The 72089-nt window shown below is 42.1% G+C and overlaps 1 protein-coding gene across 1 annotated transcript; it reads right to left on the reverse strand.

Annotated features, from left to right (window-relative positions):
- Positions 1–1293: 1293 nt before the first annotated feature.
- LOC139294479 (zinc finger matrin-type protein 4) lies at positions 1294–34690 on the reverse strand. The gene is made up of 8 exons (XM_070916387.1): positions 34580–34690; positions 31483–31575; positions 25526–25703; positions 22085–22372; positions 18679–18681; positions 14554–14650; positions 6193–6294; positions 1294–1315 (listed from the first exon to the last, which is right to left on the reverse strand). The coding sequence occupies exons 1-8, from the start codon at positions 34688–34690 to the stop codon at positions 1294–1296; spliced, it is 894 nt and encodes a 297-aa protein (XP_070772488.1).
- Between the last annotated feature and the right edge of the window lie 37399 nt (positions 34691–72089).

Below are 72089 nucleotides of genomic sequence, written 5' to 3' on the forward strand. Positions count from 1 at the left end.
CAGTAATGCATTACGAAGCTATCACTACAGAGCAGCGCTATTGCCAAAACGCGCAAGCAATAGGTTTCAAAAAGGCAAGTGAATGCAACGTTTTACATTTTACATGCATTGAAGTACATCCCAGTTGTTTTGTACATTGGCTGCTACATGGACTAGGAGTCAGTTTTTTTTTCTGGCCATAGCAACAGAAAAATAAAAAAATATTATCTACATGTCGCCCATCTCAACAGAGAAGAGAATATTTGTCACCTTGGGACTGCATCTGACATCAGTATTCAGTGCTGTGGGAATGTTTTCAACAGTAGATGGTTCACAAAGTTGCACAGACCCTCACTTCAGAGGAGGAGTCTTTGTGCTGCTTTTCTCTACTGCCCTCCTGTAATGTAACCATGCCACATATCCACATTTTGATTATATGAAATATATGAAAAGATGCCTTTCAAAATGACACGTCCACCATTTGAAAAGAAGTGACATCAATCCACTACATTTATAGACAGCACAAGATTCAAACGTAAAAATACCCTTTTTAAAGTTATGGAAATTCATGCGATCTGTAATGGCTGAGGTCCTTGGGCATTTTCTTTTCCTTGGATTTGAAAGTCTGGGCCTGAGTAGGTCTCAAGTGGTCCGACAGTGAGCCATGCATGTGCCACCATCTGTATATGAAATGCATGTAGAAACAAGAAGACTGTGTTCGGACTTGGATCGCTGTCAGAGCACTTGGAGGACGGCTAGTTACAGAGTTATTCTTACTGCTGCTCTATGACTATCATTGTAATGGTTATTACCACTCTGGGCAACGCACTGACATCAATTCAATTTTAGGATTGTGGTTCACACAGGAGTTATATGGCAATAAGCAGCCGCGAGTCTTCTGACGGCTGTTGGTGTCGAGAGATCGTATCAAACACTTAAGTGCTGAATAAATCTCAGATATATTTTCAGATCAAAGATAGAAATAAACACACTGACAATGACCCACACGTGCATACTGCAGATGCGTGCATTGGTGCCCATGACACCCATACACGCGCACGCACGCACGCACGCACGCACGCACGCACGCACGCACGCACGCACGTACACACACACACACACACACACACACACACACACACACACACACACACACACACACACACACACACACACACACACACACTAAAGTTACTCCGCACTACTTTCTCATTCTCTTCGGTTTCTGACACAAGTCTTTGTTTCTGAAGTTGTTTATTCCAATAATCTCTGTCTCCATCTTGTCTTCTTTCCAGAGTGGCCTGTCTCCGTGGCTTACTGCTGGTGTTGCTTCAGGCTGAAAACAAAACACAGGAAAGAATTGTTAGTCTTGTTTTGTCTCTGACACAGGCAGATCTGACAAGACAGGGCTCTTTAACCACAGGGAACATCAAGCCCTCTGGGGGGAAAGAGATTCTGTTTCTGCCATGCTTGTTCCCTGGGAAGTAATCTCATTTACCTGTAAATCTGTGTCTCATGCCATTCTTAATATAGCGAAGGTAGCAAAATAAACAAGTCGTCATTGGTAATGTATCACGACAAATGTGCAGAGATGTAACGCTGTAACCCTGCATTGCTTTTATGTCTCTGCTGCACTGAAAAGAATTTCCTTTTACCGGCCGGGAATGACAGCTCAGCTGCATGTGAGGCATTAACCAATAATCCTGTTTCACAATCTTCTCATAATTACAGCCGTCTATTATGCCTTCTATCTGGCTGTTCCCCAAATTAAAACAAAGGAGAAAGATAGGAGCATAAACCCTCATGTTTAAGGTGCAATAATTACTGTGGATTTGGTCTTTATCTTGAGCTGCTGATTGTTTTTCATGATGACAGGCGCTGTGGCTGCATTCTGTAGCTTTATCGCCATGAAACAAAGCAACTGCAGAGACAAACACGCCACATTTAATTAAAACAAAGAGATAAGTTGGGTTGAAGCTTATGCGAAGCAACGCCCACCCAATTGAGTAAGCATTTTTTTGTTTTCTTTTTTAGGACAGGGAGAATTTAAAGTCAGGCAGTGAAGTGTTCACTAATCCTGCAGCTGATCTTTGCCAAGTATAACTGAAATGACAATATCAAATTAGCATTCAAAGTTGGTGTCAGTTATTCAATTGCCTGAATGTCACAACAGAAAGTAATACACTACCTCTTTCATCTCTGCAGCTTTTAGTATAATTGTTCCTCTTGTCAGTCTGAGGAGCTTTTTAACTTTGTTTCATTATGCAGTTCTGAAATGTTTTCGCCTCAGTCCAGACTATGGACCATAGTCACAAAGAGAGAGTGAGAGAGAGACAAACACAATTAGACGCACATAAAGTGAGAATAAGATGTTTGTCTCCATACGTGGCCACGTACGTAGCTCTGAGCCTGAAATGAAAACGAAAATGTCCCCCAAACAGCACAACAAATTCCACCATTTTCATCACAGTCGTTGTTAAAGTGCCACTCCTCCACCGTGTCCTAATTGGAGCGTTGCCCCACACACACACTTCCAACGGCGAGACGGAGAGATAGAAAGAGGGAGGGATGCACAGGCACCCTAGCTGTCAGCACCTATCCTGGTAATGGCTGTTAAAACGGTGGCCTCTACACCCTGTCTGCTCTGTCAGGACTCATCTAGCACTTTGGACTCTCTGAGGAGTGGAAGGGCACGACTCTGGTTGCCTGTATTGTTCTCTGGGAGGGGACAGGTAGCAGCGTGGAGGAGGGGAAGGACGACAAGAGGACAAGGGGCAGAGTGAAGACAGTGTGGGGCAGGAAGAGGGGTCAAAGAAGAAATGCAGCAAATCTTCCCATTTTTGCAAGCTTGAACCAGCAAAGGTTAAGCATTGCTTGGCAAATGACAGCAGATTAAAAGATTGTCAATGTTGTTGCTGAGTAATTTTCTGTCAGTCAACTACTCAATGAATTGAGTAATTGTTTCAAAACTTTGTAGAAGCAGAGGGGAGCCTTCAAAATGCCAGAAGAAGCATCGATCGGACAGCAGCCACTAAAGACTGCTTCATTGTCATTTAGTTGCTGCCCTGTTTCGTGAAAGACTCATAGGAAATCGGTGCAACAAGACCGCGCATAATATCGCCCAACTTCCTATTCACGCGCGCGCAATTCTCAAGGAAGCAGGCCATTAAATCTGCTAAAATAAAATGACACAAATCACAAACACAACACAAACAACAGGCGATGGACTCAGCCGACAGCCGATATATTCGTCCAGACGACCAACCCACCTACATACCCAATATACCTATACCTTTCACATATAGAACTTTTCGCATAGCAAATGTGTATACTAACACAGCACATATATCGTCATACACACTATTTTTAGTATGTGCATTGTACAATTAACAATTTGGATGCAGTCTGTGTCTGAGCGAAGAGGTACATGGTGTGGAATATTAAGGCGAGGGCAGGAAGGGTGACAAGTCAAGGAAAGTGCAATGCAGGAAGGTAGAAGGTGAGGCAGGGATGAGGTAAAAAAAAACAGGTCACGCTCTGTGAGTGAAGAGGGTGGTAATAGACTAATCCAATAATCTGTCCCAGGGCCACACATGTGGGAGGTGAGATATGAGGATGAGAATGTGAGAGAGGGCAGAGAGTGCATGTGTGTCTGTGTCCAAGGGAAGTGTTTGTGAGGATGTGAAGGTCACCTTGGCTCGGTGTGTGTGTGTGTGTGTGTGTGTGTGTGTGTGTGTGTGTGTGGTGTGTGTGTGGTGTGTGTGTGGTGTGTGTGTGGTGTGTGTGTGGTGTGTGTGTGGTGTGTGTGTGGTGTGTGTGTGTGTGTGTGTGTGTGTGTGTGTGTGGCAGAGGCAGTTGCTAAGGGAGCGGCGCAGTGAGTCACGAGGCATGAACCCCCCCACCACCACCATCGCCCTCACCTTATTAACATCACAGACAGCGATGCTCAGGGCAGGGTGTGTGTGTATATGTAAACACAGACTGTGTGTTTGTGTGATTTTCGGGCGGGAGGTGTGAGAGAAGACGAGGACAAGTGCCTTTGGGGGAGATGAGGAGAGCCTAAGGCATGAGCCTGCATGTGTGTGTGTTTAAGTGTGACAGAGGAGGCATGTGAGAGGAGAGCTCACCAGCGACAGTCCTGAATTAACCTTTCACCTTGCCTCAAGCAGGGACAGGATACGCACACACACATACTCAGACCATGACACACACATACAGTACATGCAGTAAGCCTGCCCTATTAGCAGGTCGATAGCTCAACCATTTGCATTCAGAGTTGCTTTACGCTAAGCACTGTAATCTCTCACACTCGTTGCCACCCTCCCTCTCTGTGCCTTCCCCTCTTAAATGTGCATTAGTTTGTTTTGTAGTTTGTGTGTATGTGTCTCTCTGTGATCCTGATGCTGAATAATTACCAGGGTGAGTAGGCTAAATGGATTGTCCCCGACCTCACCATCATACCCTTGGGGCCTGCGTTAGCATCAGCATCAACATCACACACACGCTCATACACTAGCACACGCTACGCACATAAACACACATAAAGGCGGGCCAGAGGTCGGAATTGTATAACGAGAAAGAACCCAGAAAGCCAAGGCCATACAACCCTAGTGAGCGATGTGAACATGAATAATATTATACGGGTAGTTAAAGCAACGCAGTGTCATTGGTTAGAGATGCAACCGTGCTGACAGTTCCCATCAAGTAAACTGCGCTTTACTGGTTGCTTTGTTTTCTCTTGCGGACTCCAAGGGGCTAATTAGTGCCTGTTCTTGGTTTTATTCTGTTCCTCTTATTTTAATGCATGTATACTTGGATAAAAACTTTTCAGGCTTCATAAAAGCCGTCATAGCCTTGAGGATATTCTGTACTGTGACTATGAGCTCTCTAACAGGCCTTTTTCTGGTTCAGACTACTGGGTATTACTAATACACTGTTGAACCACAGACAGAAGGACCTATATAATAGAGCCAAATCAGCATGCCAATAAGGAAATATTACTATTATTATTATTACTATTATTACTATTATTATTAATATTATTATTATATTATTATTATTATTATTATTGTTGTTGTTATTAATGTTTTCAGATAAACAAAAGCAATTGCAGTATATAAATGTTTTATAGACCAGTGAGGTGCATTTTTTAAAAATATACTCTATAGTCACTATAGTTGCTGCTACTGTCATTGATAATCAAGATGATGTTGACCCACTTGTCTTTATGTTTATGTGAAAACTGCAAAATAGGTAATATATTATTTGCATACGTTTTAAAACAAAATTTCAAGTAAGTACAGTAAGAAGAGGGTAAACAATAACTCATAGGAGTCTTGGAGCACATCAGAGCTACAGCACAACATAACACATCAAGTTGTTGGTGTATTGTACTGATGCTGGCTTCCATGGAAACAAAACTACAAAAAAACAAACCAAACCAAACATTCATATAAATAAAAAAACATTATTAAATTATTTATTATAAATATCACAGAATAAAAGCAACCATAGTTGCTGCATTCGCTGCCACATCGGAATTGTACCTCTCCAAAGAAATGATTTGCCAACTTTTAAAACTTGATTAAAAATTACCTCCTGAATGAGCGCAGGCATACAGTCACCGCTGGGAACAGCCTGCCATCATCAGAACACTTGCCAGATTTTTTACACAGCTTCAGGGCTGGAAAAACCAATTCAGCTCCTGTCTGCTGACGGCCTTATGTTCATTCTTTAATTTTCCCTTTTTTTCCAAACTAGCCATTTGTTTTGAGCACTTGAGTCAGGAACCAAAATGGGGATTTAATGTTCATCTATCTGGTTCAGTTCTATCTCTTGGCCACTTGTGTCCCTGTCTACTAGCCAGCTAAGTGCCTTGGCTTAATTGCAACATACTGTAAACTGTGAAAATGTTCTGCCAAGTTTATCTAGTTCTATCTCTGCTGATATCATCATGTACAGGTCCAATTACAGCTGCCAGTCTGTTTGGAGTCTGCAGCATTTTAAATGACCTGCAGTTGACTCTGTATGAAGCAGATGCACGGTACAGATAAGGAGAGCTGGCTGATGGATGCATCCAGCTGTTTAAAGAATAGAGAAATCTGTTGTTGTTTCATGATGACACGTACCTGATGCCAAACATCACACACACGCACACACACACACACACACACACACACACACACACACACAAAAAGACGTAGATACACATACACAGTTTTTATGGATGTTTCTTCGGTGAGAGCTAATCCCCTGCCGCTGTCAGCCGTGCTTTCGTCTCCTCCGGAAAGCTCCTTACACAAGCCAAAGCTCATCCTGAGTGTGAAAGAACACACACATACACGACCCACAAAAATACATATACACACTCAAAGTTAGGGTGGAAGATCTTACGTCACTTTGGCAAAGCCTTGTCCACCCTGTAAACAACCCAGAGATATGAACGTTACAATCTCAATAGCCTCTTTTCCATAAGTACCTGCACACATTTCTACATTTACACACATGAACGTACACACATACACATGGTTATACACAAATATAAAACTTCATAATCAGACAGCTTGTTCTTAAAGGAGGTAGACTTCCTTATACACTTATACTCATGCTATGTGCCGCAAAAATAAACCAACACTAATGCGCACGCACACACGCATAAACACACAGCCCTCATTCTTGTCCTCGTATTTCTAAACTTGCTATGCCTTAGAGCTTGTCTGGTCTTATATTTGTGTTAGTGTGTGTGTGCATGAGTGTGTTTACAATCCCATGTCAGCAGAAAAGTGACACTTTGCACAATGTGCTGCAAAATCCAATGTGACAGGGGCATTATTTGCTATCATATCATGCCCCAACACTGCTCTGTGTTGCCAAGGCTAAAATGTAATGCACATTGATGTAGGAATGGGTAGAGTATGTGTATGTGAGTGGGAGAGACTTGGCCTAAAGTGATTTCTAACACACATTCAAGTGACCGTATTGTGTTTCACCTGAGTGGCTGGGTGAAGGCAGAGGAAGTGAGGTCGATGAGGTGGAACCTTCGGTCTTGTTCTATGTTTCCCAGAGGATCGATAAAGCAGTGCAACAGAGATGGCAAGACTTATTTCCAGGAGCAGTGTTCACTCTGACAGAATTCAGCACGCGTTTGCAATAAGTCTGCAGGGGCTCATGGCTGTTGCGCTGTAAAATCGCTTGTGCTTTGAGGGCTCTCTCATGGACTTTTTCACACTTTATGCACACTGTAAGTCTGCAATCCAGCAGACGCTGCTTTAGGGAATTACACACAATCTATAGCATTGTAGCTGGACTGGCAATTTCCAAATATAATTTGGTCAAACAAAGTTACTATTCTGCTGTTAAACTACATATAAACACAAACAACTACATGTGAAATATTAGTCTCACATCATCAGCCAAGAAATGCTTCAGCCCCAAATGTCACTGTAGTGCTGTCCCATTTCCAGTATACTGTATAAAAATGTCATTATTTTGGGTTTATGTCAGGGAATTTATCATGCGTTAAAAATTACACACAAGAACTTTTGGATGTGTAGGGACATAAAATCTGTGTAAATGAGTTCACACAACTGGGTGAAAATCTGTTGACAATGAACCTTGAGCTCTTGCGTAAAGAGAGAAGTCTGTGAGACCTCAGTGTTTAGAGCACAGGGTGGACACTGAGCCATAAAGTATCCTTCTCTCCTCTTTTCAGTAAAAAATTTGATGATCCATATTTTATGAACAGAGGCATCATGAGGTCCCTTATCTCACCTAAACTTCACCAAACACTCATTGTGCTACAAATGTCCATATTATATCATTTTCTTCTGTTGACATCCCTGTGAACAATCCTGAGTAAATCCCACTGCTCTGAAATAAGACTGAAGCTCAGCTTTGCACACTTAACCCCCCCCCCCCACACACACACACACACACACTTCAGCCCACTTCCTGTAAGCCTATCTGATAAGGTGGATGAGGTACTTTCTCCCCTTCTATCCAGTGACCTATCAGTACCACCCCTGTAAATCTCCCTGGTACCTCTCTCTCAGTCTTTCTCCCTCTGCCCTCTATCCGTCGATACTCTTGTCAATGCATCCTCTCCATCCAAAGCAGTAAAGTCCTGCAGCTGTCTGCAACACTGCATTCACCTCAATGCACACTCCAAAATCTGCTCCTTATCTCTGTCTCCACCTTTCAGCTCAATTTGAGCAGATTTTTGCTGCAATTTGTTTTTCTCTCTCCTGCTCTTTGCACCTTTCTGTCTCAAGTACATCCTGTTTCTGTCTGTATTACTGCATTTCTCCCTGTCCATCTGTCTCTCCTTATCAATTTTATCACAGTCTTTTGCCATCTCTATGCCCTTTTTTTATTTGTTTTGCCTCCGTCTCAAATGCGATTTGTCTTTCTGTCTCTGTGCATCTCTCTCCCCATCTGTCTCTCTATGTCTGTGGTGCAGACTGTCTCTCTTGTCTATCAGTCTTGCTTACTCTCTCTGTCTCTCTCATAAACATGACTCTTTCTGCGTGTCTGCCCTCTTTTCCGCTTTAAGACAGTAAAACTGACAGAAGGAGAGAGTTATGAGCCACCATTTTTCCGTGATTTACAGCCACTGTGCAGAAATACATCTCAACAATCACATTTTTCACGAGTTTAGCTGACGCTTTTTCCAGGCTGACTAGGGAAGAGCTGTATTAGGCATTCAGTATCTTGTGGCATGCAGTAGTTAATGGACATTGGCTTCTGCAAGCATCAATTCTGTGACCTTTTAGTCTCATCCAAAAACACAATAAAACACATTTTCCTTCTACTAACAACATCTCTTTCCAAATATAATGATGCAGTTACTTATGGTAATTCCCAAACCTTGTTGTGAATTTTTGCTGAGAACTTTCTACCAAAAAACCTGCCCAAAAAATTTACATCATCAAGTAACCTTTCCATTCTGTTTGAAATTTTTGAATGTAATTTACTTTGACCTCCATAAATCAAATTCCAGTTAAGTTTTATTGTGCTGATCTGAGCTGCTATCTCCGCACTTCAGCAAATCACACTGAAGCTCTCTGAATGGACACTGAGGGCTTCAGTGTGGGTAAGAAAAGAGTTTGATAAATAAGTTTGACTGTTCGGTTTTGGGTTTAACTTTCCCTTTAAAGTTTTCAGTGCCCAACCACTATTTTACCTCTGAACCTCACTTCATTTTTTCTTCATTCCACAGTCATTTACACAACGTTTTTTTCCTTTTCTTTGATGTTAACTCTTACATAAAAGACTTGTTTCTTTAAACATGCCATTTTAGAAAGAGCACTGTGTGTCATAAATCTATTTAAAGAAGTTAATTAGCGTATTATTGAGTCCCACAAATGTTGTAGATTAAAATCTACCGATAAGGGAGGAGATTATCTGACAACTTTCCAAAAGAAATCAACTTGTATCAAGCATGTGTCTTTCTTGTCTTTATATTTGTGCAGTGATCTGCTTTATTTCATGATATTGACCCTAATTTCTGGAAGGTTGGCACTGGGTTCAGGTCAATCTATCACCCGATTGGCTGAATTTTCTTCTTGTTTTCTTGAAACTGACTATATCAGAGGTCTTCAACAGGGGGTACAACGACAGGTACTGCAGGGGGGTTGCAAACGTTTTGGTTGATTAGACAATTTTTTATATTTTTTTAATTTTATTTTTTTTTCCCACAAATTAATTAATTAAATGTCTTTAAATACACATTAACATGAATCCAACATATTGTAGCGAATGGATAAATGGAGGCAGAAGACGTTATCTTTCAGTCAGCAATGCATACATTCAGCGACACACAGGAGCTCTCTCAAGCTGGGCACCGGTTCACTCACAGCACGAGACTAGCCTAGACCTGTCCCTCCAAGCCTCCTGTACACAAAGAGGAGGACCCGCCCCTATCACTGCTGCGCCAATCGCGAGGCGGCATGTTACACGCTGGCTCTGTCAGGTTCCCCGTGATTAGCCGAGAGCCTATTCCGTCCCCAGCTGACTAAGATCCCAGACACAAGGATGCACGCTGCAATATTATTGAAAAGAAGATACCTTTGTAAAAAAAAAAAAAAAAATAGAAAAAATAACAAATAAAAAAAACGACGACATTTAGTTCACCCACGAATCCTTTTGCAATCATTTTTGCAAGATATTCCTGGTCTAAAACACTGCAGCTCCTATCCACAACAGCCAGTACTGAGGCCAGTATATTATTATGCCAAGTGTATGGACATTGTTATGAGCGAAAATGGATCGTTTTGTAACTCGACCAAAAAACTCCACAAGCACAAGAGAGATACCCTCCACCTCAGAAACAACCGGAGAAAATGCAAGTGGCGAGGCGGCACCTGCTGCTGATGTAGCGGCTGATAAGGGTAAGCGCAAACGAGAGAAGACCCGAAAATATACAGATAATTAAAAAGTTTGGATTTACCTTCAAGGAGGCAGATGGCATTGAATTACCAATGTGTGTCATTTGCTCTACTGTGCTGTCAAACGAATCTATGAAGCCATCAAAGCAGCAGCGTCACTTGGAGACAACCCACAGCCACTTAAAAGACAAACCTGTTTGAAATGCTCCTATCAAGTTGCTCTTTGGATTGCCCAGAAGAAACAGCCATACACACTTGGAGAGGATTTAATATTGCCTTCAGCAACTGACGTGTGTAAAACAATGTATGGGAATGATATTGACATTAACAAACTGAAAACTATTCCAGTGTCGGACACAACCATTGCTCGCCGTATTGACGAGATGGCATCTGATGTGAGGGTGCAACTGATAGAGAAGCTGAGGTTGGCGGATGCATTTGCATTACAATTGGATGAATCAACAGATGTGTCAAAGGACGCCCAGCTTCTGGCGTTTGTGCGCTTTGTCGATCAAAAGGAAATCCAGGAGGAATTTTTGTTTTGTAAGCGGCTTCCTGAACGCACAACTAGTTCTGAAATCTTCAAAGTGATTGATGTTTTTTTCAGAGAAAATTACATTCCATGGGCAAAATGTTTTGCGCTGTGCACCGACGGTGCAAGAGCCATGGCTGGTTTAAAAAGTGGACTAATCGCGCTTGTAAGGGATGTGGCTCCGCAAGTGATTTGGACGCACTGCATGCTACACAGGGAGTCACTTGTTGCCAAAGACATGAGCGCTGAATTGTCAGATGTCATGGACTCGGTCGTGAAAGTTGTCAATATAGTCAAGAAGAGTGCTTTGCAAACGCCTCTCTTTAATCTCTGTGCTGCTGAGGGAGAAGAACACACTGCGCTACTGTACCATTCTGAGGTTCGATGGCTTTCACGTGGAACAGTGTTGTCACGTGTGTTGGAATTACGCACGTCTATTCGGGAGTTTTTACTTCTCCAAAAGCGCACAGAGCTGGCTGCACTTTTCAGTGACAATGTCTGGGTCACCAAACTTGCATATCTTGCTGACATTTTCGCTGAGCTGAACAAACTTAACAGTTCTATGCAAGGTCGCAATACACATGCCATTCAGCTGTATGACAGAATGGAAGGCTTTCTCAAAAAAATCAGAAGATGGCAGGAGCGCGTCGGAGAGGGAATATTTTCCATGTTTCCATCAGTGGATGAGCTGGGAGACTCTGCTGTGCTCTCGCCTCCCGTAACACGCGCAATTCTTGCGCACTTGGAGGCGCTCGAGGGACAATTTAGGGACTACTTTTCTGAGGCTGACTCCTGGCGCAGGGACAAGACATGGATACAGTTTCCATTCAGACAACGCAGCAGACGGCACATGTCTGACAGTGACAGAGGAGGATCAGCTCATCGAACTATCCACTGACAGTACGTTCAGAAACATATATGAAACTAAACCACTCACCCAGTTCTGGATCTCTTGCCAGAAAGACTTTCCACAATTGGCAGCAAAAGCAGTGATGAGCCTTTTGCCCTTTGCAACAACATATCTTTGAGAAAGTGGATTTTCCTCACTCACCTACCTGAAAAACAAATACAGGTCAAGACTGCAGCCTGAGGCTGATATGACCCTCTGCCTGACAACCTCCATCCATCCAAGGTTAGATAAGTTGTGTGCTACTCATCAGGGTCAGACATCTCACTAATGTGGGAGTATGTGTGCCATCCACAGATGGCTTGAGGATTCACTGTCCCTTCTACATGTATGTTTAAAATAAAAACATGAATCTGTGAATTATTTTAATAGCTCAGTGTTGTATGCAAGATGTATGTTTATAAATGGCAGTGGCACGGCCACCCTGTACCTTACACATGTTTAAAATAAAAACATGAATATATGAACCTGTGTATTATTTGAATAGCTTAGTATTGAATGCACAATAACGGGGTAGCTATGTTTATACATGGCATTAGGCCCAGTTTAATATAAAACACAATTTTATACAATATATATAGTAGGGGGTCCCTGCTCCATCTCTCCATCAGTTTGGGGGTCCTTGGCCTGAAAAAAAAAAAAAGACCCCTGGACTATATGACTCAGTGTCTTATTATGATGGAAGCTTTTGCAGTGCATGAATTAAGAGTACTGTACAGACAGGAGAAAAATATTATTCTAACAAGTGCCCATATACAGCACACACTGTAAGAGAGAATACATGATAATTCCCATAATAAATAATAGAAATATTTTGCTCTTCATAGCGATCAGTGAATATAAGCTTTTGGTGTTTATTCTTTGTTAAAAGAAAATCTATCCTATTATTTACTTTCTGTTTTAGTCTCATCCTCCTTCCCTCTCTGCCTTTCTCATCCTTGTTATCGCCGTTGTTTTTCTCACTACACCCACCACTCTCTGTCTAACAGTTAACTTGTTTGCAGAAGTTTGGTGTGTGCAGCCCAGACAAGTTGTGCTCTAGGGCGGATAAATACAGACATTTCAGCTTAAGTGCCTCAACTCTCAAAAAAGACACAAAGGAAAGAAGAAACAGCCGCAATAACAACATGTTATCCTCAAGCACCCTTTTATCTAACAAATACTCACACACTTAATTTCCATTACATTGCTTTAAATATAAAGAGACACATACATGCATGCATGCACACACACACACACACACACCACAATATCGCCTATAGCCATGCTCACAGCTATCGCATGGTAAATGCATGAAATGTAACTGTTCCATATGACTCTCTCTTCCTGCTGGTGGATATAATTTCCCTCACATTGGCTGTGATTACATTTTCTAAAATCAGAAATGAAAACGACCAAACCTCATTGTGCGATTCTTTATTATAAATAACCTTGTTTCCATTATGCCGCTTCAGTCTGTTCCATATGTCGTAAATGTGCATCATAAGTGAGTTTCATCCAGTGAATGTCGGCCGGGCCATTTCACTCATCAGATTCTAAAGGAACTCTGTGTCCAAAAACATTTTTAATACAATACTTCAATACAATTCAATATTTCTAAGTCAACCTGTTTGTGCAGTTGATTGTGGGGCAAATTTGCTGTATTTTCTTGTGAACGCACACCAGCAGACATATTCATCACCTCTATAGGGCAGGACAGGAAGAGGATTGTGCTTCAGTTCAGAAGTGTTTTATACGTGTCATCATAGCGTCCTCCTGACTGCATCACACCGCCTCCCTGTTACGCCCGGCCTTGGGAAAACCTGAGCACAGTATAAAATGACTCCCCTCTTTCCCTGCTCCCAAAATTGACCAGTGCCACAGTGGTTGCAGTCCAAACAAATGGTTTATTTATACAGCATGGTATTGTGAGCATCGAGGGGAGCACAGCCAAAACAATCCATACCAACTAACTTACCTATTGTCAACAAACGGAAACAAAAGAAGACACAGGGCCCGAACATAAATAGGAGAAAACGGAATATAAAGAAAAAGGCCTCTACCCCAATAGCTACCTGGGCTGCTATTTCAGATTATCCCCAATTATACTACGGACTAGTGACATTTAGGAATTCTATCCCTTGGCAGCATGGTCTGGTTGGGAGTAAGGGAAAAAGGCGGAGCGAAGTCTGCATCGGCAGGGTGCCATTTTAAAGTAGGCGCCATCAGTCTCCCGACCAGTCACCACCTGCAACACCCCTACTGAGAAAGCAGAGCAAGACAGCACCACCCTCAGGCAGGGAGGGAGAACGGCACAGAAATGGACAGTCACGTTCAAATACGAATTTTAACTCAGGGGTCATAACTCTCCCTTATCTCTCTCACTGAGAGTGCTTTTGTCTTTGTGTGTCTCTATAGCCTCTATAGCCTGGTGCAATTTATTGTACAAATGGGGATAAGGGTGCACACTCTTGGATTGTCTTTCCTCAAAGGGATTTATGGCATGGCACTCATTTGTTCACATGAGAAGTGCCTAATGTTGTGGTGTGGAAAATGAAAGAAGAGACCTTGAGAGATAAGTTCAAACCCTGCCTACTCTCACACCTCCACACACTTGGCCAATCGCTGCATGATAGTGGGTGTGATTGTCTGGTTTTGGAGGGTTACACTCTGACTCTCTTTTTTGGGATTTGATTGACCATCCATCCATCCGTCCATCCAGCCCCCATCCATCCATCCGTCCATCCAAAATGCTAAGTTGCTGTACTCACTTGTTCTGGTGCTTGGAGCCCTGGAGGTGTGCATGGTACTGCTCTATGGAGTTGAGGACCACACTGCAGACACTGCAGGAGTAACTACTGCGCAGCCCTGGAGAGACGCAAACACACAGGTACAGCAGTTACTGTGAGGGCACTTTCAATAAGTAAGGTTCATAAAAATGTTTAAAAGCTGTCATCATCATCATCATCATCACTATCATCATCTGGATCATCAGCAGCAGTAGCAGTGAGGCCAACATGAGCAACAATAAAAATTTGAGCTGACACCAAATAACTGTCTTATTTTTACACTCTGCAGTGCAGGGTAATTGTCCTAATTAGAGTGCATCTGGAAAAAGATTGGATTAGACTAGTTAGCCAGTTACATTTTTAGATCCTTAGATCACTGCTTTCTTCTTTCTAGTGCCCGTGTGTGTGTGTGTGTGTGTGTGTGTGTGTGTGTGTGTGTGTGTGTGTGTGTGTGTGTGTGTGTGTGTGTGTGTGTGTGTGTGTGTGTGTGTGTGTGTGTGTGTGTGTGTGTGTGTGTGTGTGTGTGTGTGTGTGTGTGTGTGTGAAGGTGCCTTTTGAACTTCAACAGGGTGAGAAGAATGAGGACATTAGGGGTAAGAAAAGAACAGTGCAGTAGGTTGTGTGCATGTGCAGTACTGTGTATGGCTGCGCATGCATGCACAGTTGCATTGTATTGGTGAATGCGTGCTTGAGATGGTGCGGCTCAGACACAGATGTGAACTAATTAGAGGGTTTGCAGGTGGTCGAGATGAACACCCAAAAATAGATGGGATGAGGATGGAGATACTGACTGAGTGGGGAGAAGGGGGGGAGGGGGTTAGGTAGACACAAAGAGTGAAAAGAGGAAATTTCCAGAAAGAAATAAGAAGTGTATAAAAAGATTAAGGAGAGGAGATGGAGACATGGTAAGGATAATGAGTTGTCACACTGCAGCAGTGATGTAAAATGCATGCTGGGGTTTAATGACCACAGGAGAAAGCAGGACATGTGTATCCACCTCCAAAAAAACAAAAAGATCCTCTATCACATGTGGTAACTATAGCACGGCAGCACTGATCTTCTTTCTTTCATGAGGGCAGAGGAAGCAGAGGAAATGCTCTGTGTCGATGAGGATAGGGCAATCAGCAACATGACATAATTGGCTGTCTATTCTCTGTCAGAGATGCAATGGAGTGCTATTTTTGTTTTCTCACATTTTGCACACTGCAGAGCCGTCACTGCAGAACTTTACTCAGATCAGAGATGAACAACCTTGATACTTCAGGGTTGTACGACAAAACAGTCAAAAATGAATTGCTTGAAGCCTTTTCCCCCCAGCCTGTCCATGCTCCCCCTCCCTTGTCAGTGCTTTTTTGTTTTTCATTTTCATTTTTTTGACGCTGAATGTGTAATTCTGGGTGTGGTAACTGAAATGGGGTGCGTTTGCTTGTGTGTGGGTGCCCTTTCCTCTGCTGTCATTACTGTCCTTGAGATTTATGAGTTGTCCGTGTATTCCATCGCCTTTTGACCTTCTGTGGCGGTAATTGGTGAGGTATGTTGGGAGATGAAGTTGTAATATAGTTAGGAGTGGTGGGAGGTCATTTATACTGGGCTAGAGCTGCATAATGTGGCATATCTACTCCCTGTTGTCTCAGAGTCGCTCTGTCTGTTTCAGGGGTGATTAAGGACAAGCAGTCATTTACAAGAAACCACGACTGAATTAGTTGCCTGGAGTAAGCGCTGTCTCGGCTTAAATGTTGATATTTTGCATCTATTAGGAGCTAATAACCAAGTCTGTATGTGCGAAGGAGAGAAAAAAAGAGAGATAGTACATCCTCCTCTGCCAAAATGTCATTACTTCTGTTCTCTCTTAATGAAAAGGCTATTAATTGGAGAAGAGATAATTTGGAAAAGAAAGGAATGATAAGTCTCTCATTCTCCTTCCCTTTCTCTTCCTGTAATTCTATACTGCCGCAAGGATTACACAAAGAGGTCTTTTCTTATATACACGATTAAATGTGTTTTATGTGCATGTGTGTGTGTGCGCTCACACACAAAGGCAGCTTCCCTGCTTTTAGCCTGATTGATGCCACCTCCCCACTGCCTGGCCAAGTAGCACTGATGTGCAATATGCTGCAGTTTGTGCCTGTGCCAGAAAATGTGCGTGTGCGCCAGTCTTTTGAACGCACACACACACACACACACACACACACGGCCACATGCATAGACACTGTGTTTTGGTTCATAAAGCAGTTCTGGCATAAGACAACATTGTGGCCTAATCCATGTTAATTACATGCAGGGAAAGTGTGTGTGCAACGCTAGTGACAGCATGCAGCGCAGGGTTGTGAATGTGGGTTTTTTTTGTGAGCATGAGGAGTATTTGTGAGGGTGTTCTAAGCCTTGTTAATTACACATGAAGATATGCCAGGGAGAGAAAAAAGAGGGAGTGAGATGAGCTAAGGCAGTGGGCGTGGAGCTGTTTGTGGCTGTCGTTTAATGCACGGTCTTCTGGCATTGCTGGCACTCTTGGTATGGAGACGCCTAAATGCCTGTCAAAAAAGTAATGATCTACATTCTGTGCACGGAAAATTGAGAAAATTATGTTCTTTTCATGAGCCTTGTTCCAAAGAGATTCAACATCTGATATATTTTAACTTAACCCAAGCTCAGACAACATTAAAGTGTAACAACACCCTAAAATTCTCTGAATCAGAATCATCAGAAATACTTTATTGATCCCAGGGGGAAATTAGACAATTCTGCTACCCTCTCTCCCAGCATATCTAAAAAAAATGCAAAAGAGGAGTGAGGGAATGACAACTGTAGGGGGGCGTGGCTTCGTGGCTACGTGGTGTGTGCGTCAGGTGACACAGGGAGACTGACTGATTAGAGGGTGTTAACTTTCTTTTTTTTATATAAATGTCATGACATAGATGAGTCAAGTCTATGTCAGCATTGGCCTTGGAAGGTTCGGGGCTGATTTAAAACAGTAGATGGCGTCTTGAGCCATTTTCATTTACTTTACACCTCAAAAAACACATTTAAGTGTGCAGTACCTCTTTAATGACCCATTTGGAGCGTAATGTTAACGGCTTGTTCCATTAGGACTCTCTGCCAAGCTCTAACTGCAGCTTCTTTTATTTGTGAGTCTCCGAGGGTTTTCCAGGTAGTGGTCAGTGTACAATGAACATTGTTGGTTGAATAGTGGGATGGTTTTAAGACGCAGAGGGAGGAAATTAATCTTAAGCATACTGTACAACCTCCGCTGAACATCAAGTTACATATGGATCATTTCTAGGTAGAGTTTCCTCTATTTCCCCCTTTCTTCGTATGGGACCGACTGCAACTGAGACTCTCACTATACGGTATTTATCTGTAATATAATTCACTGTGGAGGCAGGATAATAGTTTACAGAGCTCTTACTACCCCAGAGCCTTTGTGCTGTGGTACACCATTAGTTTACCATGTGCTTTGGAAGATTAAAAAGGAACTGGATCCAAAAAGAAGCCCATTGAGATGCAATCAAAACCAACAGTCTGCTGCAAAGGCTTGACAGAACATCTCTCAGGAATATATCACAAATACCATAGCAGAGAGGGGTTGAGCGTCGGGTGAGAGTCAGATTGAATCCAAGTGGAATTTTACCAAACAACAAACTTTGAAGGACTTATAGAGAGACTAATTAGTTTTGCAGCAAACATGACAGTAATTGGACACTCAGGCTGGGTATTGTTTGAACATGTTAATTGATCTGTGCCAATATGATACCTGAGTTTCGGGACTGATGTCAAAACCTTTCAATAAAACTTTTCAATACCGTAGTTTGGAAATATAAACACGCTAACCCCTTTTCATTAACTAAATATACCAAACTGCTTATTTCATTATTGCTACAGCAGTAATATTACAGTTTATTATTTTGCCACTTGGGGCAGCAGAAACAAGCTTTAAACACAAAACAGACGAACAAACAGTTGCTTATTTACACAATGCAACATTCGCGTTCATTCCTGTTTTGTTAAGTGTATGTCCAATATTCCCTCTCCTTTTTGATCCCCACCAATTCCTGAGGAAAATATATACTTCTTTATATCTTAAAGATTTTTTTCGCTGAAAACAGCCACCTGCTGCTGCTGGAAACACCACACTAACGTTGCAGGCCATTAAACCAAAACCAGATGAAAAATGCTAAAATGCTCCGTAGAGCTGATGGGAGCAGCAGGGTCGGGTGATCGGAACTCTCTGTAGGTTCCCAGTTCATATGTGGGTACGACATATGTGGATCTACAATGCCAACAGTATATCTTGTTTATGTGTGCATGTATGTAAGCTTGCTTGTGCGACTGTCACAGTGTGTGCTGCCTCATGGCAGAGGAGGTCAGCTCTGTCTCCCAACTCGGGCACAGTCATCAATTACACGCAATTTTCTCTGCTTTGGTACTTCACCCTCTCTTGGGTCCTCTCTCTCTCACACACACACACACACACACACACACACACACACACACACACACACACACACACACACTCCAGTTCTAGACGCTTATCTCACTGCTTCTAATACAGTCTCCAGAGAGAAGAGACAATGCGCCGGCTCTGTCTTGAGGGGTTTCTACCCCTGTTGTGATTTATGTAAAGACACAGCTGAGTCAGCCGGGCTCCATCCCTCGTCAGTAGCCACCCCCACTGCAACTTCCTTGTCCACCTCCGTAATCCATCTCTGAGGGTTTTTGTCTGGCACCTAGCCGTGGAAAATAACGACATTTTCCCCAGTGACCTGTCTGCGCAATTACACCAGAAAAATCCAAGAGTAAGAAACAGTGTCGATATAAATGTCATGGGAATTTTGTGATATGTTTCAGTTGTGAGAATGTGAATGGGCGAGAAGGAGAGAATATACAAGTACAAGTAAAGGTCACAACCAGACAATACAGCAAGGCAGACTTTATAGCAATAGTTTGGAGTGAGAGGGAACATTGGTGTGTAAATAATTCACCTGTGCCTCGTGGGGAGCTAATGAGGATGACAGATGAGACATGACGAGAGATCGGAGCCCCTAGTGGTGTTCACACACATACATTTACACACAAAACAACCACAGCAAAAACAAACAAGGACACAAGACAGAGTACAGCAGCAGGAAGAGGGTGGGAAAAGAACGTAAGGAGAAAAGGGTTCCACAAAAGGAAAAGAAAAGGACAAAAGGGCAGAGATGAATCTGCACTTGGCTGAGAACAAGATCCTCATTTCTCCCCCCCTCTTCGCTCTCTTAGCTCAGCTGCCGCCTTGTGTTCGACCCTACCTCTGAGATTACACCCGGCACACCTGTGACTTCACACCTGAAGTGGTGATAAAAGCCAATCAGATGTGAGAATCTTGCACCAATGGCATTTTGTCTAGCTGAGGAACAAACGACTACTGACAATGGAGTTGTACTGCGATGAACAAAGTGTTTCAGACTAAAGGCGCTGGAACAAACACTTTATTGATGGCACATATAATAGATCACGTCAGCAGCGGGCTCACTTAGAAATCTTAGACCAGTTCATTGCCCTTGAAAAGAAGACGGGTAATAGATTTTGCCGTAGAGCGTCACTCTTCACTGAGTGCAAATATCTTGGATTAATCAAAAGGAAAATATCTATTATATATTTACAATTTTAAATGTGTTCTGTAGTTACATGCTGAGAGTCAAAATCTCAGTAGAGGTTGTAGGATCTGGGTCACAGTGTGTGGATGGAGGACGATATCCAACATGACACCTCTTAAAGCCTCTGAGCCAGTGTAGGCGGCAACATGACTCATGATTTTAATATGATTGGCTTCTTGAGATGATGGTTTGTGTCATGGCACCTGGAGCACAAAGCAAACGGCACGGCTTCGGCTCACGGAGGATTTGCATGTGTGTGTGGCAGTGTGCTGTGCGTGCGTCAAACTTGTAGCGGTGTTGCGTGGCGCAACGTGTGCATGTTGTGCTGTGCGCTGCAGTAGCATGATGTTGGACGATATCACTCGTAGGAACCAGAAAGGGAAATGCACTTTCTGTGCCAAATACTATTAATAATTTCATTAGAATACCCTTCTGGCAGAAATGTGTGTGTGAGCATGTGAATTGGTGTCCCCTTACTGCTACGTTTGTGCGTAGAAGTGTTTGTGTGGGAGAGGGGAGGAATTAAGGGGAAGAGAAACACATAAGTATAGTAATTAATACCCAGGACTTGCAATAGTAACTGTAATTTGATCTCAGTTTTACCAATTACTAATGTACAGTAAGAAATAATTTCAGTTTAATCGTTTACTTAAGTTCCTGATTGACCTTTCGGTCTCATTTTTTAACCCTCAGCAGAAATATAAGTGTGTAATGTGTTATTAAGCTTCCTGAGCTGCTGCACTGTGTTGTGTATTTTCGCTTAACTAGGCTACATGCAGCATGCCAACAGAGGTCCCATTACTTTTTTTTTTTTCTTTTTTTTTTACAGTTTTACACATTGCAATTCTAGCACTAACAAGTCTGAAAGCTATGCTGTAACATGAGGACACTGTGACCCCTGACGACCGGCAGGGAAAGGTTAGACTGTGGCAAACAGATGATGAATAGGATGTGTCAAAATTTCACTTGGACTGAGATACACAGTCAGTTAGGGAGAGATGGATATTTGCTTGGGATGATGGATGAGCTAACTCTTTACTTTTATTGGCTTAGAGTCCAAAACACAAGATTATTTACCCAGTAAACACCTTTCAGTACTCAAATGATTTAGTGTTAGCATTTATTTATTTCCATAAAGTTGGGGACTGATTAAAAAAGCAAAGCCCGCAAAACGCTGCCTCTTACACTTAATCCACAATAATGCAACTCGATAGCATCTTTTTGTTGGAGCCACTCGACCTGGTAATCCCCCATGTCTGTCAAACTACACACCCCAGTTTGTAACGTAGGCTTTCTAATAAAAATCTGTAGCCTTCAAGCCAAAGTGGAGATATCTGGATAATTACTTGACAAAGCTCCTTCAGAGCCACAAATGACATTATACTGTTTTCACAGGCTGACTTCACAGACAGACATATATAAGTGCTGGAGTACCTCTTTAAATCAGGACAGTTTATATATTATGTTTGCCCTCCTACAGAACAATAATATTTAATATTCTGCAACTAAATGTGTGGGACATCAGTTGTTTACTGTATATATAAATGGTGGGACAATAGAGGGGTTTGATCAAAGGGAGACTGATTTAATGGAAACCTATAGTTCAAGGAGACAGGAGAAAGCTAGTCAGTTTTTGTCCACATCTATGGTGAATATGAATAAGCCAGTCTTTACAGTAACTGTCTGATGGTGCTAATTTTATCTGTGAGTAGCTGGTGTGGCTTACCTCAGTATAATATCTGTGAAATGTACACCACATTGAAAGGCATATGAACATTTCAGAAGTCCACCCCCACTGCCACAGATCTTGAATGTGATCTCCCCCTTATCGCCTTTCCTCTTACAAAGTCGTAACACCCCTCTTGCCCTTCACTTGTCACTTGTGTCTGGCTCGGGGCCAAGAGGCTGACCTGTGCTCTCCGTGGCATCCAGACTGCCCGCTAGCTGCTCCAGGAGGCGTGCTCTGGCTGCGTTCCTGCGGTGCTTCTTGCCCTCGTAGTGCTGCTGGGCCATCAGTGGGTTGTTGAACCAGGCTCCGCACAGACAGCAGTACTTTCCAGCCTCTCTTCCGCCGTTTCCACCAACTACCGCCATGGGCCAGGGCAGGGCGGCGGGAGGAGGGGGACACGCCGCGGGGTCTGTGGGCACCGGGGTGGAAGGGGAGGAATCTGGGGGAAAAAGTGAACAGATAAGAGGTAGAGACGAGGAGTGAGGGAGGAGGGATTGCAGAAGGAAGGAGAGAAGGAAGAGAGTAAGGGAGCATATTAACATTCATTCAAATGCAAATGTTTTAAGGCAAAAATGATATGAAATGAAAATATTTTAAATTACATTAACATGAAAATGTCATGCATTTATATTTGCATAGATGCACACACTCACTCTCACATACAGAGGAAATCTCAACTACATGCTTACACACACACTCACACTTTTGAGAGCTGTAGGTTTAGATCGTGCTGATCGAGACAGAGAGCAAAGAGCAATAGATTGCAGTCGGCCACATCTGTGGAACATAGATGAGAGTCGGGAGGAAGCCATCAGCACTCCAGGGACCAGTCTGCAAGTGCTAGAAACTGGCTTTCTACTCACATCTACTGTACTTCAGAATGTTCCTGCTTTGTCTTTTTTACCTACATCCTCTTCTCTCATCTTTCCTCCCCTTTCATCCCTCTCCTCTCCTCTCCTCTCCTCTGTGAGGGAATGAAAAAAAAAGAGAGAAATGGCAGACTTCCAGGTGACCTGCTACTCGTGACATGACACTGGTTACCATGGTGATTGCCCATTAATAGCCAACAGGCACTGACATGTCCACAGGACGCGGTTGTGGCTCACGCAGCGAAGACTCCGTCTGTGGCTGCACGTGTGTCTGTGTGTGTGCTTGTGGGTGTTTGGGTGGTGGATTGAATAATAATCCATGCTTGAGAACATGTATGAAGGCTTGCGTGTGTGTGTGTGTGCGCGCATGAATGAAGCTCCAGAATAGGCTGCTTGTGTGTGTGTGTAAGGTACAGGACATGTACCAAAGAAATCCTCTCTGCTCAAACTGTTTATTTGAACACAGGGAGGGGGTGTTAGGTCCACAGCCAAATTGTGTGAGAAAGCTTCTAATGCCAGATGGCATGTCCAAATGTGCCGATTCTCCATCTACAATGTGTCAATGGCTCTCGAGTTACACCGACTATGACTACACAGCCACAATACCGCACGTTTTAATATTTTCTGTCACGAACAAAAGCCCACTCACACATGCTTTTAAGCCAAAATGAGTCATATCACTTCTTTCACAACAACCATCAGGTCACTGATAACAAAAATGAAGAGCATGCAGGAATTGTTGACCAGCGACCATGAGTGTGTTAGTTTATGTGTGTTATTTGTGTGTGCGCCTGTGTTGACTTGACTCTAGCCCTGCAAGCTGATTGGTTGCTCATACCTTGATGTGTCTTCAGGCTCTGTTCACATAGTTACTGTATCTATGGCTGTGTCTCAGCTCATCTCACCAACCACACCCACTCACATTCCCTTCTCTTGTGTTTGCCTTCGCCACACTATGATCTCACTTACAAAAGCAACCCTGTAACTCTTTTACTGTCATTTCATTTTTCTGTTATTAATCTCAAAGTCGAGGCCATCCTTAAATCTCTGGTGCAGCATTCGTGTGTGTGTGTTTGTGTGTGTCCTTGCATGAGTGAAGCTCCTGAGCTCTGACAGCTATGTGGAACAGCACGTGCTGAGCAGCAACAGGGAGAGATCCTCGGATGTATTTTTTCCTCTCCATCCCTTGTTTTCCCACCCTTCCTTTTCCCATGACTGTGATCTCTGCACACTGGAGCAGAAGTAAGTGTTTTTCACAGAGTTGGGCACAGGGTGTGTGCGTGATAGTGTGTGTGTGCAGGAGGAGGAGGAGGCGGCGGTGGTTTTGAGTGTGTGGAGATGTGATGTGCGAAAGGGGAGGGGACACAGGTACAGTCTCTGCTCTCCACCTCTCAAGGGCCTCTCCAGCACATATGACCCTTGCTTTCTCTCTCCTCACTGTGTGGTTTGTGTGCACGTATATGTTTGACTGTGTTTCTGTATGTATGTTAGCGTCCATGTGTCTGTAGATTCAAGTGAACGTGTCATCCTGCTTGGGTGTGTTTTTGACGATTGTGTGTTGCACGTGTGCGTTTCTGTGCCCAAGCGCGCACAAGCCTGTCAGCTTGGCTGTGCGTCTTCTGTGGAGCGCTCATCTCAGAGTGATCATGAAGGCTACTTTTGACTTTAATCGCTCCTGAAATCTTCTTCTTCTCTCCCAGGTCACTCTCCCTCTCTCCTTGCTCTCGTTCTCTTGTTTCTTTTCCTCCAGGTCCCACTGTCACAAAACCCCGGAAACTCCACAGCATTGGCTGTACAGAAGTGACACTTTTCCAAAGTAGGCCAAAGTTTAGCAAAAGTCACTCAGGGGCGTGATTATAACACTCCATTTTGTAGCGATCGCGTGTTTATAGCTCTTTGAATTTTCACTTTGAATCCAATTTGAATCACATTATGTAAAGCTTCCCTGGAGACGCCTCACCAGCACTGACACTTACAAAAATGCTCATCTTAAACAATCATGAGCATGAACAAAAATCAATTTGCGGATGTCTTGATTTGTTAAGGAGATTTTTCATTAGTCATAATTAATTAAAGGCTGTCTGTGCATTTCACCTCCAAATTTTTACTTCTTGGGCCTCTGGCATGTTGGCATTTCCAGACATTTTTTTCCCCCTCTGATATCCAGGCTAGACGTTTTGACTGAAGCATGACTAAAGCTTTCCAAATCCAGTTCAGATAAAAATATATGCTTTGAACCAAAAATAGTCCTCAGTTCGTATGGATGTCTGGATGACGTGGGGGTTTGCGAGCAGAGGTGAGGGTGTGTTTTACGACCAAGTTAATTACCTTGGTCTTGAGTGAGGACAGGCTCTGTGTGCAAACATCAAGATTGGAATCCAATAGAGGTATTGATCAGCTGGGGCTGAAAGGGTTGATCACCAAAGAACCAGTTTATAGTCCGAAGATTGATGGATTTGATTTGTCGAGCTTTCACTTTCAAGTCTGACCTGAAGACACAGACGAAGACCAACTCAGAGAATCAGTTGAATACTCTATTCTCTTTGTTTCCCAAAACTCAACTGTCACTCCCTTGACTTCTGTAGCTGCTTTATACCTGCTGTGATCGCGATGAAAGCATTGCAGTTCAAGTACTGTAAAGGAGTGCAAGTTTGGACGTGTGAGTTTGATCTTATTGCTAAAATCAAACCCAAATAGCAGGACAGGTAGAAGGTGTGAGATACCTGTGTTTGTGGGGCTTGTCATGGCTGTCGGTAGGCTGGGCGGCTCCCCCAACACCAGGCGGACTCTCTTGGCGTGGGTTTTGCCCTGGTAGTGGGACTGGGCCACAATGGCGGAGGTGAAGAACATGTTACACAAGGTACAGCACTTGTTCCTGTCCACCTCTGTCTCTGCACAGTCCTGCAGGAGGAGGGGAGGGAGAGAGAGAGAGTGGTGGATGGGAGAGGAAGAGGGTAAAATGGAACACAGGGGAGGAGAGGGTTAGGGAGGTGAGAGGGAAAATAGAGTGGTGGAGGTGAAGAAAGGAATGACGTGAAAGAGAAGCAGGGAGAGGTGAAAGTGAGAAAAGGAGAGGCAGAGGGAGATGAGAAATGGAAAGATGTACACTTTGCACTGACCTCCCTGAGCTTTGTTACACACACACTTACACACGCACACACACACACACACACACACACACACACACACACACACACACAAAAGCAAAGAGAGGGCTGATCAAATATTCATCTGTCTCTCTGGGCTGAGACTGTGGCTTGGCCCTTTCACCGCTGCTGGTTCATTACTAATGATGAGGGGGAGTTGCTCCCCACGGGAGAGTGGGAACACAAACAAAAAGACCAACCGCCTGATTGACACAAATGTACAAACACACACACTCACACATGCAAATACATAAGATCGCAAACATATGCATACACACACACAATCACACACAGAATTCAAGCAATATTTATCTCTAGCTCTTCCAGTTTGTTTCTGCCCATCAGTATTGAAAAAACTAACTAAAGGAAAAACAGGAAAATCCAGTCATTTTTAGAAATCATCCCAAATTGCCAGTAATGATTGATGGAGCCACGGCACTTGCCTATAAACCTTGCCCTTAACAGGCACAACGTGTTTAAAATTTGAGAAATAACAATAAAGAAACTCAAACTGTGTTCAACTATAGAGATATTGGAATATCAGAGACCAAAGATCTGCATACAGAAACAGGGACACAATAAGTACTAAACCTCAAAATGCTACAGCATACAATGATATATTGTTGTGTGCTGCACAGTTTGGGGAAGGCCCTCTCCTGTTTCAACATGACAGTGCCCCCATTCTCAGAGCAAGGCTTAGAAAGACATGCTTTTCTGAGTTTGGTGAGAAAGAACTTGACTGGACTGCACAAAGACCTGACCTCAACCCCGTCCAGAACCTTTGGGATGAATAAGGACAGACTGTGAGGCAGGTCTTATCATCCAACATCGGTCCCTGACCTCAGTCATGGTCCTGTGGCTGAATGGGAGCAAATCCCTGCAGCCAGGTTCTAAAATGTTGTGGACAGCCTTGCCAGAGGCTTTTATAGCAGCGCAGCATTTTGGAATGAGATCTTACTTTAAACAATCACATAGGGGTGTAGTGTTTGTCAGCCCACATACTTAAATATATGAATTCAACAAAAATCCAATATGTTTTAGTGTCTTCTTCGAGTTGCAATACTTCACACTTTCAGTGCAACCTTTTAAATTCTACACTTTCACAACCCTTTCCCCAGTTTCTTTCTTCTACTTGCTGCTCACACTGAACCTCCACCTTCTCACCGTCTGTTCATCCAGACTTTTGTTCTCTGTCTCTGCCTCTGATGAACTCCCTTTCTATTTGTTTGCACATCTCCTCTACCTCTCCCTCTCTTTCTTTCTTTCCGTCTTTTCACACCAGCGCTCTCTCTAGTCCAGGTGTCAAGTCGAGTTGGAGGAGAGAAACCTCCGACTTGACGAGAGAGAGGACAATAATAGAAAAGTGTCTGCGACACCATATCTGAGTGTGCTGTGTGTCTCTGTGGATGCATGTGTGTATGTGTCAGCCCTGGTTAGCATCACAGACAGTGGATGTGAGCGTTAAGGACACCTTTACCTTCCAGGCTTAGCTTTGTCTCTCAACTGTCCCATCTCTCTTTCTCTTTTCTTCTTCTCTTCTCTTTTATTCTCTCTCTATCACCCACTTCTTCTCTTGCTTTTTGTCTTTTTGCCTTGCCTTCACTCTCAGCCTTTTGCTCTCTTCCCCTCCCTGCACCCTCTCTCCCCCTCTGGGAACCAGTCTCAGTGGCTCTGTGTGTTGTGGGATGAAATATTTATCTGTATTGGCAGGCCCTCGCCACCCCTTCTCCTCCTCCCCTCTATTGCCTCGCCTCTTCTCCTCCCCAGTGTCTGTCCCTGCTGTGATCATGTTAAAGGCTTTCTCTGAACTGTCCCATACCCCCCCCCCCATCCTCCTCCAGCAACTCAGTTTCCTCCTCCTTCTCAGTTGGTTCATTTAATAGTGCTTTATTAGTGCATGAAGTTGTCTCAAGTTGCCAAAGGAAGAGAAGGGAAGTGTGTGCATATTTGTGTGTGTGTTTGTATGTAAAATAAAAACTTTAACATATTCATATCATGGGAGACACAGTGCCCATAAGAACAAGTCTCACTTCCTCTGCTCTCCTCAGGAACAAAGTTTTTTTTCTCCCTCACTCCATCCATCCCTCTTGACTACATTTCCCCCGCTCCCTCATTACCATCTCTCCTCGTTCTGTTCCACCTCCTCTCTTCTGCTCCTCCTCTCGTCTCCTTCACTATTCATCCTACTGTTCTTTCCCTCCACCCCTCACCCCCCACTCGCCTATTTTGTCTACTTCTTCTCTCTCTATGGACAGTGCTGTTGATATCATGTTCTACCCAAATCTTGTCGTACTAGGATGAGGAAAATCAACCATGTGTGTTTTTGACTCTGGCTGGGACGATTCTCTGTGGCAGCCTGCAGTGGTCTTACCTGTCAAAACACACTGGAAAGTAAAAGACGCAGTCGACAGAGATGCATCTACTTGAAAGAAGAAGGCAACGCAAATCCTGTCGCTCAATGACAGATGTTACACCAGGGATTTAGTGACAGTGTGGGGAAAGTTTTAAACAATCTCAAATGTGTGTGGGTGACTGACATATGAATAATTGTCAGCTCATTACAGCTGCCACTCTACTGAACCACTTCAAACAATAAACAGCATCTCTGAGTCACTGCTTTCCTCCGTCATCTGTCTCCGCTGAAAGTCATCAACCTTTGTGTGTCTTTCATTTTTTGATTTCTAGATTTCTACTGTCACTCATTTCAATATTCCTCTCTGTATTTTGTCCCTCGCTGTCTCTACCTATCACACCTCACACATCTCTTGAGACTGATTTGCATGCGACCTAATTGTCACGCATGTTTCTGTTTTTTGTGCACACATGCTGCACGTATGCCTGTTTATCGTCTGCCTGACAGTGACGTCTGTATCGCAGAATATTTTGTGTTTGGGTGGCTTCATCCTGCTCATGCACCTAACAATAGACTCCTAATTAGCTGTGTTAATCTTCCTCTCCTTCTGTTTTGCTTTCTCTCTGCTCCTCCTTACTTCTCCTACTGCTGTGTGTTGAGGCGCTGTGGGAAACATTGCTAAATATACACATGGAGCAGCACAGGGAAACAGACGCTCTCATTTGGAGTTTGAAGAAGCGCTGAAAGTGTAAATTGAAAGGAGCGACGGTGCAAATATAGCATTAGAGGAGAATAAAAGGCGAGGGGGAAAAAAAAGCATTTTGTTATCTCTTGCCCTTTGTGCAAGTAGAAAACTGCTCAAACGGAGAGAAAGAGCAGGGTGGAAAATAGCGGAGAAAAAAGGATAAAGTCCCCTCCCCTTTCATCTGGGAGCACCTTTACGACCTACTTTCTCTGTTTGTTTCCGTGACAAACACTTTCACCTACACACAAACACACAAACCTCAAGGCATGGCATTTTACACTGGGTAGACGCTGGCATTTCATTCACTCGGCGAAAATCCTTTTCTGCTATTGTCCCATTGGACTGCACCATGTCAATCAGTACGAGAACAAAGGGGCAGAAACACTAAGATGAAGTGCAGAGAAAGATGTGCAAAACTTCCCCTGGGAGAAAAAAAAACGATGAAAGAGATAAAAGAAGCAAAGTTTGTCCCAAATTGAACGGTGAGAAATTCATCTCTGGAGAACTGTTCATCTTGCATCAGTTTTCCAGCATTGTCAGATAATCAATGTCACATATCTGTGTGAAAGGTTATGAGCAAAGTGCTGGCTGTGGCGCTCACAGCACGTTACAGTACGGCAGATGAGGTGAGTGTGTGTATGTGTGTGTGCACATGGTCTGTTTGTGTGTATTCAGTGTCCCATATGAGGTGAAAGCCAGGAGGGGCTGAGTCACATCTTATTCACTTAGGGAGACAGATGGAGACGCAGGTGTGTATATCTCTACAGTATGTGTGAGTGTGTTTGTAAACCCATGAGCCCTCGACATGCCTATTTCATGAGTGTCTGCAGTGTAGTGCACATGTATCACCTTTTTACATCTTATTGTACAGCTTGTGTTAAACATAATAGCATTTTGAAGAGTCTTACTGTATGCAATGACACCCAGTTTGTTTGTTTTATCTGACATTTCAATTTGGTCTAGTTTTGTTGTGGCAATTGCGAATTTTAGTTCAGTTTGACGCTTCAAAAATGTTGCATTTACTTAATTGAATGTCTGTATAACCTGGCCCTTGATGTCTCACAATTCAAGACTGATCTCATTCTTGCTGTGGGTAAAAAAAGGATAATGACTTCGAGAATGGTTCTCAAAATTTAGGCTTATATAATAGAGTTATGCAAAGAGACTTTGGATAAACATGGATAAAGGAAATGATGTGAGGATGGAGCCTTGAGGCACACTACATGCGGCTGTGAACTGTGAGGGGACATACCCATCCAAAACCAGTATCACATACCAACAAACAACATCGATCTATCAACACGCGTGGTCTAAAGCAGTCACCCCGTACTGCTGTGTGCTTGTTACTGGTCCGCAAAGATGTGACTTGATTGTTCTGGCTCCTTATTGTTAATCCAGATCTGTCTTTATGCCTTAGCCTTGCTGGATTTATGGATTTGATGGAAACTGAAATAACTTGAATCTGTTTCTTTTTATGTTTGCTTGCAGCCCCAAACACCTTATTTGTCAGAGTTTTAAACTTTGTATTGCTCATTCGTCAAGTGCATCCTGAAATCACTTACACTGTGGACGTTTGCAAACATTTTAGTTCTGTTAGTCAGTGGAGGACAGAGGGTCATCACTGTACCGAGCTAATTGGCCCTGCACTACGGCCCAGGGTCTTGGCTGTGCCACTGCACCATTTTTTGGAGACACTCCACCTCTTCCCCTACTTCTCTGCTCTCTCTCTCTCTCTGGCACAGCTAGATTTGCCAGTTAGTTTGATAAGCTTTATATTTCCACCAGCTGTGTCCTCAAAGTGTGTACTGTATGTACTCCATGTGCGTATGTGTGTATTATGCCATGTAGGACTTATAGGCTTGCCGGATAAATGGGGCACACAATGTACAATAGTAAAGCTCCCTCCCTCCTCACAATAGTCTATTACGTTCACATTTATTTTCATAGACAGAAACACGCAAACACACACAAGACCCACAAACACAAAGTCAAAATGTAATCAACAGCAAAATGGCAGTTGTGCTTCATGTTCGAAGGCCAATAATTTACTGTGGATGCAAATGCAACCTCAGCGTTTGCTACAATTGCAGAGCACGGCCCCAGAAATATACAGACACAATGGCCCACCCACAACATACACAAAAACATCGGTAATGCACTGACCTCCCTAGCCACGGCCTGCAATAGTCAGATATAGGGCCGCTTGGTGGCATCTGCCGCCACTCAATCTTACCAGAAACACCACAGAAAAACCTCTTGGGAGACTGAAAGCACAACAACTGCACACAACAGATCAAACAAATACTCCCATGAGCACTTGGCTGCTATGGCCGAGCCTGAGAGTGGACGGGCCGAGTGAAGGATTAGACTGAGTTATGGTCTTTGCCATCTACATAAATGAAAACATGCTGCAACACACACACAGTGAGAGCATACTGGGTTATCTGGCCGCAGTCTCTTGGAAGGTGGTCCTCCATCTTCAGGATGAAGCATGTAGAACAGACGTACCTTGTTGGCATGTTTCTTACTCTGAGAGAGAGACAGAAAGAGAGAGTAAGAGTGTCAGACAGTGAACTGAGCTTTATTTTATCAAGTGAGCCAAGTGGAAAAGAAAATCAATGACTGTCACTCCACCATGATCAACTCCCTCCGAGCTTTTGTCTCAGCTGATGATCCTAGCAGACATTTTGGCCCCTCAGCCAGCCTCAACTTTCTGGGAGCCCTCAATAAGATGTTGAGTAGGGGAAGTGGTGAGTGGTTAAGGACTCTTTACTTCACCTGTACACACTGGCACCATAAAGTGCTGATGGAAATGAGGGAATAATTTAGATGGCTCAAATATAGTAAAAATAAAAAGTACTTTTGTGGAATTAATGATTAATAAAAATGTATTAGGTAGATATTAAGATATTAGCAAAAAAGCAGATAGCAGATTGAAATGAGTCTGCATGATATTCAACTATTTTGGTGAAAAGATGGTTCAAGTACATATTTGTACTGGTAGGTTTATGTGCTGCTTACTCATTTGTTTTTGTTGTGTTTTCTCTCCACCTGACTGTGTGTTTTTGTCTGCTTCTGTCACAGGGCTTTACGCTATAATGACTTTAAGCTATAATAAGCAGAAATATACAGTAGTGTTTATATGAAAAGCCAGTGAGCTGTCCTTGAAGCTGCTAACTGTCACTTTAATGTAGAACAATGAAAATCCCTGCACATACTGCAGGGTAAAGATTAGTGCATGTGTATGTGTTGAGACAGCTCCGTGTGTTTGTACAAGCTTGACACACCTATCTTGCTCCATACGTAGCATTTTATTATCATGCTCTGAACCTTCACTCCTTCCTATAACGTCTATTATTATCTATAAATTCCACTGCTGGTGCAATTTTCCATTGTTGACTGTGTCAACACTGTATCTTTACTGCCACATATGCAGTCAAATACATATTATTGTACAACAGAGGGCAGGGATACAAGTCAAGATTGTGATTATGAAAAGCGCCATGGGAGAAAAATGTAAAACTTTGGATTGATGGAGAGGTGGAGGAGAATAAATTGGGATGAGACCATTTGTTGTGCCATCCAGAAGGTGTTGTCTGTCTGCTGTCTACCGCATGCCTGAATCCATGTGAATGCAGCATGATCTATATGATTTGTGGAATTACGTTTTGTAGATAAAAATGTACTTTTAAGTTTACGTCTATATCATTTCCGAACAGCACACAAAGACAGCGAATGGGAGACTCTGACAACAGACACTGTACTTGCTGCTCCAGTGCTTAGATTGGATCCTCTGCCCCCGGGACAAGAAAGCCCCCCCTCCCTCTACCTCACATGCCTCCTCACTTGTCAGACTACTTTAATGCATTTTGTCAGCTCTTGTGTGTGTGTGTGTTTGTGTGTGTTTTGAGTGTATGCTTGTGTTTATAGGTGTATAAATGGTCATGCAGTTGATGGCTCTGGGATATGGGCTAAAAGCGGGACCTTGTGTCACCATGGTTACCCTGCACTGACCCTCAGTGCTCACCCTCCTCTAATGGACTATGCATGTCTCTCTCTCTCTCTTCTTTCTCTGTTTTTCCGAGTGTCAAATCAAGTTGGAGGAGACAGACGGGGCAGAGGACAAATATAAAAAATGTGTGCCACGTCATCCTTGTGTGTTTGGGTATATACTGTATGCAGAATGTATCTCACTCACACATAATCAGATTCACATCCTTAACACCAAGCAACCTCCCCACTTTGTGATGATATCAGACAGTGGAGACTCTTTATGGGGAAGGGGTGCAAATGGAAAGTTTTGCTGTGGCATTTATCTGATCCCTGAGCAGTTGGACTAATGAATAATCTGTGTTTCAGATCCAGAATAATCTGTGTATCAGATTAATTAATGGTCCTCGAAGACGCTAAAACTTTTGTCTTGCTGGTAGTCCATTTATGCGAGTCATCCACGTGTATGTGTTAGTTTATGTATAGTTGTTAGATAGCTAGCCGACATATTGAAGTGCACAAGTTATTCTTCTGGTGTTTCTGGCAGTTACCAGTTCAAGTGCATTACTTCCACCTTCTAGGCTGGAGTAGAAATGGATAGCAATCAGATTTGTGATCTGGCCAACAGAGAAGCATATATGTGTAAACAGAAAGTATATTAAATCGTCCTCCCTGGACTCCTCAATAATTCATCCCCCATAATAATACTCCTTACTGTAGCCTGTTGTTGTTGTTGTTGTCTCTGTGTCTTATATTAAAACACTTTCAGTTACCCTGTGCATGAAATGTGCTATACAAGTTACCTTTCCTTGCCCTTTATCCTTATTGAATCTAACACGCAAAAACTCACTGCCTTCAAATTATTTCTTATCTCGTCTCCTTGATCTACTGACCTCTGGATCTACTGACACTGAGGACATGCAGTGACTCAGCTTGCCCATTTGTCTGCACAACCCAAGGCTGTGTGTTGTCAGACTTGGGTTGAGAGACAGAAATAGATTACTTTCAAGTGAACATGGTTGGTACATATGCGTGCAGACACATACACACTGTTGTTGTCCTTGCTTAATTCACTCCAGATAAGGGCCTTGTCCTCATTAGTCTGTTTGTTAATCCCAATTGTGTTTTGTAATCAAGGACGACCTCAATGCAGCACATGCACGTGAGTGCACATGCGTGTGCCCATGCACACACATACAAACACACATACATCCTAGTTGAATAATGCACAGGGCTGATTATTTAATGGCCATTCATTAAATTACTCTTAGGGAGCCTGCTGAGAGGTAGACTACATTAAAACAAAAAGTGTGTGTGTGTTTGTTTGTGTACTAGTGACTACCATTACCATACTGCATTAAGTCTATGTATAATGGATGAGCACTGTTTTGAACGGCACAAGCACAAATTGGTACAAATAAGGCTGATGCTAAGTGCACAGTGCAGGAATCTGGCTGTCAAAGCAGCAATCGCAGCATCGCAACATTTTCTTTTGTTTTTCTGTTTTGTACGAACATTCCTGTATGAGCAGAGACGGACTCACCTCATAGTGAGCGGTGCGCTGGGACTCGGAGATGAGCTGGGCATTGCAGATGTTACAATAGCTCTCTGTGAACAAGCCTCCATCCACGACGCCCGCAGACTTCATCTTCATCTGAGACTACACAAACACACACACACACACCCAAACATACGCAAATATGAATATGATTAAAATACAGCATGGAATAAAATGTCAGTGAACCTTGCAGTGTGTGTTTGAGGTGTATGAGCATGCATGAATCTCATCTCAATTTAGAAATAGTTTTCCTTCAGAATGACAGATTCATCACGACAGGTCAGACCAAAATATGTTGATGCTCTCTGTCAGAACATCTTCTCATGGATGTTTTTGGCTCCAGTCTTGAAAAACAATGGCCTGAGGCTCTGGCTTGAGTTTCTGCATTTTACTTACCAATAAACTGTTAAATATTTTTTAATTTAATTTTTCGGAATCATTTAGAAATATTGAACATGTAGCTAGAAATAAAAAGGTTACTTTAATTATGGTTTTATTGATAATGTAAAGACCAGGGACACCTTAATAGTTTCAAAACCAAAATGTCAATAGATCACATTACAAAGTAATATTTAATTATTGAAAGTACTGGGTCCATTGGGTTCAATTCCAGCTCTTTGATGCATGTTATACCCTCTCTCAGCTGTCACTGTCTATATGAGTAAGATGCTTGTTTAACCTGAAGCAGAAGTCTCCCTCTGAAATCTCGCAATATGTGAGTTGTTGCAGGAAGACGATGGTGGAAACGTGAGTCCTTCTTACTCTTTAACAAAAAGGTCTATGTCTTTCCATAATGTTGTCAGACACAGAATAACAATCTAAGCCTGTCACTGGCAAACACAAACACTTTTGGTGGACTTACTTTTGACTGGTGAAGTTGTCCACAAGGATTATGTGGCAGCCATTGCAGCCCGTTCGCGGCTGAGGCAATCTACTGGATCAATTCCAAAACTTTTGGTAACTATTAGCCATTTAGACCCCAACATTTGTAATAATAGGGCCCAGATTTACCGGAAATACCCTTTAAGCTCTACTCTGTGGCTCCACTCATAACTTTCCAACAGTTTTGTGCACTGGGCTCTAGTGAGTAACAATCACAAAGCATATCTTGCCAACTGAAATTCGAAGATTTAAATTTTGCCATTACATTTTGCAAGCTAAGAAATACTTGACCTGAGACCCACCGTTTAAACCCTTTTACACAAACTTCCAAGAATTTCTGAACACTTGCAAAAAAGGAAAAAATCATGCTGTACAAGGAACAGTATAGCCAAGAGCAACTTTAGTGAGAATTACAGTCTTGGAAGTACACTGTTAAAAGGTCTCCTCAAGATTCCCTGTTGAGAAACATTTTCTTAAAACCTTGTCGGTGCTGGGATTGCCCAACCAGTAAAACCATAGAGACCTGAGCATCCCACTGGGAGCTGTGGCTGTGAGTTCTTAACAACCTGACAGCAGTGTTTTCTTTCGCTTTTATATGGAGTACCATAATAGAAAATGGTTTAATGATGTGCTCTTGGGTCTTGTGTTCAATTTTCTATTCTCTTCATTATGTGTGCCCTGTAGGCACTGCTCTGACAGTGTTAGGGTGAGTAACGGGTCTGTAGGGAATGGCCCAGGAACATCAACCATTAAACTGGATGAGCTCCTTGCCCCAAGGAAGCAACAGGACAGGGTGCTTGCAGGGGCAAAGTGTTTCATAATGCTGCAGGGGTCAGCTCCAGTAACTAAAGAATAGGGCCTTTTGTTCGGCACGGTGTCCCGAGAATCGCAACTCGAGTGATGACAGACAAAATCTACTCCATGAGACAGCAGGGAAAAGCAGTGACAGGAGCTGGTATTCTGTATTTCAAGTCTAGGCTGTAGTTACCTTTCGTTAATGCACTTGCTCAACACTTCCATGCACACACTCACAAACGAATGTGAGTGAACACACACTTGAATACACTACTGGTAATTACCCCTGTCAGTTCTCCTTGTCTTTTTAGTGCACTCTGGACCTTCCAATTAACTACAGACATGCAGTACAGACACTTCCGTCATTGTCTAATTTAATTTACAAAATGAAAATGAAACGGCATTGTAGATACATTTAATGTAAAATGCATTACATTAAATTACACGTGTCTGTGAGGTATAATATTCATTGTGAAATGTCACTGGAAACTTGTTTTGTCTAGAGGCATGGACGCATTATTACCTCCACTGTGTGAAGTTTCCTGTGAGACATGGTGGAACAGATTTATTTTGCAAACTGACACATCAGTTGTGCTGTAGAATTTGTGTCCTCCCAGAGTTTTGTGGCAAGAAAAAGACCTTGCACTGTCAGTCTGGACGTCAGCCAGGCAGAAGAAAGTCTATCTATTAATCTTCTGGCTAATTATAAGTGATTGTGACGGCAGAAATATCCTTATATTCCTAATATCTCTATTACTGCTGATTATTACATGCAAGATGGGAGATGTATACTAATTAATAGAGGCAATCTGTTGGTGAGATTAATGGAATGGCAGGCCCAAGGAAGCGAAAAGATGGAGAGACAGATAGTGGGGAAAAATAATGAAAGGAGAGAGGAAAAAAGAGAGGGTGGGGGAGGTTTATAATTGGTGCACTGAACGTGATATCTTCGTGTTACACGGGTTTAGAGATGTTAATGGAAAAGGGGTTTCATTTCCATCATATCAGACCAGAGCAATGGACTCTTACTGTATGTTCTGTTTCATGAGAATCTAATTTATTACAATTTCAGCATCAATTTCGAAACCAGCATGAACCTCATATAGGCACGTATTATATTTAGTATCAGCGGACATCTTTTGATTCCTTCTTCATAGTTCAGCATTCTAGAGTTACAGTATACCGTATTTTGCATCTTATTTTTCGCTCACATGCACACAGAGGTCACTGGAAACTATGTAATCAATGATGAGAAGTGTGTAACAAGTAAAGAGAGTTTATATACAGATGATATGTGCAAGTGGAGGCTGATGTCAAGTCAGTTATTTAAAAATTTAAAAGGCCCTGAAAACTCAATCTCAATACATGAACAAGATTTTCTGCCAAAGTTGGAACAGTTCAGTCAGAGATAATTACGTCAAGGCGATAATTTATGGCAAATATTATCCAGTTAGATTTGGAGGAAAAGGCTCTGCTCTGATCTCAGGAAGGCAAACTCAGTATCCTCGTTTAAATCTCTTCTTAAAACTCACTTGTATTATTTTTCTTAACTGATGAAGACTAATGGTTAGTGTGGCCATGCCATTTATTTTCAACCAAAATAGCGGAGCATGTTATGCATTTAGTGTTAAAGAATCCAAGTTGCCATAAGGATTCTGGGATTCTGCTGGGAGAACAAATCCTCCATAATAAACATACATGATTATTAAATGATAGTCAACAATACCAAAAATATAGCACATACGGAGGAAGTTGGGGTGGCGGAGGGATCTATGGCAACAAGCGGTGTTGGTGTGTCGGGTTATAATGACCGTGTTGTACACCTGACGTTACAAGCCACAAAGCTGTGAATGAGCTGACTGTGAAGCATGTATGAAACAGCAGATGCCAATCAGCCAATACAAGCGCGACTTCAGGGCTCTTCCTGAACTAATGCTGAGCTTCATTTTAGTTTTTTCCACCTGAGAGACGTTTTTCTTTGCTGTTATGTTTTTTCTCACAGGTTTGATGAGGGCAAGGCTCAGCTGGAAAAAGGTCATTTTACGTACTTCTATGCACCAATCAGGATTTTGCAATATTTGATTCACACACATTTGATTCAGCTGACAGCTGCTGGGTTGTCTGCTTGTGTTGCCAGACATCTGTCAATCAAATTAAACTACACCCACACAGTCCTGATGAAACAAATTAGTTTTTAAACGCCAATGTTAAATGCTTAATAAATAATACTTAAGGATGTTTTTCTGAACCTTAACTTTGATTATTGCTTATCCAGATGAGGATATTAGAAAAATAAAGTTCTAAGGGGATTTAAGAGTACACTGTGGTGCTTTACAATTAGTGAGGTGGAGTAAGTGAAAATATACATGCAACAGGGTGAATATAAAAAAATAAAAAAAATAAAACGTGTTACAGTTAAAGTGAGGACACAGATGAATATTATACGCAAACAGAAGCTCAAATTAAAAATGAAACTAGAATTATGTCAAGTTGCAAGTTTACAACCATGTGTGTCCAGACTATGTAGTGAACACTTGGAAGGAACTGAATGAATGGTATGAAGTGTATTTTAAGCTAAATGGAAGTTACATACATACATATGTATGATTCCAGTGAATATTGTTGTACTGAATCATAGATGTACTGGCTAAACAGGAACGCATTTACTTGATTACTATGTAAAGATGGATTCTTATAGAGTACAGCTACACAAAATGTTCTCCTGGCATTTTTAGATGTGAAGCCTTTATGAGCTGTAGGTGAAACTCACTCACTCACTCACAGGATCACGATTAGCTCGGCTCGCTCCAATACGCTGTTTGCAGTCACGTGATTAAGATGATGCTCGAAATTTAGAAGGAGTCAAGAAGTGAAAGGCAGAATGGACGAGATGGGGGAAAGCCTGTACCGTGCTAGTTATTGTTTACTCACTGTGTCGTCCCAGTCAACATGTGTGTGAAATCTGGAATCGCCCCATTCACAATCTCCCTTCTGTTCCTGAGTTATGGTGATGCATAAAAGCCAGAAAAGTGTTTTTCCAGGATATTATGATGTCACAGTGAAGTTGACCTTTGACCTTTTGGGGTAAAAAAATGTCATCACTTCATCGTTGTATCCCATCAACATCTGTGTGAAATTTTGTCATAATTATCACATCAACAGTTATGACCAAAAACGTGTTTGCCATTTTGAGGTCACAGTGACCTTTGAGTCAAAAGTATCTTACGACTGTTTTCTGTCGCCTGGGCTTAGAATATTAATTAGTATGAAATATAACTTGCAACTAGATAGCGTTGTGCTAAATGAGAGGCCTATTGTACTGACTACAACAGGGAGCTTCAGAGACACTGCTCCTGTTACAAATACACTCTCAGTTCCCTTATGGCCTGAAAACACACCTTTATTGGTAGGATATATACTGAAGATGAACAAGTGCAAGAAAGAAAAATGTGCCACTCTTTCTAGAGGATGAGAGAGAGAGAGAGATTCAGAGCGACTGAGGGATGAAAAGAGAGAGAACAGCAGGTGGTTGGGGCAGCAGGGCTTCTTTTAAGTTGCCTCCTTCCTTTCCTCCGTCCTCAATCCTTCCATTTCTTGCTTCATCAGGAGGGTGACCGCTGTGAACTGGACTGTCTGTTCCCCTCTTCCTCTTTCTGCGCTCACATTTTCTATAGTTTCTGTCTCATTTGAAATAAAGTGCGGCTCTGATTTAACTGTCAAATTATGCATACAGACGATGAAATATTGACATCAGCCTGTGAGCCAATGACCTGTCTAATGAGTCCCCAGTGGGAATAACAAGAGAAAGGGTTGCAGGGTTAATAATATGGAACCCTATTTCGCAAAGGCTCTCTGCCGTCACTTTGATGTTCCGCCATTACAATTTTTTCCCTGTTTCACTCTTGGTAATGTAATCTTTCCGAACACTGTCTTCCCTTGGTCTGCCCCCCACCAACCCCACCCCCTCTCCCACACACTCGCTCCAAGATTAACAACCCTCCCCTTTGTACAGTAGCAATCAAAGGTACTAGACTGAGGGAATAAAGTCTTTAAAGGAGCCGGAGCCAGAGTCTGAATCCAAATCCACAGTCATTCTGTTTGCACTGTAGGAGCTCGCTTTGTACTTTTTTTTGCTCAAAACTGCAAACTGCAAACATACACAAACTCACATACTGCCAGCGTACAAACACACTCGCTGTGGAATATAAAATGAAGAGCTAAAGGCTAAAGATCCAAAATGAGTGATTAGGGTTCCTGTTTCCTCCCCATTTCAACACAGTCAAACCAAGAGGGGAAATTCTCCTGGGAAGAGACGAGGTACACAAAAATACATGCCAAGGTCAGGTCACACACTTCTCCCCTTGAGTCTGGGTTTTTATGACTCTTTCTCTCCCTTCGCTCACCGCTTGTTGTGCCCCAAATTCTATTCTGGACATTATTCTCCTCTCTGAGTTATGTGTGGAGCATCTTTAATATTGACAGAGTCCAGAACAGTCCCACATATTCACACTATGCTTTTCTAACTCTCTGTCTCCCTTTCCCCATCTCTTCTACCTCCCTTCTCTCCCACTGGTGGAAATAAGGCCTTGGGGGCAGGGATTACTCATGAGGGATGGTGTAGGCTAGACTTATCTACCATTGCGAAAGAAGAGCAGATAAGCTACTGTATTATGCACCTTGCCACTGGAATAAATTACAATGCAATTTTAAGTTTGAGACATTCCTCGTAGGCATACTTGCAGATATTTTATATCTCATATTTGAGATTGGTGTATATGTTCATTCTTGGCTCTCCCTTCCAAAATAGATCATGATCTTACTGAGTAAATAAAGCTTAACAGCAAAAGGAAAAAGGTCTTGCAGACTATTTATTTTGTACCACTACGACTAGGACTGGGTATTGAACATCAGAATCTATTTGGTACTGACTGAAATTTGTCTATTGACTATCAAAATAACAAAATAACTGAATGTTGATTGGATACACAGTCAGACAAGCCAATACATTTCGTTCCGACATTCATGCCCCTCTCAGGATGAATTGCAAGAACTTTGGTGATCCCCTGACTTTTTCATGTTATCGTAGTTTAGCTAACATGATATTCTAAGATGTTAACATGGTAGACAATATAGCTTCTATGTATCCTACTGACTTCTGTGATCCAGAAGGTCAAAGTTTTCTCTTTTCCAATGAAATATCTCAACATCTACTTGATGGATTGGCACAACATTTTGTACAGACATTTATGGTTCCTAAGTGATGTATCCTACTGACTTTAGTATCCCCCGCACATTTCCTCTAGTGCCACCATGAGGTGTGCATTTATGGGTTTGAGTGAAATAACTCAAAAACCATTGGATGGATTGCTATGAATATGTGGTACACACAACAATGTCCCCCTCAGGATAAAATAGTAATACATTTGCTGATCATCTGACTTTTGATCTGGTGCCATCACCAAATTTGTCCAATGACTAAATACCTGCAACACTATCATCAGACTCAGGTGTACTTTGTTTATAATGCGAACCAGCAACTGTTAGCATGTTAACATGCTAAACTAAGATGGAGAACATTGTAAACATTATATCTGCTAAAGATCAGCGTGTTAGCAATGCCATTGTGTGCACATTAGCATTTAGCTCAATGCACCACATTCCATCAGCACAGCCTCACAGAGCCGTAGACTGTAGACTTATCTTGCTGCTGCGCAAGCAGTTGCCCTTGGGGACAAATGAAGCGATTGTTTGATTGATTGAGATACATTAGTAGTATCTGAGTAGCTTACCAACTCAGCCAAACAATTTTCTGGGGGAAACCTTGAATACCACTTCTTTTGTTCCATCCTCATATTTATAGGAGATATTGCAGAGAAATAGCACAGCAAAAACTCTTACAGATGAAACTGACACAAGTTACATTTGGTTCTCTTTTGAGTTTCTACAGTTTAAAAGAACATTTGTCCATCAGAGGATTAATGAAATTGAACAGAAGGTCCCCACTCATGCTCTCTTTAGACTTTATAACCCTACTGCCTTTATCAGACCTTTTTATTCAGGAGTGGTACTTTTATCTCTGAAAATCTCTCTCTGGGCCATTACTTGTTAATGGTATTAATAGCAGATCTCCTGCTCTAGGCCACAATATGGATTCATTCGAGGGTGAATGAAGACTATTATCCCAGGCAAAGTTAGGTTTTCCCAGTTTAACCGAGCACATCTCCACCTCCCTGTGTCTATCTGAGTGTGTGTGTGTGTGTGTGTGTGTGTGTGTGTTCAGTAACAGACTCTTAGGCAAACTGAGTTAATGGGGGGAGGCAAAAGGCGGTCTGAAGTTTGAATGGGGGCTGTTATGTTACTGTAACATATGGGCGATGCTATGTCGGATGGCAACAAAACTGTTGGTGTCTATCTGTTCCATTAGCAACTAATTGCACTGTTTTTATACTTTGGCACATTTTGTCCAAATGTTCTTTTCCTGTTCAGTGTGACGTTCCTGGCACAGTTCTCCATAAGCAGTGGCACAATATAGACTAAACACCGTCCTGGTTTTTGCACTAAACACTCAATTCAATACCAAGTAAAATAGATCTGAGGCCTAAGTGATGTCAAAGCATGGTTTGAGGATCCAACAAAAGCAAGAAAATGGTGTGATAAATAAAAAGAAGGCCTTTAATGCACTGAGCACAAAAGCACACTTTGGCTTTGATTTTGGCCGCACACATAGACCCTCTTTGGTAGGTAGTGAGTAAAACCGGGACCTGACCACCTAAAAATAATATTATAGTTCAGTATTATCATTAATGTCTTTTCCTAAACCCAAACAAATGAGCACACACAAATGAGCTCACACATGAGCAATATCATACTGTATTTCTAAGTATAATATGTATTATACCAGTAGGCAGATTAGAGTGACAACTCTACATCTGAAGAGACACGAGCCAAATAATGCTTTGTAATGACTTTCCTCTCTCACTCTCTTTGTCTCTATTATGGAACTGATATGACTGCAAACAGCTAATTAGCACTATGACAAGTTCCCTCTTACTAATCACTAAAACAAGCTCCTTATTCTGTGGTACAAAAGGCTCGACCAACACGAATATTATGGCGTCTGGTGGTTTGACTATAAAGCAGGTGTATAAATAGTTACAGTACAGTACTGCTGAGAGTTGATGGTCCTATGGGAACATGTACACACATATGCTTGTAGGATCAACTGTCAATCACAGGGCTCCTACTTGATATACTGTATGTGTGTTATGTGTTTACCTGTTTATCAGAGTGTGTATATATTTGTTGAGTAAATGTAAGTTGCCACGCCTGCAGGGATGCCCACAATAAGCCAGTGGTAAAAAATCAGCTTATTAATGCACCGTTTGTAAGAGGTGTGTGTCTCTGCAGGTGTGTGAGTGCAATATTTTCTTCCACAGTGTTTCTATGAAAGCTTACAAATACTATTATAATTTCTGTTGTATGCACGGCTAGCTGCATGACCTCCTGTGTAACTGTGCTGAAATGATTACGCAGGTCAAGGTCAGGGCACCTGCAATAGTGTTAAAGTGCAATTTTGGTTACTTTCATGCTGGGCTGACTATATAATCCTTGGGATTCATTGTACCTAACTTTTACACTGTAGAGATTTTTGTTTATACATTTTGCGGTAGCTTTGTTCTCTAAGACCGTGTTATTACATTCAAATGATTGATTTTAGCTTTTTGGGTTCAACCATTAGAGCTTGCTTGGCCCTAGAGTGTGTGTTCGAGATCAGTGCTTCCAACAAACAGGAGCTGTAAGAAAAGGGAGGCAATCAATGGCATTGATCATGGCAATCAACTGTCAAATGATCAAACAAAGAGAATAAAGTCCATGTTGAAAATAAGCCGCAAAGACAAGCAACTAAGACTTTGAGCTATTTTGTTAAGTGCTAAGTCCAAGGTAAATCAAATAAGATCAAATGAGAAAAAAATGAAACAACTCAAAAACCTCAAGGAAGAGTCACTAATATTTAGTTCAGATAATAGTATTCACCCACACACCCTACAAACTGCTGCCTGTTTCATTCATGTGAGCTCTGCCTCCTTTGCCACTTGATTCACAGAATACAATATGTTTTCTAAATATGAGTTTGATAAGGGAATGGAAAATGAGAAGGCAGCGTTTTGTTTATTTTCTCCTCCAGAAATATTTCCAAGAAACGCCAGAGAGGCCAACAGCCTGTAAACACAGCACAGATTCTACGATAGAGCGGTAAGTTGTTATATGAATTATATAGTCTCCACATGCTCACACCCATCTACAAAGATAGCATGCAAGCGTATAAACCTCATACTGTGCTGCGTAAATTATGACCAAACACGCATGCACACACAGGGATATGCTATTGATATGTATGACTGCATGCTGTGTTTGTGCATCACGCACACACATGCACACACTCTTACGCATGCTGGCATGGACTAAATAGGGGTATGACCTTGCAGCACGTAACCTATATAAATAGGAAGTTATGAGCTATGATCAAGTGCCTGTGCTCCTTCAACTTGCATATATTCCTCTGTGTAAGTGCGTTTGTGAGAATGTGTATGAAGTTTTGAGAAAGCAAATAACTTATTTATACAAATTCAAAGACACAAAAGAATGAATTCTACTTCTAATAAGCATATTCTTTCTTTCCTCTTCCACTAATGCACCCCCAATATCCCCCTCTCCTTCCCTCGTTCCCTCCCTATCTGGCAGCAGGCCAGTTTCCGAACATGGTGAGGGAGCAAAAGAAAATTGATTTCTAAAGAGCTCTGTCTGCTATTCCCGGATATGAAATATGCAACCAGTTATTAGTCTAACACTGATATTAACATAACACGACAACCTTGTCAAGATATATATTAAGATGTATCTCTTGTTTCCGCTGAGTGATACATGAAATAGTCTAAAAATGATAAACTGCCACTTGTTCAAAGCATGCCAAATCATTATCAATACTCCACAGTTGTGATGATATCTGCTTTGTTTGAGAGGAAAGGGACAAAAAGCTCTTTGGAAAAGGTTTCCTCTGCACTGATGCTGCTATGAGACAGACGGATTCAATATCTTGATCGTGCAGACAGGCACAGCGGGTGGTTCCATATTAGTTATTATGCGGCTTTTAATGAATGTACACTAAGAAAGGTCAAATGGCCCACACACTGATGTACATGGATGCACACACACACACACACACACACACACACATTAACACAGATGCAGATGCAGATGCACCCATGCAATGACTTGCATGCACACAGTCAGCAGAAAGGTCACAGCATACAGTGTGTGAGGAAAAAGATATTTGAAGAGGATATGCTGCCTGTTGCTATGGAGCACTCCTGGAGGGAAACATACACACACAAAGACACACACCTACACATAATGCGCTATCAATCTTAAAGAAGCTAGAGCAATCGCACGGCTGTGAACATAAACACGCTCACACGTATCCATACGCACTCGCTCTATCAGTCCCTGTCCTATTAAAGAAAGAGAGGAAGCAGCAGCTACTTTTCAAGAGCATCACTGCCTCAATTATCGCTCTCACGCTGACTGTGTGTGTGTCAGTGTTTGCGTCTTTCTTGGTGTGTGCGAATGCTTTATTTGTATGTATAGAAGGAGAGCAGGCACTTTTCAAGAACAACATCACTTCTCTGTTTACTCCTTTAGGACTGAGTAAATTATGCCAGTCGGTTAATCAGATTCTCCTCCAGATGCAGTTCAGCACCTCATGAGAGACAGAGAGACGGAAAGAAAGAGGGAGAATGAAATAAACTCCTGTACTTCTAGACGGCTCAGAGCTGGTGAGAGCTACACTGCATATGTTCCACATTATGAACATGCTCATTATGCTTGCTTTTATTTTGTCTTTGAAATGTTTTGTTTCTCTTAAAATTTCACTTTGAGTATTAGCTCTGAAGTTGCTGTTACAAGCTGTTACAATTATATGTATATATCTATCTATAACTATGTATCTAAAAATCATCCTCACTTGTAACTACTAACTAAATTTGAGGGTTTAGAGTAGGGCTGCAATCAGCGATTATTTTCGTTATCCATCGATGTGCTGGTTATTTTCTTGGTTAATTGATTCACATAATTTCAGAAAATAGTGAAACATGTCTATCACAATCTCTTGAAGCCAAAGATGACGTCTGATGACGATGTCTTGTGTATGACTACACTCCAAACCCAAAGACATTCAGTTTATGATCACACAAGGCAAAGAAAAGGAGGAAATCTAAATAGTTGACACTTAATTTTCTGTCTGTTGACTAATCGATTAATCGACTAATCATTTTAAACATTTTGAAGAAGTATCTTCTTTCGTTTGATGCGCATGTTCCACTAATTTCTGCCATTTCATAGACAAAACATATAATCCACTATTTGGCATTTTCATTTCACTTATCATTCATCATTTAATTTTCATGAAAACAACCGTCATTTGCATCTCTAATAAGGCGTGTAAGGTGCATTACTATTCTATTCTCTTCTACTGTAGCTCTGAGACGCCCTGCCATCCTGCCTGCTGCAGTGACCTGAAGTACAGTAGAAGTCATCGCATACTGATCAATAACTGTATGTAAACAGAGCATGAAGCCTCAGCTCGGCTCAGACGGTTGCGCTACATGTGGAAAAATAGACCCGGTGCAACTCAGTGGAAATAAAAAGGCAGAGTATAGACTGCAGTGAAGCTGCTTGGGGTGAATGAAATGTCTTTTTCAGGGGACTGAAAGGATGGCTGTGAAGACATAAATTGTATTGTTTTCCTTCATGACACTTTATAATGTGTCTGAATGACTGACATTTGGGGATAGCCTGTACTGAATGTATGTGTGCATGTGTGTGTGAGGTCAGTCCTGGTGACGGGCAGGCGAGAGCTGTGTAAAAGCCATAAGCTGGTATCATCCTTCCAGAGATGCCCAGTATGAGGCTGAGTGGACATTCTTCCCAAAGTGACAAATACTTGCAATGAGAGGGCTCTCAAAGAGATGGATAGGAGCCAGTGAAGCATCAGAACTAATCCATATTATATCTGACATGTGTCTCATTCTCATATTTCACAGAAAGTCATTACTGAAGGTGGGCCAGAGCTTGGATTTGCACTGCTGTGAAAAGTCTGAATCATATGGAAAATCCCTGCATCTAATTCAAACTATAGCAGGTTTCCAGCTTTCCTTAAATCCATTCAAACTACAATAGAACTGAGATGATTAGTAAATTACAGTATTTGGATAGTTGATTGCCAAAAAATAATCTGCAACTATTTTGATAACCGATGAATCATTTTATTGATCTCTTATTGACTCTATCACTCTATCAAGCAGAAACACCAACCGTTTTCTGGTTTCACCTTTTCCAATGTAAGGATGAGCTGCTTTTCTCTTTGGGGTTTCCATTGTGGGTTGGACAAAAGAAGACATTTGGGGACCTAACCTTGGACTCTGGAATAGTGTGATGGACATTTTCCCACTATTTTCTGATATTTTATACATCAAACAATCAATCGATTAATCAGAAAACAATCCAGATTAACTGGAAATACTCGTTAATTGCAGCCTTACACTACATTAGTCCATGCCTCGTGATCAACATCCTGTGACAATCGAAACAGATATCGACCTAATAGATACCTCAAAATATTCTATACAACGCCTAAGAAGGATATTATAAGGAAATAGGAGAAGTATAATATCATGCAGCAGTAGATGCTGTAAATTAGGAAGTGTAGATGAGTATGATTCCTCAGACTTATCTACAGAATAAAAACAAATACCACAAAGTTTGCAGATGTTGCTAGAAACTCTACTGACACTCGCTATCCCAGCAGGAATTCCCTAGAAATATTGAATGATTTAAGGTGCCAAAACTTTCGGTATAGCGCTTGAAACAGACGGAGGTGATGATCCAGACGTCAAAAACGAGGTCAATACGGTCGATAATTCCTCTGTTGAACACACTCTGCAGTCAGTATTTCCCATTTAGTTCGAAGTCCATCACTCACCTTGCGCAGAGGCAGTGACTCCTCTCCACGAAACCGACAACCATCCGCCAACTGCCTGTATTTAATCCTTTAGCGCACCTGTGCCGTAAAATCCGTCAAAACGTAACGGGAGTCTCGGCAGGTGGGGCGTCCGTGGTAACGCTCCTGTTCAATGCATATATTTTGTTTATTTCTTGTTTTAAATTGCGCCGTCCCCTTCTTAAAACGCCAAACTCCCTCGCGCTGCTCTCTGTCGTGATGCGCGTGTCCTCTAGCGACTCCTCTCCGTAGTATCGCGGAGGTAAGAAGAAACGCAGCTCTGTTGATATCATCCACTACTACTCCGACCAAAAGGCACCGCGGAGGGAAAACAACAACAAAGTAAGCTATTCCAGCGTGAGCGAGGGAAGAGGCAGGAAGAGAGGAAGAAAGTGTGAGCAGCCTTCACCGGGATGAATGAAAGACAGAAAGCGCTCTCGGCTCACACAGTGTGTGTGTGTGTGTGCGTGTGTGTGTGTGTGTGATAGTGGAGACTGAATGCTGGATTTGCAGAGTGAGTGAGTGGGAGCACTGGTCGAGTGAGTAGGTTTCCGCACAAGTGCACCCACATGAATATCATCTTACATAAAAAATGAACAGAGAGACAGAAAGAGCGCCCAAATTCCCAAATTCATTGTCAAATTCATGTCGTGTTTTCATAGCGTGCTAGAAGCCTAATTGAGTGTTTATGCAGCTCAGGTGTGCGACAATCACCTTGTCACACTCAATTACATTTCATGATCTCCTATGATTTTATAATGATGTACATTTTGACTGTGGGGACCTGAAGTAGACCTGAAGAGTGGTGGCAAGAGGGTTGATAAACTAGGAGTAGACTAAAGAAGAACAAATCTGCTCCACCAAATTAAGTACTTTTCAGCTACTTTTCTACAATCGTTGTTGTTTTCTTGTGATACACTGACAACTTTGACCTCCTCAAACCTCTTAAAATGATTCAAACAGACCAGGAAGGGGACATCACTAGGTATTGTGAGTTCCTGCACTTTTTTCCCAGCATGCATTTGACTGAGGTCAGGGAAGCATCCTGGACAGGTTTCCTATGATACAGGAATTTAGATTAATGATTATACTGTGGTATTTTCCTTTTAACATTTTGAGTGTTATGGAGGCGGCTGTTTCTCAGGAGGTAGAGCAGGTCGTCCACTCATTGCAGTGTTGGTGGTTCAATCCTTGGCTCCTCCTGTTCACACGTTGACACATCCTTGAGCTAGACACTGAACCCCAAGTCGCTCCCGATGGTTAAGCCAGCACCTTGTATGGCGTCTGACTGTGTGTGTGAATGGGTGAAATTGTAAAGCATTTTGTCCGTTAAAGCACAAAAGCGTGCATAAGTGCAGTCCATTTACTAGAGTGCTAAAACAATCGGTTCAAACATTTGTCAAACGTTTGGATAATCGATTACACATTTGAGTTTTCGGTCAAGCAAAAATGCCATGCCATTTACTGGTTCCATATCGTAAAATATGAGAATTGGTTTCTTTTCTCAGTTTTATGTCACTGTACATTGAATGCCTTTGGCATTTGGACTGTTAGTCAGACAAAACTAACAATGTGAAGACGTCACATTGGGCTCAGGGGACCTGTGATGATCATTTTTCATTATTTTCCAGCTTTTTATAGACTTAAAAGCTCATCAATTAAATGTAAAAAATGACAGATATATTTATAATAAAAAATAACATTTAGTAGCCCTACTTTATTGTACCCGACCAAAGCTATATGAATATTTCCACAGTTGTTCACTTTTCCTATGGCTTCAGTTTTTCTTCTTCATACTGTGTTTTCCTGCATACATGTTGATTTTACACTGGGTACCTGAAAGCAAGATGCTGACTAGTCAACAGACAAGCTACAATATGATGATTACGATATATCACTGTAGGTCTAATTCCAAACACAGACCCGCTGGAAAATAGCACGCTTGTGTTAAAACGAGCAGATTCTACTCATCATTATCTCAGCAAAATTGCTGCAAATTAACCCATATTTCAGCAGGAAGTATTTCTAAGGAATTTAAATAAACAAACAGTTGCCTTTGAATCCCAATCAAACCAAGACAACATTACACAGCCACGAATCACAGTCCAACTCATAGAATCCCCATGTTTGGTGCCAAATGCTTTGCACAGCCAACAATAACCACCCTTGATCTATCAAAAATGGTATTATTTCACTGTGGACTGCAAACATATGCACCAAATCTAGAGCTTAGCTGAAAAGAATGACATTGCTTTGCCCCTTTTTATAATTTTTCTGTTCGATTATCCCAAGTCTTTTGTCAAATGCCACATTTTCTCACTAGTGTATGGATGTGAATTCATTCCGGCAGAATGGGCGCCTATTACACGCTTTCAGAGGCTGTGACAGCAGCCTTCAGTGGGGAAGCCAAACACTTCACAGCTCAGACAATGTACCCAGGCAGACGCACACACACATTCACACACAAGCATGCACTTGCTCCAAATACACACGAATCCACTGACACAATGCACATCGACGAGATGAAAGGGCCAATTTATCAAACCACCAGCCAAGGCAGGCCTGAGGACGTATAGTGCCAGCATTGGTCTGGAGAAAGAGGGCAGGATGTGCCTGTGTGTGTAACTTTGTGTGACTTTTCTTTTTTCTCCTAACATAACAGGCACTTTTGCCTTTGGGTAATTTTCCCAAGTAAAATGCATCACCTTTAACGCTGATGCCGGCTGACGTGGCTTTCATTGTGAGAGAATTTATAGTTCTTGTGATTGTCAGGTGCTTTGGTGTAAAGAGGAAGTGTGTGTGCAAGTTTGTTCGAAAGAGATGGAGAGCGAAAGAGAGGGAGAGGGAGAGATGGTGCTGGGGACCGTCCCCTGTTATTTCTCATTAAACTGCTAGATCAATGTTCATTCTCAGAGCTTTACAGCATTTACAAGCCCAAACTAATCCACTATTAGAGAGCTGAATGACAGAGCCGCAGAGAAGGCACAGAGCGGTGCTTGGAAAGAGTTTGTGTTCATAGGAAAAAAAGAACAGCACCAAAATGTGTCTAACGTCTGTAGATATTCTTTCTCAACATCTCACAGAGCTTCACGTCCACCTGAAATTATTTCTTTACTATGGTCTCAATGAATGAACACATTGGTGTAAATGTTTCAGACGTACACATGCTGACAAGAAAAAAAATCTCTGAATTATTAATAAAACACAAAGCATACTATAATGCTTCTCAATACTAGCATAAAATGTAAGCTTTTGAGAAATACAGTGTATTTAGTCAAATATTACTAATAATATAAGTAATATTACTATTAACATTGGCCTTCCAAGACTCGTACAGTACTGGCAGGACCCCCATCTACTCCAGTACAAATGAGACTTTTGGTGGAAAAGTAAAGCCATGTAGAACCAGACTCTACAAGGACAAAGAGAAATCAGCGGCGATTAAATTGATACACCAGATTTTATTTCCACTCATCCGCTAACTCCCTAGCCGAGGGAGTGTTTATATTTAGATGTGAATATGTGTGTGTTTATGTGTGGGGGAGAACATTTCAAATGTTAGTCCCCTGATTTTGTGATGTCGGCTTCAGTGCGGTGCATCTGTTGGGTTTTGGCTGCTGGGACACTGGGCTGGTCTGCTTGATACTGCTCCAAGGTCCGGGGGCAGCCTGCTGGCACTGCCAGTTGGTGGCAAGCCCAAGCGGGGTGGGTTGCCCATTATAGTTGGGTAAAAAAAAAAAAAGCAGCTCCAAGAATCATGGTCCAAAAAGTATTTACAAAACTGATATGCCTTTGTCTGCCCACCACAGGTCAGAGACACAGAAATAGACATCGACTTCTGGGACACAGACAGTGCCTGAATGTCTGGAGTGAATGTGTGTGTAATGAGTTAGGAGAACATAGAACCATGAGGATACGGACAAATATGGGTCCATGTTCTCTCCAATGAAGTGTTTATTGGTAACAGGTGAGGGGTAATCCAGAGATAGAGATTTGATTTCAGGAGCCTCAGCAACACTTACACTTACAGCTCAGATCACTTACAAACAGCCATATATAGAGGACAGCTGACACCGAGAGCGTATACAGAAGGAGCTAAATCAAAATTAATGTGATCTTGTCACCACCCTAAACACCAGATGAGGAAGAAGGAGCGAGGAAGGAGTAATTGATATCTACAGCGTCAACTCCAACACAAATTCACCCATGTGATTAATGTCTTCACCCTTTATTATCCACAAATTATTAAAGCAACTCAAACATAAAGCCCCACTCTTATTTTTATTGTAAAGATGGCGATAAATGTGCCTTACCTGAGCAAAATTATGGAACACTTTTATCCACCAACAGCTCTCCTTAAACTTAATTTAATTCCATAAAACATGTCAACTAATTTATGCAAACCTTGCCAGTATTAAGTTCGTTAATTTTTTAAGCCATTTGCTTTTAACCTTTCAATTTTCTCATTATGACAAATCAAGAAATCAGGGACGAAAATCACTTTGTGTGACCTCAAACTGCTTCACTGTGAACGTGATTTAAAATGAGGCGGCAGACTGTCAGCCCCACTGTACAAACATGATACTTGTCTGTCTCAGATGTCTGGAGCTGTATTTTTACAGCACCTGCAGAATAGGAACATGCATGAGATTCTGTCATGTCGTTGGTGTGTGAGAAACCAATAATTTGAAGAGCTGTGAAAGAATATCTATCTTATTCTTTTTATGCCAAAGCCTTTTATAATTGAAAAAGTTTAAATTATAATTCAAACTTCAAAATTTAGCATATCACAGCAACATGAAGTGTACCATGTTTAGTTTTTTCAAAATCCCTTTTCTTTTCCTTCACAAAATAGCATGCACAAGTCTGCAGTTACAGTCATTGAAATGCTGTACTTTCCTCATTAGTATATAATCGATGCGATGCTGCTTTTGGAGAGCGATGACTTCTGTTGACCTCCAAGCATATCTTATGTATCCTGCTGCGCTGCCAATATTTTCCTCCTTTCGCTGACCCTCTGGTCTGTAGTTGGTAGCTGTGGCCATCTAGAGGAAAAATGAACACAGTGCAATTTCCATCAGTATGCCTTCTGCCAATGGTTCCCAAACTTTATTAGCTTGTGACCCCCTTAAACAAAGCGATGTCTACTTCCATTCCCTTGTTACAGGTTATATATTTCTACAAGTTATGACATATATATGTGACTCTTCCCTCTCAGATTGTTTAGTTTAGGGCCCAAAGAGGTGAAATGATCCAGTAATGTACAAGAGACTCCTTAAATTTATCTCATGAATTTTATCTCAGGTTGGGAACCAGTGCCTTACAGTGTCCAGCAAGTAACTGCCCCAAGCTGGAAACAGCTTTGGATTTAAGTAACACAAAAACACAAGTTCATATATTGCACAGAAGGGCTCTTAGCACATTAATGCTATTTGATCAATCTAATTATCATCAGGATAATCCAAACATACTGCACATCTTTACATACATTGTTCTGGTAGTATAGCATTTAAGTATAGCTATACACAGTAAATTAAAGAACTACTTTACATACTTTTTAAACTTTTTCTCAGCATCATAATTTCATGTTTGAAACAAGAGGGCTATCTCGCTTGTTGTAGGACGCATTAGAAGACACAAGATGGCACCAGAGTGCTGCTGTTTCACTTCATACTTGTGGGTTGCCACAAGAGGAAAGACAGAGGAGAGAAAGAGAGACAGAGAGTGAAGTCGAAACCTCAGCAATGTTTTATGACACACAATCAGCTGAGTGCTTCCATTTAAACCAACATTAATTAGATTTATGGCGAATTGAGTTTACACACTGGAATTGAGTTTTCTTTACTGAAATCACTTTGAGTTGATTTACTCCATCTTTTCCACTTGGTTGCCCATAATTAGATCCAAATGACTCAGTCCTCATTACAGATGTCTCCCTGGAATTTAAACACTTGTGTTGACTTGCTGTGCATCCGCATGTGCTTGTGTGTGTGTGTGAGTGTGTGTGCGCCTGGAGGAATTGAATTATGTTACAGTACATATCATGCATTTACATTCTGTGTGTGATGTGGTATGTCTTCTTCTCCGTGCTGGTTGCTGAGCATGCTTTTGCAGTGTGGCACTAATGTACTCAGCCATGTGTAGTACTTTGCTCTCTGGCAGTCTGTGTGGTTCATGATTGAGCTCCTCTATGGCTCTTACTGGGAGGTGGGGTCATCCTAATCCCTTAAACCCCACTTTCTACCTCATCACATCGCAGCCCTCCACTCCCCGAATCATTCCCAAGTTTTCCCTTCACTCCAGAGGATCTTATCTAAATCTCTTTGGTATATTTAAGCAGGAATACTGTATCAGGGCAATGCATTTTCCCACAAGCATCAGATTGCAAGATGCCCACATGCATTCACACGCACAATTCATTTATTTGCATGGTATACATATGTACATCGGCATGCCTACAGTTGAATTTAACCATTAATCTCTCCATCTTCATTTCCAAACATCTTGAATTGCAGGCTCTACCTAAGTTCTGTGAATTTCCATTCCCTGTGTATCCATGCCGCTCCGAACAATGACATGATCCTCAAATGGCTTTATTCTAAATCCCCAGAAATCCGTAACAACCACCGGCATGAAAGTAAAGCAGGGTAACCCTTTCCAACAAGCCATTATTCTCTTTCTTCTAAACAAAAGGGACTTGGCTTTCCAGCTAACGAGACTGAACTCATGGTCTTGCGGTTGGAACTGAACAAAAACATTTACAGGGACCGTATGCTGCAGGGCCTCAACCACGTATGTGTACGTGACCATGGGCGTCCGTATGCATGATTGTATATGTGTGTGCATGTTAGTTTCTGCGTGTTTGTTGAGGTTTTGACCTGTGCTCAATATTTCCTCTCTGGCAGTCCCTTGGTCCAGTAGATGATGAGATTACAGTTGTGGTTTTAGGGTCTACCTGGGGCCTACACCAGGGCTCCCAGGGACCGAGTGTGCATGTGTACTTGGTGTGTGTCTATGTGTGTGTGTGTTATGGGGGAAACTTGTGTAATCTAAATCAGAACAATACAGTGGAAAAAGTCAATAAATTCATGTTACAAAGCCACCCAAAGACTTACTTGCATTTACTACTCTCACAACCAACAACAACATCATACTGACAAACACAGCTGCAAGCAGCAATATTGAGGCAAAGGTCATCAGGCAGAATACAATACACACAGATACAAACATGACTTTTCTACACTCACCTTTGCAGAGTAATGGCTTAGTTCCTGTTTCTGTCTTTGTTGCCAAATTCATGTGTGCATCACAACTACACACAACAGTTTAAAGTATCAAAATTGTGTCGATAAGCTGTATCCACATTAAGCGTCTCTTCACATCTGGTGTAGATTTAATTAATTGTTTAGGACAAAAACAAAAGAAAATGTTGGACACAGTTTGACCCAACGAACTAAAAGGGAAAAAATGTGGTGTTTTGTCAAAAGGTTCAGGAGTAACGGTCAAAACTACGTTGAACTTGAGTTGAAAGGAAAAAAGACTGAAACACACTAATTGATTGGACTTTATATGTATTTATTTGCCTTATGTCTTTGTCCATTTTTACTCTGATGAATAGACAGTAGTGTCAGAATAGCCTATCTGTGCTATTGGCTGCAAATCAATCTCTGTGTTCCAATATTGATCAGGCAAAGCAGCGCAAAGACGTTGCTAATTTTTCAGCTTTTGCAACTTTGCTGCCAATTCCTTTTCATGACACAGACAAATTATTTGTCTGTAGATCTGAACACAAGTTAAACAATCTGCCTATAGGCCATAAGTAAAAACATTGAACATGCTTCTTTTCTCCTATGTTGATGGCTGGGTCAACTTTAGGACAAGAATCAAAACTTTGTTCTTGACAAAACTTGGTCAAATGATCTTATCTTGACCCGAGGAATTCAGGATACAAGGATGGAATTTGATATGCAGAAATATGTTAGACACACAGGCCAGTTGAAATGAACCCTGAATTGAAGATACTAAAGTTACTGCTGTGATAAAACATGTGCATGTGTTTCATGCAGACACATTTTGTATTTATTTTAGTTACAAACACTCACATTTTTCTTCCTCCTCACTCCTTAAAAAAATCGTACCGTAAATGTGACAGTATCACCTCTGAGGAGCCCTCCACCCTGCTGTGCACATTAGGATCTGCGATGCATTCCTCTTACCTTGTTCCTGCAGGTTAGCCAAATGGCCAATTTGGCCTGACCAAACAGAAAATTTAATATTACACCGCAAGTGTTTAAACAGACAATCTAAGAGAAATGGAAGTGGTGGCTTGTTAAAGCCATCAAACAGAATTACCTGTGAGGGCTATGCTAACCTCACTGTGTACTTTGTGTGATAAATGTGTATGTGTCTATTTGTGTGAGTGCGAAGACTGTTATTCCTCTAATTCAATATCCATCATTTCCTACAGTTTTCTCCTCCAGTTCCGCTGTGTTTTGCCAAGACATGATTGACAGCTGTGCCAAGACGGTTCTCTCTCATGTGTGTTTGGCCCTCGTTCAATGGGTCCAGTGTCAGTGATTTATGTCTCTCAGGTGGACACACAGTTAGGCATCCTGGGGAAAATGTCAGATGATACAGAGATCAGCAATGTAATTTGTGTGTATGTGTTATGCTTCAATGATGTCTCTCAGGTGAGTGTGGATCTAAGGTGTCCGGGGGAAAGGCCTGCCTTCCTGCTACCGTGCTGTACATTCATCATAGCTGCTGATAACGAGCTGTTTGCTTAATTGCACCTGGAGATCCATCATGCAGCAGACATGAGCTCTCTCTGTTTGGCTGCTGCAGTGTGTCCTGTTGCTTGAATTCTGCCACTCTGAGGCTGTTCTCAATGTGTTTTATATAACGTAGCAGAAAGCCTCATTTGTCTGTCCACTCTGAAGTTTCCTCTAACTGTGGGACTACTGTGTAGCAACTTCTGTAAAAAGTTGATTACATAAAGAAGGGATTTTCGGATTGCGCCTATTATGCTTTGTTTCCCTGTATTGTGTGTGTGTGTGTTCTCATGAATGCGTGTGTGCACACATGACTGGGTGGATATGCTCGAGCACATGGACATGTTCTGTGTGTGCCTCCGTGCGGGTATACTGTGTATATATAAGCAAAGTGCTATGTGTGTGTTCTGGTCCGCTAATGAAAATGTGTTCCTTACTGACGTGGCATTTGGAACAAGTAACGTTTTGGAACAAGATGTTTAGCGAGACAGAGACATGTGTCATCAGCCAGGGACAGGGTGGGGAGGAAGATTTATGGGGTGCTGAGACTGACACAAGCCTTACTCATGTTGCTAATGCTCATGTAGGCTTGAAGATAAAGAATAATCATAAACACTTAGCCAAGACCCTCCCAGCACACACACATACAATACACAGGCCAATACATACATACATACTGTACGCATGATGTGCATGCAAATTATACAAATCCAGCTTTCACACACTCACATATGACCACACACATAGAAACACATTTTTTCCCAAATGCTTAAAGGAGACAGCCTTGCCATCTTTCTGTCTACACAACAGTAACACATTCTGAATTAACACACAGGGAGAGGGAGGGTTTAAATATATTTCATATTTAATTAATTTATTAGCTGCAGATGGACAATTAAATTGTTACCAATCTGACCAGAACAGTTAGGATGCAGATTGAGACATCACTCTGTACTGTGTTCTGCGCCCGCAGGCTCCGGTGTCCAGAGCCCAGGTGCTTTAGCTGTTCTGCTGCAGCATGTCTTGACCATGACGGGCTGCACTCTGGCTCGCCTCAGGCCTGGAGGTCTTGGTTAGCTCCAGATGTGGTCTTTAGACCCCGGATGATTAGGCACGTAATGGAGGGCCAAGTGGACTTGGCTAGTGCCTGTCTAGGGGCCCCCACTGGGCCAGAAGTGAGGCCTGGGCAGGGTCATATGATTTAGATAGACCAGGGTGTCATTGCTTTTTGATGATGCAGTGGAATAGTTCTACCATGCAAGTGAACTGGTCCGAAGGGTGTGCCAACCATGCTTTATGTGTCCGTAAAGTGCACTGAGGTGTGTTTTATGGATTGTTTTTAAGCTACTAGTAGTAACAAAGGAACTAGTTAACTTAATTTACAGCCTTTTCTGTCTGTTGTCATTTATATGTCCTACATGGAAAGAAAACTACTGGCAGCTCACATGTGCTACAAAAGCCGTAGATCTCTTAGAGGTGTTCTTCATTATTCCTATACTTTGATGAAGCTGACATTTTTAAATTCTGATATTCATGTAAGTTTAAAGATGACTGGCATAAGAACTGCGATTTTTAGAAAATTGAGGAGACTAAGAGACCTAAAATGAAAAGTTTGAAAAGTAGGCCAAGTTGTATTGAAGATTATTTCGGCTGAAACCTTAGTATTTGGCAGACTGCTTTTATACTGCAACATCACAAATTAACTAAATCCCTCCATTTTTATTTTCATCTGCAGCACTGAGTTCCATTAATCACTGGGTTATATATGCAATAACAAAGCCACACTGTACCATACTGTACTCACACATGCACACATACATATATAAGTGCATGCACGTACACATAGAGCAGTGCCAACTTAAACAGGGATACATCAAGAAAGCTCAGTAAGATTTACTGCTGAACGATGTGATATGCAACCAGTGAGGTTGAGGGGGAGCAGGGGGGTCCGCAGGTTACAGAAAGTCTGAGATTGAAACGTGGAACCCACAGTGGACTTTGGACAAGGAAGAACTAAACTTTCACTTAGTCCTACATTCCTCCATTCATGTCTCTCATCGGTGTCTAATTGGCATTTAGCTGCTTCAGTGGTGTGTGAGAGTGTGTGTGTGTGCATGTTCTTTAATGTCTATCTTTGTGAGGACCAGTTTGAGTTTTAGACCTCGAGAGTGGGGACATTTTTGTGGACATTTGGGCCAGTTCTAAGTAGAACTGTTGTACAGTTTTCTTACTCGCAAGTATAGAAATACAAACGTGTGTGTTTGTGTATACATGGATGTGCGTCTGTGGGTAAATTGCTGCACTACTTCACACGCATGGTAGTTTCACAACAAATGTGTTCAGAATCATCTGAAAAATCAGCTCCTCAGAGCAGCAATGTGTTAACATTCATGGGTGTGTGTGCCTGCGTGTGTCTTTGTTTGGATGCATTTAAATTAGTCATTACCTGATGCTGACTCATAACCTGTTTTTGGGCAACTGGATGCTCCGAGCTCCTTTTATTTTTTAGTGATGTAGCATTTTAGAGGAAATTAGAAGGAAAATAATGAACCAGACTAAACATGCTTTACCTGCGTGTATGCATGTGTGTGTCAGACTAAACAAAAGTCAGAGACAGTGGATGTGGTTTATTTCAGATCTACAAGTAGCCATTGTGTAAACAAACATGAGGAAATATGCAATTAGAATAATGAGCACATGTGGCTCAGATGCAGTGGCCAGTAGTGTGCATCTGCAGACCAGTGACACCACCTAACTGAACATTTGTGGTGGACACAGGCGAAATGTGTGTGAACATATGCATGTGTTAATCTGTAAGGGTGTGTGTGTTTGCATGTTCGTGTGTGGCAGGGCTGACTTAAGTCGAGACGTCAGTATGTGTTTGCACAGACCGTAATGATTCTGCCAGGCAGCTCTCCCATGGCGACAGTACAGTGGCAAAGACACACGCACGCACGCACACACACGCACTGCTGCCCCCCCACCACATTCAACACTCCCTTCCTCTAAGGACATTATTCCCCCTCTCTCTTATTTACTCAGGCCAGTAGCACTACCATGGCAACCAGCAGTGTTTTGGAGAGTGCTTGTTTAGGGAATGTGTGTCAAGGGACAGATGAGTGAACACATGGGACCCTCTCTGCTTCTGCAGGCACCTGAGAGGGGAGGAAGTCAAATGAGGGGGGTTGAGGGGGAAACGAAAGGGGAGTAAGTCCATAAGCAGAAGCCCAGCACTTTTTCATAGCACCTGACCTTTTATACACAGCTGAAATGTCTGTGGTGTATGACATACACATGTTACCTTCCTGTTTAGCCCTACGTATCTGTGCACTGTATACTGCAGTGGCTGCACTGGCCTTTTCTTATAAGCACTGTAGCCTACAGCTGAGTGCTGTTGTAATATAAATCTTCTGTTTTTTGTGTAATAATCACCAAAATCAGCTCTATGCCCTTTGACTGCAGGGAGGAGAACAAAATTTTAAAATTCAAAACATTTCCTGTCTGGAGTGGAGCAACAGCACAGATCTGCAGAGCACAAGAGCTCTGTTGCATGTAATGGCTACAGGAAAAGTAGGATTTCTAGGATGCCCACATCTGTATGAGCTGGTGTGTCAGTGACTGCCTGACCTGGTCCCTGCAGTCTGAACAGTGACTGTTGTTCTCTGTTAGAGCTCAAAGAGCTGAGAACCTTTTGTTTTGGAGCCACTGGGCTGCAGTTTTAGGCCTCTCATTGAAGCCAAAACCTTATGACATCTCATCACATTAAACTGAGAAACAGCTAGATCATGATTAGACAAACAAAATTTACAATTACCTATGGCTGTCTTTCCTTACGTCTTACCTGCATCTCAACTATCAAATAAGACAATTCTAATGCAACAAATTACAGAAATACTCAGGAATGAAATATGCATTACAATAAATAACAGTAATAACATGCAAAATTCTCCCATTTATGCTTAAAAATGAAATACACTTTTCACTTAAAAGGACTGAGACCAGAAGGGGGCAGTCATGTTCAGTATAAATAAATATTGGCTGGCACCCGTATATCTCTTTAGATAAGGTTTTCATATTTAGTGTCTTGTTTTATCTTATGTGTATGTATGTGTGAATAGTACTTGTACATTGTGTCTGTTGTGGGAGGGCTTCCTGCAGTGAGTGGGTTTTCCCCTTCCAGCAAAGAATCTGAGGAACGTCTATGGGCCGATGAGTGAACTGGTCCAGAGGTGAGGGTGTAAATCCTTCAGTCAGATACTCCGCAGATACACAGTGGCTCTCTCGCTCTCACACAACCACATTCAACTATTTTTGCTCATCCTTGTTGGATGGAGTCCATCACGGTGCTTGGCATGAGACAGATGTGTGGCTACTTCACGCCGACAGAGTTCTCATTAGATTAGCAGTAGTTAGACATCCTGCAGATAGACGTGTAGTTAGCGCAAACACAGAACCGATGCCGACTATAACTCAACTTCAAAGGGAGCGGCTCCTTCGTGTGGTCGGAGTGATAAAACTGCCCTTCAATGTAAGAATGTTAATGATCAGGGCTGCGCTGCTTTTGATGGAGGAATATATATAGAGCCAAGTGAGAGCGTGTGAAAGAGCCTAAGTGGGTGTATGGGTGTCTATGGTATTTCACAATAAAGGCCCCATAAAACAGCACTTGAATATAATACTTAACATAGTAATACATGACGGATTCACAGAGATAAATGGCAGTGTTAGAGCTTAATGAAGTATCAGTGGAGACTGTCCAGTGTGTCTGCTCTGTGTGCTGGACAAGCTCGGAGGTTACTGCAGGTTTAGAGTGTGTGACCACAGACGCTGATGAATAGAGACCGTGTGAAAGTGAGGCCTGCTAAGCTGTGCGAGGGGCTAATTCACAGAGCCACTCTGGGGAAATTATGAATCAGATTGTTTTCGACACTACAACTAGAATTTGGGCTGAGAGAGAGAGAGAGAGAGAGAGAGAGAGAGAGAGAGAGAGAGGGGCATGGAAAGAATCACAGAGGATTTATGATGTCTGAGCCCTCCTGTGAGAGGGCCTTTCCTCTGACAGGCAAGGAAATACTTCTCCAATCTGTCTCCCTGCTGACACCAGTGCGTAACAGACACAAACATGCCCCCCCCTTAACCCACCCGTGCCCCCTCACTTTCCCCGTGTTGCTCTTCGTTTGCCCGTCCTTAAATCTGCTGGTAATGATGCAGCTCATTGAAAGTGGTGAGAGCAGGGGAAAGAGAGACTGGGAGGAATAAAATGAAGAGAAAAGGAGGGATACGTCCAGTCCCCTGAGCCTCAGGGATTCCCGAGCTGTGGAAAATGTGCGCTCGTCGTCTCTTCATCCTCCTCCAGAGAGCACAATTTCCAGGAAGCGAAGGGGTTCAGCACACACAGTTTGGCACTGACCTCTCACCTCTGATTAGCCTAGCGTAGCCGCTAAATGGTTCTCTTTGACTCCTCCACTCAGCCTGCTAGCTTCTCGGGCCATTTTCACACAGTAGCAGCAGGCATGATGTATTTCATATGTCACGTGGCCCCGGCTATTGTGGTTAATGAATAACCAGGCCAGCATGTTACAGTTCAGTATAGCTTGGATTCATTTAGGGTGCAAATATGCATGTCCACTTTACCACATATGTACACCCAGCCCAGTGTAGTTGAGACATGCAGATTGACAACAGGCTTTGGTTCTGTTGCTGTACATGATTGCCTGTAGGCAGTAATGCTGGCTTGTTTGTGGCTTTGCATTGTGTGATTTTATAGCTGTGCTGCAGCTATGAGCATAACCGCTGGCTCTGGTCTTGTTTTTTCCTCTTCTCCCACAGCTGACCCATTTATGACCCGTTTTTTCACGTCATGCCTGATATTAGAAAAGTTTAATCATTGCTGGGAGACATACAAAGAGGATTAACATTCCTGGGTCTCCTACACTCAGACGTTGCCCTTCTCCCTCCTGTTTCTCCTCTGTTTGGTCTCTCACCCCCCTCTCTTTCTTCCTCACTTTCTCTACATTTTCATTCCTTTGCTTGTTACTTCAGTCTGTTGCACCTTTCATAATTCTGCTAATAGTTCTGCACCTCTTTCACCTCTCATCTTATTTGTTCAACTGTAAATGCCTGTAAAAGTACTGGTGGACTGGTGTAATATTGCCACCAGAAAGTCGTAGTTGTAATGACAGCATCAGATATTCAATGTTGCTGTCGTATTGCTCTTCCCCTTCCTTTGTTTGTTTGCATCTATGCAGGATATGACCAAATTGTTTGTTTGTCCTGGACAGTCAAACTGCAATTACAGCATTTCACCATGGAGGCTTCTTTTGCTCTCAGCCTGAAGGCTGAAGACTCTGTGTGTGGCGTGTGGGCTCCCTGGTGCCATGTCCTCTGTAATACATACAGGATGTGTCTGCTGTCTGTGTATACTGTGTCAACAGAGCATCTGTATGCTGTCACCTACTGTACACAGTCCTGTACAGTAATAGCTGGGCTGCATTTCACTTAGTAATGAGTTTGAAGAGAGATTAGTGTGGTGTACAGCTCCACGTCTCTTCTATCTATAACTGATCATGTATACATGTCTCTGCCCACCACACACTTAGAAAACCACACATTGCAGAGATTTATGAAATTTATAATAGCAGATAAGATCTGACCGATCAGATCCAACCAGCTCTTATCAGGTGTAATTGAGTAAGAGGATGACCACCATGGCTCTCACCCACTTTTTGGGTGTAGCACTTACTCCCTTCTAACACACTCTCCAACTATTCAGCAATGGAATGAGTGGATAAATACATATCAAGATACGGGAGGATTGAATGTTTCACATATTATTCACAGTCCAGCAGCACCAGGTGCACATTTGACCTTTGAATGTAAAGACGGATCAACTGTCAAATCTTATTTTACAGTATACCCCTGTAATATGAGTTCAAAACCAATATGTAGGTTCAGTGTGTTGATTGTGAAGTGAGATTGCAACACTGATTTTGATACTGAAACCCCACCAAATTGTTAGTGTATTTAAGCATTCCACATGTATGTTTTCCATGTGAGGCCATGTGTGGGCTAAAACCAGATAGCTTTCTGCCGCAGCCGAAGAGCAGGATAGTATTTCCAGAGTTTGTTTGATGTATGATGCTATCTACTGGATGTATAGCACCACCTCAGCGCTGTCTCCAGATTGATGAGTAGTCCGCCTGAGGCTATACAGTAGAGACTAGCCTTTGAAGTTCTTTGTTGGTGAAGTCAGCCATCATCGGTCACAGCCTTGTTTCAGCTGTCCGACATCATGCTTCAAGAGTTTAAGTATTTTCTGGCTTATAGTAGGAGATCCAACTAATTTGGTTCCTCAAATAAGTATTTTTATAAGCTATAAGCTACACTGTTAAAACCAAGGGCTACACAGGTAGCCAAAATAGAAAGTAGAACAAATATTAAGCTTTATTACTGTGTCGGAGCCTTCAGAACAGTTTGAACTCTGGCATCTGATTCTATGAGTGTCTGCAACTCCGCTGGCTGGGCATGACAGCGTTCTTCCATGAGAGATTACATTATTGGGTTTTTAATTGGTGTTGGTAGTTGGTGGAAAGCACCGCTTCAGGCGCCAATCCAAAATGTCCCATTTAATAAGCGTTAAGATGTGACTGACATGGCCATGGCATGTGGATCACATCATTTCTATGCTCATCAAAATGTTTTAGTGACCACCGGGGCCCAATGGATACGGCCAATGTCCTCCTGTAGGCAACCACTCCCATCAACTCATGGGATGAATAGGATCACCCAGATCGGCTTTGCATTTATTGATATTTCTCATGACCTATAGCAACTCAATGGATGTGCCCCATAAGCTAGAAGAGAGCTTAATAGTTTAAGTGTTAAGTATTTTGCTATTAGATGAAAGATTCATAACTAAATAAACGACAAAGTTTGGTAAAAAACATCCTAAGTTTTTTTTATTTAACTCTTTTCTGGGTCCCATCAGATCCCAGCACTCCTAGTAAGAAGCTGGTTTAGAAAATAGATTTCTGGGGTATTTTAAATGTAACTTTTTAAAGCAACTTTTAATTTAGCAGCCACCTTCATTGTCAACTGTGAGATGGTGAAATGGCTGTGTCATTAGCGTTATCTGTTGTGCGCTGTGGTCCACTCCACCACAGTCTGACCCCTCTCTCTGCCTCAGCGTCGCAGCAGCTTTCATCAGTCATAGAGCTGTTCTTCTCAGCCTATCATCAGCTGTCATTAGTGCTCTGAGAGGCCCCTGCTCTTACTCACACACACATACACACAGACACACACACACACACACACACACACACACACACACACACGTACAGGTGACACAGCACAGGCTATTCTTCAAAGTTAAGTCCAAATGCTTCACCACGTTATCTTTGATAATATTTCAGACAGAAATCTCAGACAATGAGAGGCATTTCTTCCTTTACTCATTACATTTTTTTTGAAGGTTCATTGTAATCTGATGATTTGTGACACCTGCTTTATGTTTGTCTTATGTTTTTGACCTTGTCAAGGAGAAAGAACCTTTACCTAGAAACCTCAGCACACACCCTAATTGATTACTATTTGTCATTGACCATGACCGCTTGTAACACACACACAGACACATATATGATCACAAACGCCCCTTTCTGATACGATATCTTCTCCAAAGGCATCGCTTGTTGACAGGTAGCCAATAAAGCCATCATTTTCTGGAGCGACAGGATGAATTATTGCAACCATTCTGTCTCTGTCTCACTGAATACACACATCCGTCTCCCCTGTAGTTACTTTGACAAAGACATGACCCAGTTTTTACCCTTGAGGCCTGCAACAGGCCTTTGTCATTACTGTTTTTTTCATGGTACATGCATATCCCTTCCACCCTGTTAGCAGACACTGCAAGCATACTTTTCATTTTCAAATACTCTTACGTAAGTATTTTTAAGTCCTTGGAAACAATTTACTTGGGAGCTCTCTTTAAACATTTGGCTTGGCTATAAAACTTGAGCAGTTATATGTGCTGCCCACTGATTAAATACATCAGACATTTACATGCCACATTATATTGGGGTTGCTTTGTGGAAGTGGGCTGCTGCTGTACCTCTAGCTGTAGTTTTTTTCACGCTGTACAACCTTTTACATTTCAGAAAGCAAAGCGGTTACAGAAAACAAACGATAAAGAGAAGTACATTTTATTTGTGTTAAAGAATCTCCCTGCTTGCTGATAGAAACTGATTCAGTTAGCTCCGGCCTCTTCTGGGGCGCCGTCTCCGGCTGATCTGACTGACTCTCAGAGCCCCTGTTGTTGTTGTGAAAATGTGTTGGTGTTTGCTTTGGCGTGGGGAAACCTGTAAAAGTCTATTCTTAGCCTTTGAAAAATTAAATCAGGCAGTCGCCAAGCTGCTGGCTGTGAATTGAGTGACTGTATCACGTTAGCGCCTGGTAAACATAGATAAAACACACACATACATCAGTGACAAACCTGTGTGTTTCAAGTGTAACCATGAGGTTAATTACAGACGTGTACAGGGTCATGTATGTGTTTGTGCTGCAGGTATGTACATGTATGTGTGCAAACTCCCGTCTATATCTGTCCATGTGTGGATGAGCCAGTGCAGCACAGTTTGAGCGTTGTTTGATGAGTTTGGCATAGGAAGCTGTTGATTTGTTGACTTGTCCCTCTACATCAACAGAGCTGCCAGCAGTAGGTCTGCAGTCAGTGAAATGGCAGAGAGAGAAGAGAAGGTGAGGGGCGTCGAGGCTGGACCGGACTACAGAGCTGTGCTGGCTCCAAACTGATCATATTCTCCTGCAAACCTGAGGGTACACGCACACACACACACTGGCCCCAGTTAGGACAACAGTCAGACTGTCAACATACACAATTTAGCATCCATTTGTGGTGGGTCATTCAGATAATAACATATCAAACCTCAAACCACAACAAAAACAACTTGTTTTGTGTGATCAACAGTCCAAAACCCAAAGATATTTCATCTGAAATAGTATTAAAAAAGGGAAAAGCAGCATCCTCACATTTGAAGCCGTTATCATCAGCGAATTAGGTAAGGGCTGTTAATAGATTATCAAACTGTCATCAACTAATTTTCTGTCAGATAAGCAATCGTTTCAATGCTGTAAAAACTTGTGTACTGTGAATTAATTCAAAGGATTGATTCTCATCATCCTCTTTCTGATCACTTATGGATATCTAAGACACATTCACATGTATTTGTTAACATGTAGGGAGAGAATCATCAAACATTTTTTGATCAAATTAAGAGCAGAGATTATATCTTAAATACTAACCTAGTCCAAATGAGTCCTGTGATTAGAGATTATTTTAACACATTATGTACATATGTGTGTTGTATACAGTTGCAGCTATATGTATTCTAGTGTAGAAAGGTTTGTGAGACAAACATCTATCTACTGTAACTGAACTGTAAAATGTTACTCACAGAAGAGAAACATCAAGAAACATGTGGCATACAGAGGACAAAAGCACACGAAAGAAGCTTTTGTGAAATTTCTAAGAATCAGGTCACAGCATCTGAATATTTGGGCGGTGAGTGTTAGCATGGATCAAAACCTGACGCCATGCCTTCCAGGCAAAGGGTTGGTCCCCTGGGTAGAGGCTATGACACATCCAGCAAGGACAGCTCATCCAAGGCACAGGGTGGTGAGTAAACAGAGACTTACTGGTCAGCGCCCGGTGGTCAGAGTGATGAATGAAAGGCAGATGGATGGGGCTAGTTGATGAATGTCTGTTAGGAGGGGGATGTGGTTCCAGGAAAGAGTCTAAGGGACAATACAGGACGAGAAGGGATGAGGTGGCAGGGTGGTAGTGGGGTTTCAGCAGTCAGAACATATCAGCACGGTCCTCTTTCACTTGCAGCACACATTCATAGCCCAGAAATCTCCCTTTTGTTTCTGCCAGACATTATTTATCAAAGCAAGTGTGCTACTTGAAAAATGGTGCCATTCAGCTGTAGCAACAGATATCCACTCTGCGACTGCTGAGCTGGCTGCCCGTGTCTCGCAGTGTAAAGTATTGCTGTGTGTGTCTGCAAATGTGTGTATGTTTATGTGCGCTGTCGGTCACTGATGGCTCTTTCTTTATAAGCTGGTGTTGACAGGCAGAGACAGAGGTTGTGTAGAGTGTGATGAAGGAGCCAGGGGAGCTCTCTCAGATAGCTGAAGGTCAAAACTACCAAGGGTTTCATCATCACTCACTCACATCGACTGCACTGACCAGAAGATGACTGTGGTCTTCCTCACTGTGTCTCTATGTAATATACACTATGAAACAGGCATACGCAACAGCAAAGTCCTAACAGGCTTTTTATGATTCATATTTTTATTGATTTTACAAGATAAACAAGTAAAGATTATCTAATAAGCAAATCACATCACAAAAAAAAACACGACTGGGCTTAATTACAGTAGAGGGACAAGTTTTTTCAGAAAAAACTGCGCAAAATGTGAAAATCTTTCACAAGTCATGAATTAGCTTCCCAGGCAAGCTCAAACACTTGTATCTATGCTTGCTGCCAAGTACAGCCTTCCTTCTTGCTTTTACTTCTTCAGACTCTCAGTGGCTGAGAGGCCTTTACTGTGAAGTAGCTGCGTACAGGCAACATACATGAAAGTGTTTGAGCCGCTGTAGATTGGAATGCTAACTCATTGCTCTTAATCTGGATTTGTACATTTTTCATGGCTTTTTTGTCAAAGGATCAGTTTAAAAACATGGCACAGGAAGGCCTCTTTACAGCTCTAACAAAGCATTGTAAAGGGGGAGCAGACGCTACATACATTTACATTATGCAAGTACAAGGATTATATCTGTTGTATTGCTTTTAAAAAAGATCACTTGATCATGTTGATCCCATGATCCCTTGGGCTCATAACACCCTTAAAGCCCTTTAGAAAACACATAGATGCATGGTGGTGCATCTGAAAGCAAGGCTGTTTTTTTCCGAAAAATCAACATACTGTATATCTCAATTGTGATAACATATGGCATAAGAGTTGATATGTACTATGTGTATATGACCACCACATACATGCACCTTCTGGCAGTCTCACTAACGCAACACTCGGATTCCACTTAGCGGAAAGTTTTGCAGCCCTTTTAGCTCTCATATTTACTGTCTCTCTAGATGATGAATAAACCTGCTCCTTTTCTACCCCTGCAGTCATAGCACATGTAATGCAGGTAATGGGGCATGTTTGGAACCACCGTAATGTACATTGTGTGGTGCAGTGTAATTAAAAAGCAGTGTAATAGTCCCTTTATGCGATTTGGATAGCTGCACCCACTCCCTCTCAGTGACTGTGATCTCACTGAGTCTGTCTAAACAAATACTTCATCCCTCTGAAGAGGAGGAGGGGTGGGGTGCTGAGAAATCTGCACCATGCAGCATAATGAAATATGTATTAAAGGAGAGAAAAAGGAGACACGGTCATCAAGTAAAGAAGCATACATATACCCAGGTACTGTATATGTATGCTTCTTCAGCGCTTCCTCCAGCGCTTCACCTTTTCATTGTATATGTGCTACAAAATGTAGCTTCATCCTGCCTCACCTGAAGACACGGGAACATGGTGTTAGTTAAAGTGCTGCATGGTGATTTAAGTTTCCCATGACTTATTATGGGAGATTGCTGTATGTTGAAGTGCCTCTGATGAATTGAGAAGCTTTTCTTCAGCCTGATATGCAGTCAAGCTAACTCTGTCACCATGTGCCTTGTGACTACAAATGCTTTTGCTTACCGTATGAAACGTGGACATGCTGAGGGTCTGTTCCACCATATTAGTTTCATCTGGTGTGTTTTTACCACGTCAGCAGGGTTTTCAGTCGAATGAATTAAATAAATAAAGATAAATGTTTTGGGTTTTTTTGGAAATGAAGGTGGCACCCTGATGCGATATATAGCCTGCTGGTGTGAATGTGTGTCATCACTGAAACAGGCTTGGACAGAATACATCACAAACCTAGAGGTCAGGGTGTATCCTCTCAGGCTTCTCCCTGTTTGTTTATTTTATTCTCTTTTAATCCCCATTTTGGTTATATTCATGTCCAAAAAATATATGGTATCCTAGCAATGGTGCTGCGTCCTTCACAAACAGACAGTTGCGTGACTTTGGCATGTTTGAAACACAAGCTCCAGCTCTCACGTAGTTTCAGTGTGGCCTCATGAAGGCTGACTGATGTGAGGTGAAACCTGGTTTGTGTGTCCTCTTCGTCTCTCTTAAAGGTCTCCATGAAGCTCTGCTCTGTGTTTGTCATCCCTTAAACTCAGACGCACATGCAGACGCAGTGATGTATAGATAAACAGATTACAGTTAAGAGTTTACATGAGACAAAAAGGAGAGTGACCGAGAGAGAAAAACAAACAAAGAACTGGACAGAGGCAACCATAGAGTAAAATGAGGTTGGATGGACAGAGAATCGGCCTGCTGAACTGACTGACCTTGTGCTTGTCTGGGCCAGATATCAGTATGCAGAACATGTGAGAAACGCTCCATCTATGGCAGATAGTGAGCAGGGTTCATGTTCAACAGGATCATAAGTTTCCAAAATCATGTAAGCTGAGCGGAGAACAAGAAAAGCAGCGTAAATCATTTACATCTGGCTCGGCCCTGTGCTGCTCGTATCTGTTTACCCGTCTGCTTACTCTCTGTCCTTCTACAAAGGTTTAGGGCTGCAAATAATACTTTTTTCATTATGGATTAATCTGTTAATTGTGTTTTTAATACTTTTATTCTAAAAATGTCAGAAAAGAATTTCCCAGGGCTCAAAGTGACATCTTCAAACTCATAATGATACAGAGAAAAACAACAAATCCTCACATTTGAGAAGCTGGAAACTTTTGCTTCACAAATGACTTAAATGATTTATTGATTATCAAAACTGTTGTCATCTTCTGTCAACTGACTAATCTGGTGACTTTATAATTCGGTAGCTCAACGACTGACACTATGATTAATAAATGTGTTTGTGGCATTTTGTCCGTGTTGCTAATTACATTTCACTGTATTAAAGCTGTATGGATAAGCAGATTAAGCGATTAGTCGATCAACAGAAAATGAATTGATTTTAGCTTCTTAAATATGATAATTTGCTGCTTTTTTTCTGTTTTATATCACACTAAGTTGAATCGCTTTGGGTTTTGGACTGTTGGTCGGACAAAACAAGCAATTTGTCAAATGCCACCTTGGGAAATCTATATTTGCCTTTTCGTAGACTAAAAGGTTTCGATCAACCAAGAAAAAATTGGCAGATTGATCAATAATGAAAATAAAGTAATTGTTAGTTGTAGCCCTACACTATATATCACATGAAGGAGAAGACGTGTGTCAAGCTGGTCTGACAGGAGTGTAGCATGACATCTGTACATCTGACATCTGTATTCGCTGCCAAGATGCTCTAACTTCGACTTAAACACCAGTTTTTCATTACATGTCTTCGATGTCTCTGCGGTTCGACAGTTGATGTTTTGACATCCCAGGGGTACTCACCCGACCCAGACTATACAACCCTCACATCCCACACTATAAAACAACACAGCTCTTCTGAAGAAACATTTTCCATTGAAACATGCTTTCTCCTCTTGCCCAAGTGCTCCGCTATGCCAAACATGTGCAGCTCTTCTGAAATGTTGGATCATTAATGTCCATAAACACTTCAAACGCTGAACAACGATTGCTCTGAAGCTGGCTCGGTGGAGCTGCATTTGGTGGGGTTATTGTTTTAGGCAGCGGGGGAAAGTACAGACCGTTTTTTTGGGCGACCAATCTGCTCATGGAAAGGAATCAGATGATTAAGCCTGTGCAGTCTGTATTCACACCAAGGACAAATACCAGTGGGGAACATTTAAGGACTTTGGTTATAGTAGATTGTGTGAATATTTATTGCAGCAAGCTTTATTGTAAAGTCTCGCAAAAATGTTTAGGTGTCTCTGATACATTTTTAAATTCA

The sequence above is a fragment of the Enoplosus armatus genome, chromosome 12, assembly GCF_043641665.1.
Source record: "Enoplosus armatus isolate fEnoArm2 chromosome 12, fEnoArm2.hap1, whole genome shotgun sequence".
Classification (NCBI taxonomy): domain Eukaryota; kingdom Metazoa; phylum Chordata; class Actinopteri; order Centrarchiformes; family Enoplosidae; genus Enoplosus; species Enoplosus armatus.

Bases quoted from the DNA above. Each gene is read 5' to 3' on its own strand.
- LOC139294479 (XM_070916387.1), bottom strand. From the start codon at position 34,690: ATGAAGATGAAGTCTGCGGGCGTCGTGGATGGAGGCTTGTTCACAGAG. The intron at 25,704-31,482 runs GTATGCTCTCAC...CTCCTCCTGCAG, and splicing joins GACTGCGGCCAGATAACCCA to GACTGTGCAGAGACAGAGGT. The intron at 6,295-14,553 runs GTGAGTACAGCA...TTTCACACTCAG, and splicing joins GGCTCCAAGCACCAGAACAA to GATGAGCTTTGGCTTGTGTA.